This window comes from Zingiber officinale, chromosome 2B, assembly GCF_018446385.1.
Source record: "Zingiber officinale cultivar Zhangliang chromosome 2B, Zo_v1.1, whole genome shotgun sequence".
NCBI classification, from domain to species: Eukaryota; Viridiplantae; Streptophyta; class Magnoliopsida; order Zingiberales; family Zingiberaceae; genus Zingiber; species Zingiber officinale.
This window is the reverse complement of record NC_055989.1, coordinates 95141459-95213304: the sequence shown is the minus strand read 5'-3', so window position 1 is coordinate 95213304 and position 71846 is coordinate 95141459. Positions and strand designations below refer to the sequence as shown.

The 71846-nt window shown below is 42.2% G+C and overlaps 4 protein-coding genes across 4 annotated transcripts; 2 read left to right on the top strand and 2 right to left on the bottom strand.

Moving 5' to 3' along the window:
* Window positions 1-3343: 3343 nt before the first annotated feature.
* LOC122048467 (cation/H(+) antiporter 15-like) lies at window positions 3344-5880 on the top strand. Its single transcript, XM_042610032.1, has 3 exons — window positions 3344-3544; window positions 3610-4683; window positions 4771-5880. The coding sequence occupies exons 1-3, from the start codon at window positions 3344-3346 to the stop codon at window positions 5878-5880; spliced, it is 2385 nt and encodes a 794-aa protein (XP_042465966.1).
* Window positions 5881-18668: 12788 nt separating this feature from the next.
* On the bottom strand, window positions 18669-21289 carry LOC122049305 (protein terminal ear1-like). The gene is made up of 6 exons (XM_042610704.1): window positions 20564-21289; window positions 20299-20470; window positions 19789-20214; window positions 19580-19702; window positions 18919-19060; window positions 18669-18847 (listed from the first exon to the last, which is right to left on the bottom strand). The coding sequence occupies exons 1-6, from the start codon at window positions 21093-21095 to the stop codon at window positions 18680-18682; spliced, it is 1563 nt and encodes a 520-aa protein (XP_042466638.1). The 5' UTR covers window positions 21096-21289; the 3' UTR covers window positions 18669-18679.
* Window positions 21290-35624: 14335 nt separating this feature from the next.
* Window positions 35625-37860, top strand: LOC122046425 (calcium-dependent protein kinase 21-like). The gene is made up of 8 exons (XM_042607113.1): window positions 35625-36173; window positions 36280-36403; window positions 36474-36617; window positions 36704-36856; window positions 36943-37058; window positions 37135-37302; window positions 37383-37610; window positions 37705-37860. Exons 1-8 carry the CDS (start codon window positions 35625-35627, stop codon window positions 37831-37833), a joined length of 1611 nt encoding a protein of 536 aa, XP_042463047.1. The 3' UTR covers window positions 37834-37860.
* Window positions 37861-38291: 431 nt separating this feature from the next.
* On the bottom strand, window positions 38292-47828 carry LOC122046426 (PTI1-like tyrosine-protein kinase 3). The gene is made up of 8 exons (XM_042607114.1): window positions 47624-47828; window positions 46632-46758; window positions 45825-46072; window positions 45558-45684; window positions 45172-45445; window positions 42785-42917; window positions 38956-39042; window positions 38292-38746 (listed from the first exon to the last, which is right to left on the bottom strand). Exons 2-8 carry the CDS (start codon window positions 46723-46725, stop codon window positions 38609-38611), a joined length of 1101 nt encoding a protein of 366 aa, XP_042463048.1. The 5' UTR covers window positions 46726-46758; window positions 47624-47828; the 3' UTR covers window positions 38292-38608.
* Window positions 47829-71846: the final 24018 nt, after the last annotated feature.

Sequence of the window (71846 nt, the reverse complement as noted above, 5' to 3'; positions counted from 1 at the left end):
CAGTCCGTCGACCTAACTGAACTTCGTGTCAAGCGTCCGGTCAGCCCGTCGACCCGCTTGGACTTCATGCCAGCTATCCGTTCGACCCGTTGACCTAGCTGGGCTCCGTGCCAGACATCCGGTCAGCCCGTCGACCTGTCTGGACTTCGCCTGCACACTCGATCAGAGTGTTAGACAATGACAAACCTAACTTAACCTAATTTGTTATTCATCAAAACCTGAGTTAGACCATTAGTGCTAACCGCACCAACAAGCTACCCTTACGGATCCTAACTAGTTAGACCAAAGTTTTGTACTGAGTTCAATGGATAGGATTATTTGAAAAACCTTAAAGGCATGGTCACTCTAATGATGTCCAAGTGACTCACCATAGCCCAGAAGTTTATCCACAGAATGCCTATTTGTTAAGCCCAAAGCTAAACCTGAATCTAACACAAAATTAAACCAAACCCTAAAACTGAACCTAATTGATCTCATAAAATTATAGGATTCCCTGATTGAAAAATTAGATCGGGTGAGATGACTAAGAACTAAATAAAATAAAAATAAAATTTTAATTTAAATTTAATTTTAAATTAAATTAAATTAAATTAAATTTAAATTAAATTAAATTTAAAATCCTTCTATTTTAAAAATTTATTTTAACTTTACAATTTATTGTAACCTCGGCACGCAGGCCGGGATCTAATATCGGCGGGTAGGCCGGGATATAGTAGCAGCTCGCAAGCCAAATAATTTCAACAACAATGCCAAGGCCGAAACGCTGCACATAATAATGGCTCCCGGATCCAATAGTAGTAGCGCGAAGGCCGAAACACCACACTAATGACACCACGTCAGAACAAGGGCTGAGCCAGCAAGTGGATTGTCGACCCGTGGGCTGCCAACAGGAGGAGAGAGGTTGTGCAGGGGCTGCGCTTGGCTGTCGGCAGCCCGAAGGGTTATGGCGGTCGCGGGCAGTAGCTATTGTGATGGTGGCAGCTCCCGTGGCTAGGGTTACATGGAAGAAAAAGGACGTAGCGGTGAGCTATAGCATCAGCGGTGACTCTAACGACTAGAGCTCTTGTGTAGTCGTCCCCTTAGTCGCGCTGGCGTGGAGAAGAGAGGAGAAGGCAGCTGGCGGCATCTGTCGACCGGAGGAGGGGGAGAACAAAGTAGCAGTGGCGGGCCAAAGCAGAGAAGCAAGAGAGAGAGAGGGAGCGGCGTATGAGCCTCCAGCGAGGCAGTGCCGAACGGGGGTGGCGGCGTGTGTTCCTTGCATTATGGCGGCGGCGGAGAAGACTCAAGCCTCAACCCCCTTTTCGTGAAAGGTGGCCTGGTCGTGGAAAGAAGAAAGAGAGATAGAGGGAGAGCAGCGACTGCAAACTGTCCGGTGACCGGCATCGCGAGGAGGAGGAGGAAGAAGGGCTGTGGCCAGTGGTCAGCGCTCGAGGGTGGCGGCGAAGGAGGGAGCAGAGGTGGCAACGTGACAACGAAGCCTAGAAACGAACCCACCAAGCCACGCCTCCTTCCTTCCTGTTGGCAGCGGAGGCAGAGAAACATGAACCAAGGCCCTTGTGCTCGGCGACGGCGAAGAACCCCAAAAACCCGAAGCCCCCCTCGTCGCAGCGGCTGCCCGAAGAACACAAAAAAAAACCCTCTGCTCTCAACAGTGTTCCTCCTTTAAAGCCCTAACCAGCCCTAATGACAAAAATTTCCCCCTCCTTCTATGTAATCTCTCTTATGCCCTATAAGACATCCACATCATAGTATGTTTTTTGGAAGCCGCTCGCCTCTTGGCCTCCTTGAACAATTCGTACTCTCCTGCTGTCATGGTGGCGTTGATTCTTCCTATCTCTTCCATCGTCACGTTCCAGAACAGGTGAAGGAAATTTCCACAGACAGTGCCAAATTAATCCTGCCCGGAATTTGAGTCAGACGAAGGCCGACTGAGAGGTTGTCGATGTTGACGGAAAGGCGACTTGAACACCCCTAGCGTATTTGCCCAGTAAAATGGATCCCCACATGTGACTGACGGACAGTGGTGACTAAACCAGCTGTACTTGGGCTCTGTGCACATTCAGACAAGCACACGGAACACTAGAGACCATAAACCAGGGAAAAAGTCTCCTCACAGACCCTCTAACGCTCAAGTCAAGTACTTTTTCCCCAGAAGAATTGTGTACGAAGGAAAAAAGAACTGTAGAAGACAAGTATGAATGTGCGCATACCTGCTCAAGGGAGAGAACTTCCCTTTTTATATGACCATGCGTACCTCTTGAGCCTAACCGATGCCAAAAAATGTCGGGTGTCAGAACCTGTCGGGTGATGGAGGACATGTGGCGTCCTCTTATGCACTGAAAGAAGGTTCCACTCGTAGATGACATCAGACCATTGAAATATTCCCTGACATATGGCAGTTATTCTCTGACAGACGGTTACGATTCCCTGACATTGTTGTCGCCTAGTGCCTTCTGTTCCACCCGGGTTTAGCTACGGGCAGCTCAGGATGACCATTAGGGTGTGGTGCCTGGCCCAAGTCTTGATGGGGGAGATGAGCTGCGACGAGGGTCCCCTCTTTCACGCTTGGAGTACTGAAGAGCCGGCCGGGAGTTGTCTTACTGAAAGTACTAGACCTGTCTATGCAGATCGAGTTGAGGAAACCAAACCTGTCGAGGAAGGTCAAGCCTTACTCCAGGCTACATCTTATGTCTCTGATATAGGATCCTAATTTGTCAGTATCCGACCGGGAATTATGCAGCTGATAACGTCAGGCGGTCTAACTCCTTCTTTCCCCTAACTGCTGGCTGTCACGTCCCCTTGACTTTTGACAGCCACGTCTCCTTGACTTCTGACCATCATATCCCCTTAACTTTTGACCGTCACGTCCCCTTAACTTCTACATTCCCTTGACTTCTGACTGCTATGTCCCCTTAATTTCTAACTACGATCTTATCGGACTCTACTTTTATGCATCGTATCAATGGTTATAGAAGTATTGCATTGCTCGATCGGTCAATTAACATATTAATAAAAAAATTATTTTGATAAGTAATATGTCTCAATGCTAATCTGATTTTGCACACGACTAATTTTCTCTTTTAAGCAAAAGATGTGTTAGATGGAACCTTTGGATCCAGATCACGATCTATTTTGAGGATGAGGCCAGGCAATTTACTACAATTAAATGATTGATCTACAGGGCCATAGTTCGTCGTCGACCAAGAATCACAGCCTAATTTCATCTCCCTCGCTGGTCATCCTCTGTGTATATTTCCGCAGGAGGAGGAGGAGGAGGAGGAGGAGGAGGAGGAAAACATTATATTGGCCCTGCATGCGCATAGAGTAACTGCCTCGCCTCGCCATGGCTCAGTACATCAATCGAACCAGCCTCCATCAACTCTCCAGCCCCGCCTTCTCCTATGGCCCCTTCTACCACGAAGACCCCATCCGGGACACCACCTCCCTCCTCCTCCTCCAATTCACGATCGCCGTCATCACCTCCCGCTTCCTCTACTTCCTCCTCAGCCCCCTCAACCAACCTCGTATCGTCTGCGACATCATGGTATATATAATTAATTCATTCATTCATTCATTATGATCTAATTAATTCTTTCGATGAATTTGTAGGGCGGTTTGATGGGGGGTGGCCCGCAAGTTCTTCGCCTCCTTTCTTATTTACGCATTCCGGCGATGAGCCAGATGGCGGATTCGTACCGGGAGACTCTGTTCCGGGACGACGTGATATCTTACACGCGCCTCCTGTCGGCCTACGGAATGTCGGTCAAGTTCTTCTTGATCGGGGTCAAGATCGATCCCACCCTCGCTTGGCGGTCGGGGAAGAAGGCCGCCATCCTCGGCTTCTGCAGCATGGTCATACCTTTCCTCTTCCTCCTGGCGCTCCAGTATCCTTTCATGAGGATGGTGCAACCCAAGGACAATCACAAGCAATACATCGATGGCATCGGCGATAAGAGCATCTTCCTCAACGTGGCGGCGACGGTAGCAGCCAGCTCCCCCCCGGTGATCGCCGACGTCCTCACGGACCTGGGCCTGCTCAACACGGAGCTGGGCCGCATCGCCATCTCGGCGTCGATGGTGAACGAGATCACCCGGTGGCTCATCTTCGCCGTTTACAAGGTGATCAGCACGGCGAAGAATCGTCACAGCTACCCGAAGGCGATTAAGGAGGTGGTCGGCATGGGCGCCTGCCTGATCGCTCTGCTCTCGCTGGTACGTCCATGGGCGCAGTGGATCGTGCGGCAGACGCCCAAGGGCGGCCGCGTGGCGGAGTGGCACGTCCTGGTGATTTTGCTGGCGGTGCTGGCCATGGGCTCGCTGGGCGACGCGCTGGGGCTGGGATTCCTGGACGCCCCCATGATCATGGGGCTTCTCGTACCCGACGGCCCGCCGCTGGGGATGGCGCTGGTGGAACAGCTCGAGCTCTTCTCCACCGAGCTTCTGCTCCCACTTTTCTTCCTCGCCGTCGGCTACATCACCACCATAGACCGCATTGTCGACTTCCGCATGCTAGGGTTCATGCTGCTGTACATCTTAGCGGGCCACGTCGTGAAGACCCTCGTCTCCCTCGGAGCTTCCTTCTGCTACAAGACTTCCATTCACAAGGCCGCCATTCTCGGCCTCATGCTCAACTTCAAAGGCTTGGTGGAGCTCATGGTCTACCTCGAAATGAAGGGCAACAAAGTAATTAGCTAATTATATAAATATATATAATTTAATTAATTGAGATGATTAATGTTTTAATTGTTACCTATATATATATATATCTAGAAATTTGCGACGCAAGGGTTTTTAACGATGGTGCTCTCCATCGTCCTGGCCACCGGCGTGACCTCGTGGCTGGTGGCCGCCTTCTACGATCCCTTGAACGCGCGGCACGCGGTGGGGTACAGGGCGCTGCAGCACCTCAACCCGGAGGAGAAGTTCAGCGCCGTGGCGACGATGCTGAACGAGGACGCGGTGCCGGCGATGATCGACCTGTTCGAGGCGTCGTCGTCCGAGACGATTGCGGGGCAGTGCTCGGCTTGCATCCACGTGCTGCACCTGACGGAGATGAGTGGCCGGTCCCACGCCGTCCTCGTCGCGCACAAGAACCGGAAGGGCGAGCTGGTGAGCACCAACCAGATGGACCGCCTCCACAACGCCTTCCTCAACCACGAGAAGAGGAAGGAAGGGACCATCGCCGTGTTCCCTTTCACGGCCATCAGCCCCTACGCCACCATGCACCAGGACATCTGCTCCCTCGCTTTGGAAAAGGGCGTCCCCTTCGTCGTCGTCCAGTTTCCCAGGTGCGATTCCGGAGCCAACACGGAGGTCGAAAAGGCCGCTCGGAGCATCGTCCCCCAGGTCATTTCGCAGGCTCCCTGCTCGGTCGGAATCCTGATCCACCACGGGCTGACCAGCACCAGGCCGCTTCTCTCCGACCTGTTCCTCTACTCCGTCAAGGTCTTCTTCTGGGGCGGCAACGACGACCGGGAGGCCCTCACCTACGCCGCGCGGATGGCGCGGCACCCCGGCGTGAGCATGCTGGTGACGCGGTTCCTGATGCAGGGGGAGGAGGCGGCGGCGGAGGGAAAGGACTTGTCGTGGGACGACGTGATCTTTAAGGAGTTCGTCAGGGAGACGGCGGGGAACGAGAGGGTCACGGTGGAGCAGGTGGCGCCGCAGGACATCAACGATACGGTGGAGGTGATCAAGTCGATCGGGAGCGAGTGCGACCTGGTGATGGTGGGTCGGGTGCAGTGCGCGGAGTCGACGCTGGAGGAGATGCTGGGGAAGTGGGTGGAGACGCCGGAACTCGGGGTGGTCGGCGATATGCTCGCCTCCAGCGATTTTGCCAACTTCTCTTTCTCTGTTCTTGTTGTTCATCAGCATACCTGAGAAAAATATGTATCCATCTACGATCATATCAAACTCGATGGATCGATCGATCGATTTCTCTTCTGCCAACGTAAATTCTTCTTCGCAGATCGCATGCATGCTATTGAGCATAGAAGACAATGCAAAATGCAACAACATTTCGGGAAGGAATTTGTTACCTATGGATCCGGATATAGTTGGGGCAAGAGAGGGATTAATATAGTTGGGGCAAGAGAGGGATTAATGAGTGGGGTCGAAATTCGGCGTGACCGAGCATAACCTCTCTCATGTCTTGGTCATTTGCATTAATGGCTAGTAGTCACCCGTGATTTACCTCCTCCGTGTTGACCTAGGGACGGGTTGGCGGAGGCGCTGAGGGCGAGCGAATCGCCTTTTTGCCACACAAGAGAGAGATTAATGAGAGGGATAAGGGCATTTTTGTCTTTTGGGCGCACTTAGGGTTTTGAGTGCTTTTAAGCACTGTTCACAGGTCGTGAACCGGAGGGAAAAAAAGGAAGTCGCCGCCAACATGAAGGAAGGGAGGTCCTTTTCCTCCCCATCTCGTGCTGTTCAACATGAAGGAAGAGTGTTTGGAGATGGCGAGTGGGTGAAACAGGAGTTGGGGTTATATAAGCGATTTCTTCTTCCTCCATACCTTTGTTTCTTCGTCGATCTATGGTGGCAATTGCTGGATTCATCGTTGCCGGCAATGTACCCCCAACATTCACGTGTTGTTGTTGTTGTTGCAATGCTTTTTGGACGCTGGAGTTGATGAGCAACTCCAGATCTTCCCGAGTCATGGTGATGGTATTGGATTTTCCAGCGTCCTCCATCACGAAGTCTCAGATTCAGGTGAAATTTCTCACAGACGGCGTCAAATTTGATCTCATCTGAGAGCTTACGAGATGAAGCACTGAGTGGTGATGGGCGATGGCAGATTCTGATACCGGTGAACAAGAGAGGATCCGAGAAAACCACAACGGACCTCACTCACGCTTGAAGGCAAGATAACTAATTCGAGAAAACCAAAGCGGATCTTATGAATGATTGATCCTGTCTGAAAGCTTGCGAGATGAAACACTGGGCGGCGATGGGTGATGGCAGATTCTGATATCGGTGAACAAGAGAGGATCCGAGAAAACCACAGCGGACCTCACTCACGCTTGAATGCAAGATAACCAATCCGAGAAAACCAAAGCGGATCTTATGAATGATACCTCACAAAAGGGGACACCGGTGAGATGGCTCCAAGGATCAGCAGAAACTCGACAATCCGATGGATGAAGTGATCTCGTGATCCTGCACACAATGAGACTAACCGACAAATTGTTAGTGACCTAAGACCGAGGTGGGAATCCCTAGCTAGGCCCTCCGATGCTCAAGTTAGTTTCCGGCAAGAGGAAGAGGTAATGTGGAAGAAGATGAAAATTAGGGTTTGAGTTGTGTAAGAATGATTACTTATATGGCCAGTGGAGAGGATTCTCCTTTTTATACCACCTCACTTAACCTCCACAGTCATGAGGTGGACCCGGATTTGTTGAAGTTGGTTATGAGATGACAGAAGCACCACTTGTGAAAATAGTTTAAGGAATCTTTATCGTACCCCAGATGTACCTTCTTTGTCATTTAGCAAACCTGTACAAGCTTCTAGAAGACATTTCCCGCCAAATTAGTTAAGCCCTTGTATAATCACAAAGTATTTCCATATGATTTATATGCCAGAGTTTATGAGAAGTCAAACGATGTAAGACTCGGTCGACCTCTTTTCGCTCGGTCGGTCTTCACCTGTCGAGCGTACTTGTGCCTTGTTTGTTGTGGGGTCAAATGCTTCTTTTGCTTGACCGACTGTTCTCGCTCGGCCTGTCGAACTTAGATACTCGGTCGATCTTTTTCGCTCAGTCAGTCTTCACCCGCCGAGCATACTATTCCTCGTCTGCTATGGGGCCAAATGCTTCTTCTGCTCGACCGGCTGTTCTCGCTTGACCTGTCTCGGCTTGTCGAACTTAGATACTCGGTCGGCCTCTTTCGCTCGATCGATCTTCTCCTATCGAGCATACTGTGCCTTGTCTGCTATGGGGCTAAATGATTCTTCTGCTTGACCGGCTGTTCTCGCTCGGCCTGCCGAACTTAGATACTCGGTCGGCTTCTTTCACTCAGTCGACTTCTTTCGCTCGGTCGGTCTTCACCTACCGAGCTTACACAAGCATTGCTGCTCGCCTAATCTTCTTTCCCCCTTTACTAGAAAATAAATCCATTCTTCATAACCCGTATCACTGGTTATGACAATTAGTTCATTGAAATGACTCGCTGTAATATATATATATATATATATATATATATATATATATGTCTGTGAAGTTCTTACTGCAATATGAGTGCAAGTTTTCTTCAACTTGAGGTATACAAGTCATCTTGATTATGGAGACTTATACTTTGACGTCTTAAACAAGCATCTCATTGAGGTGTGGACTCGAGATAATTGGGTTTAAGTTGAAATGTCCGAAGGTGTTTGGATAAAGACTGGAAAATGAGCATTCATCTGCCCAAACTAGGTCTGGGCGCTCGGGATGGGACCGAGTGGGTGACCTCAGGAGCTGAGGTGGTATACACTAATTTGCTGGCCTATGTCACAATCTAGGTGCCCGGACGGGTCAGAGTGCCCGGAGATAGATAAAATTTACTGGATGAAGTTTCGATAAGAGCACGTCATGTCAGCCCAGTGGGGGCGCCTAGGGAGGAGTCTAGACGCTCAAATGGGGTCATAAAAGGAGGGTTCGACCAACAACTTTAAGACATCAATCCGAACGACTTTCTCTCCTATGCACTACTCTGGAAATGACTCTACGACATCGAAACACTGCTCCGATGATCGAAAGCTCAAGTCCGTAAATCTTTAGCTGTCGGTAACTTTTACATATTCGCACTTACATTGTAATCAAGATATATTGTGTAATACTTCGAATTGATAGTGAATTGTCTAACGAAAATGATCGACACTCGTGAGCCTTAGAGTAGGAGTCGTCACAGACTTCAAACTAAGTAAAATCAACTTGTTAACGATTGTTTGTTTTCTATCTCTTTCTTTTCACTGTGTTTATTCTGATCGATTGTTTTCCAAACAACATGAAAAATCCACGAGTGTTATTCTCCCCCTCCCCCTTTAGTGCTTTCAATCCAACACTGCTCGGGCATTTGAGGCGCCTCAAGACAATTGAGGCACATCGGGTTTTCATGATCAACCCTCAAGTTAACCATTTTCGAGCGCAGCTCGCTTGGGGGATTTCTGATCATCTGGAGTTGAGCTCGTCCGAACCCAACTCTGACTTTCTCCTCAAGTAGGCTTCCTCCCCGACTTCTTATCCTTCAGATGCATCGTGTGCATCCTTTTCACTCCACCTGTGTACTCTTTCATAACTCCTCATCTCTCAGATGCATCGCGCCTGTTAACTCCCTTCTTGTGTCATCCTTTTCGCTCGTTACATCTTCTGCTCGACTTCTTATGATCATAAATATAGGATCGATGTACATGAGAGTGGGGATGAATTATGTGTATTTTTCGAAAACTATCTTTTTCAGTTTTTATAAAACAAGTGCATGGCGGAAAGAATAAAAGAAGAATGAACACAACGAGATAGAGCATGAGTGATTTTTACTTGGTTCAGAGCCTTCAAGGACTCCTACTTAAAGACTCATGTCCATTGGACCTTTGCGATGGATAATTCACTATCAAATTATTTCTTTATAAAAATTAGGTTGGTAACAAAACTACCAACCTTAGAATGTAATATGCAGGAACAAAATGATAGAAAAATTATACAATAACTACACGTTACTAAAGTCTAGACTCGTTTAAGCATGTAGCGACAGCATGTTCTTCTTGCATCGTTGAAGCTTGAATGTAGCAGCAATGTGACGTGGTAGACTAGTCATAAGAGCTTGTGTATTAGTTGAGTTTCTTCTGATGGCCGAACAACTCTTTTATTGAGCATTGAGGGTGCCTCCAACCTTATCTGAGGCCCCTCCAACCTCAAAACTGATTTCGTAAACTTTAGACTTGATCAACTCCCTGAACTCCGGTTTCTATTTGCGAGTGGGCGCCTCTAAGCACTCTAAGGAGCCTCCAATTCTCCTCTGGCGCACTCAAGGCACCTCCCCACAGCAAAATTTTACCCACAAAGTTTATCTCCTCAAGGGTGCCTCCAACCTATCCAGGGCACCTTCATTCGAGCTTTGAGGCTCCTCCAACCACCTCTGAGGCGACTCAAGCATTGTTCATTCAAGAGTTAACTTTTGCACTTTACTCATGCAAAATATGTTAGCAAATATACCCTGCAAAACAAAGTTAGTATAATATAAAATAAATTTATCATGACTTAGATCTTGTCTTACCAAGATCAGGATCTAGTCATGGTCTCAATTTAAACTTCCAAAATAGATCTAAGTTGGACCACCGCCTATAGTCCCACTGGGGCTCATCCTCATTGGATCTCTCTGTTCAATTGTTTACCTGACCTTACCTGTCAAACATTTGGTTCTCTAGACCTATTTAGACTGTCTCTATCCCTCCTTAGTATCTGATCAACTAAGACTTTCTATAATACTAAATTAGCACATTAAATATAAAACAATAAAATAAAACAGTGTTAGCAATATTAAGAATTCGCTAGTCCGGTCAACCGTGCATGGTCGACCAAAAACTAGCCGATCACCTAAGGTTACTTAGCTTCACTCATCAAGACTTCCACTGTCTAGCTCCACTCACCAGGACTTCCACAACCTTGCTTCACTCACTATGGTCTAACTTCATTCACTAGTATTATATCGTTACACGCATGAGAGAAATGGTGAATCATGTGATTTTAAAACTTTTCTTTTTAATCTTTATAAATAAAGTGCGCGTAGTGGAACAAAAACTAGAAAAAAAAGCACAAGAAGTCAAATAATTTTACTTGGTTCGGAGTCTCGGCGACTCCTACTCTAAGATCTAGGTCTCTCAGATCTATTGAAGGGTAATTCATTAATAGCCTCTTCCATATATGTCGGAAGAGATCAAACGGGATATAATAATATAAACGAATAAAGGACATTGTAACAGCCTACACTTTCTTTAATAATATAAATGAACAACTTAATTTAAATGTTACTAACAACCAAAGTAGAAGTGGATCGCTCGTGTGTTGGTGACAGTCTGTCTGCTGCAGTCGGACGTGACACTTTTGTAGCAGAGTAGCAGCATGAAGTCGAAGCAGTCGGAATGTCAAATGAACGCATAGAAGCTTATAGAAGAGTTGTGTCTTGAAGGTTGATCAAAATACTCTTTTATTGAGCATTGGAGGCGTCTTCTATAGCACTGAAGGTGCCTTCAATGTGCAAAGTTTTATCCTGAAAAACTAGTGCCTTATCGTCGCTAAGGTCTTTTTCGTTATCTATTTGAAGGAACCTTCCAAGCTCTTGAAGGTGTCTTTCATCGCCCAGCTAGGTGTCTTCCTTTGCATGGAAGGTGCTTTGGGTATTGTTCACTCGTCATTTTGTGCTTCTTTTACCCTACAAAATGTGTTAGTCCAACATAAAATATCTAACCAGCAAAATAAAATTAGCACAATAAAATAAGCAGTTTAGTAATTAGATCATGTCTCCCTTAGACCAAGATTTAGTCAGGGCCTCAATTTAGATTTTCGAAATAGACCTAAATTAGGCATGCACCTAAAGTCTTAAATTGGGACTCATCCTCACTAGAATACTCTCCTCTAGTGCTTACCTCCACTTACTTGTCAAACCTCTAGTCCTTCAAACCTATTTAGACTTTCTCTGACCTTGCTTAGTATCTGACCAAACTGATCTACTAAGACTTGTCCACAATACTGAGTTAGCACAATAGATATAAAATAGTAAAGAAAAACTATCTTAGCATTATTAATAATTTGCTGGTTCGGTCGACCGCAGTCGGTCACACATGCTTGGAGTTTACTCCTCCAAGACTTCTCATTACCTAGGGTTATCTCTCACTATGGTTGCCCAACTTCACTCACTAGGACTTTCATTGCCTAACTTCACTCGCTAAGACTTCCACCACCTAGTCTCGCTCACTAGGGTCCGACTTCACTCACCAGGACTTCCACTACCTAACTTCACTCACTAGGATTTCTACTATCTATCTTCACTCACTAGGGCCCGACTTCACTCATCAGGACTTCCACTGTCTAACTTCACTCACTAGGGTCCGACTTTACTCACTAGGACTTCCACTATCTAGTTTCACTCACTAGGGCCTGACTTCACTCATCAAGACTTCCCCTTGTCTAACAAAGTTAGGATTTTTCTTTGCTAGTCATCTAGTCCTGACTAAACTTCTCTTTTCCAAACATCAAGTCCTATTTAGATCAACCCTTGGTCAAACTCACCAGACTTAGGTACTTTCTCAAATATCAAAACTCTGGAGGTCAACTGCACCAACAACTAGGACTTCCATTGTTTGGCTTCACTCACCAGGACTTTCATGATCTAATTTCACTCACTAGGGCCTACTTTCACTCACAAGGACTTCCACCACTTAGTTTCACTCACTAGGGTCTGACTTCACTCACCAAGACTTCCCCTTGCCTAACCTCCAGTTATGACTAGTCACTTAGTAGACTTTTTACCCGCTTAACCTTCGGTTAAGACTTACCCTTGCTGGTCATATAGTCCTGACTAGACTTCTTTCTTCCAAATATCAAGTCTTGTTTGGATTAACCCTTGGTCAACCTGACCATACTTGGGTATATTATCAAAGATCGAAATCCTAGAGGTCGATTGCACCAACACTAAGTCCCTACACACTTAGACATAAGGTATCAAACAAAGGATCTAATTTAATTCTGTTGATCACATCAAAATTAACTCAAGGTACTTACATATAAATCCACTATTGTCGTGGGTTTAAACCCACCAAGTTCAGTTTGGAAACCATGGTGCATAGGTCGTTCATGTTGGTCCCTCGTTCAAGTTGACCTCTTGCTTATGATTGACTCGATCACAGTTAAAGCATTTCCTAAAGAACTTCTTCTTGCTTACACCTCCTCTAGGTTTCATGTGCGAATAATAGTGCAAGCTTTCGAAGGCCATAACTTTTGACTCGACTATTAGAATGGGATAATCTACGTGCCAAATCGAGCTTCTTCAGATATCTATATTTGTTTTTGGATGAAACTTATAATGGGCTAGTTTGGGATCCAAAAAAAATATCATTTAGGGCCTTTTTTAAAGCTCTAAATATTTTTTATTATTATTTTTAGTATTTTTTGGTTTTTAGAGTTCAAGGGTATCTTCACCTTTTGCAAGTAGGATTTTGGGTCTATTTAAGCGTCTGTTTAATTATTTTGAGGTAATTTTAATTGATTATTGACATTTTCTCCTTTGGGAACAACGAGTTTGATTTCCTATTTCTTATATTCTTCTACCAAATCAATAATTTTTAGAAGATTGCTTATGTATTTGTGCACAGATCAATGGATTCATTTGCTACATCAGGGTCCCATCTTGGAAGATTTGAGACTCCTTCATTTTTTGTTTTAACTGTGCTCGACCACATTGACTTTCACAGTAGTATGAGAGAACAACTTTCTCTTTGAACACTTGTTGTCTTTTTTAATGCGAAGTCTAACAAGTTTCTCCATATTCATCTCCGTCCACTTGTGCTTCAGGTAATTTTTGAAGTCCTTCCACCTAGGAGGCAACTTCTCAATGAAAGTTGTCACCTAAAAAATTTCACTCAACTTCATACTTTTTGAGTGAATCTTATGCAAGACTACCTGAAGCTCCTAGACTTAGCTGATAATTTTAGGATCAACCATTTTGTAGTCCAAGAATCGGCTTACAATGAATTTCTTGGCCCCCGCATCCTCCCTCTTATACTTCTTGTCTAAGAACTCTCACAATTCTTTAGTCATTCTCATTATGTTATACACAACAAACAAAATGTCTGTAAGACAATTGAGGATATAATTTCAGCATAGAAACTTTGAATGGTTACGTGCTTCTACTACACTAAGGCTACATTTGGTCGGGTGTAATGTAATCTAGCTTGTAATGTAATCAAATTTGTAATGTAATGTAATATAATTTTGATTACATTACTACGTTTGGTAATGTAATGTATGTAATCTTTGATTACAAAGGTGATTACATTCTTTTGTTTGGTATCCATTATTTTTTATAAGGAATGTAATTCATATTATTATAAAATGACAAAAATATCTTGTGACCTCTATCGGCGGTCGCCACACCTCTGTCGGAGTTTGCGACAGCCATCGGCAACCAGCTACCGCCGCCACCGTCGGTCGCCGCAGCAGGCCACCGTCTTCGCCAATCTGCGGCGATGGGCGACGGCAGGCGGGCGACGACGGCCGGCGGCGGCGGCCGGCGACCGGCGACGACCGGCGGCCGGCGACCGCCGGCGGCCGGCGACGAAGGTCGGCGACCGGTGGCGGGCGGCGGGCGGCGGTCGACAACAGACTAGGGGTATATTCGGCATTTAAACTTTGATAAAACAATGACCTCGTAATGTAATCGAATTACATAGCATTTGCTTTGTAATCCAGATTACAAATCTTCACTACCTTTTGTAATCCAGATTACATTACATTACAAGTTTTAAATCAAACCAAACAAAATAATCGACTTTGTAATGTAATCTGGATTACATTACAAGATAGATTACAGGCTACCAAGCGCAGCCTAATGGTTTGGATATCAATAGCATCCTCAACTGGCTTGGGAGATTCCTCTGTCAAGAACTGAGCCACATTTAGCATGCTCACATAGAAAAGTGTTGTCACTGCTTGAAGTTCAACCAAGTAAACTTTTCTAACCTTTCCCCATAGTTGATTGGAACATTTCCAATCGGGATAAAGGGGGCCTTCATGTATTGAGCCAGTTGCATCTCTCAATTGTTTCTATGACCATGTTAATATAATATATTTTAAGATTGTTGGAGAATCTTTTCTAGAGAGATAGGGGATATTCTGAATTAAAAATTATAAGAAATTCAACTTTAGACTTATCTGTTAAATTATCTGAGCTAATAATCTCAAGCTATCGACAAAAAGGATGAGCTGTCAGGTTGTCCAAGATTTCACTGGGTGACAACCAAATGGATGTCGCTAGATTAATGCTCCCAAGGTGTCCCGAGTACCACAAGGGCCGAGCAGCCAAGTGTACACATTGCCCGACTATCGAGTTGGTCGAGTCTGAGTGATTTGTCGCTACTTGTGCATTGAGTCAAGAGAGTGATGCTGAGTCAAGAAGCTACATTCCCAACTGTCGAGTGTTGCCTAAGCTCGAGTGGGTCCCTAAGTGCTCGAGAGCGAAGCCGATTAGGAAAGAGTTAGTCAAATGTCGAGTCCGAGTAGGTTTCCAAGTGCTTGAAAATAGAGAAGCTGAGGCATGTATATAATGCAGTTTTCTTAAAACAGATTTGTCATCTCGAGGAGTGCTTAAAGGTTATGGCAGAAGCGTGTTTTCCATGATACAACGGCAGTCCGCGATCACCGCCAAGCACAGCTCGATTGCGGTGAATTGAGATTGTACCCGAATTTTTATCACGGGTAGACTGACGAGCGAAAATGCATGACGGAGAGGAAAACTAGGGGAACGAAGGTGGAAGAATTTATTTGTCGTAGTGTGTTCTTTTGTCTATGATCGCAGCTTCCTTATATTAGAGCTTAGACCCATAACAGTATTCAATTGATGATTAATGGTCATTTACTGCCTTTACTAGCTGAGCTTGAAACGTTAGTCGCTTGGCCGTGATTCTCCATTAATTCATGATTAATGCATCTGTTACCCACTTAAATAGTTAGCAAAAAAGGATTAAAATGGCTGATTCATTTGGAAAAATTTTACCCCGACCGATCCGACATTCGACGCGTGGAAGTTATCTTCGAACATGAGTCACATTTGATTTAATGCAATCCAAATCCTGAATTTACACCCCCTACACGAGTGCATGTGTGAGAGAGAGTCTCTCCCTATACGTTTATTCACAAGAATGCTTATGATTCCATATAAATCAACCTTCATATTTTAAAACTCTCAATATAAAACTAAAATTTTCATTCATGAGTCTTTTCTATCCACTCCTCGTTTTCATTCACATTTTTTCCAACTCATGGTCATTTAACTATGAAGGTAGTCTTGTATCAGCTTGCCGTGTCCCTCTGTGATAGTCTAGTGGTTAGCGCATGAGGTCTAAGGTTCGAATCTCGACATAGCCGAGGTAAATGTCTCCTTTATGTGTCAGTCACTATTCCAAAAGTTAGTAACTATTCGTAATTTACTTCTTCCGTGTTAATCTTGAGACGGATTGACGAAAACGCTAGGACAAACATAGTCACTTTTTATCACCATGATATTAACTTGCCGTTGTTGGAGCTACTAGCCTTCACTTCAGGATTATGGTCCCAGAAGAGCCGAGCCATAAAGCCACCGTCGGTTGGTGATCGGCCTTCTCATCGTTGATACACCACGAGTGAGATGACCATGACCGGGGCCAAGTTTAGGGGCGTCGAGTGTCAGGTGCGAAAGACGTTTGAGTCGGAGTACTTGACATTTCGGACCGATTCAATTGTTGACAAAGTTTTAGGGTGGAATTAGAAAATGATAGGCAGCGTCAGTAGTAGAGTGCATGTACCTGGATCCAGAGCTGCTGACAAATGCTTGAGCAAATGTGTCTGCCTGCCAGCATCATGCATGGCTTGCCGGAGCCAAACCTGCTACATGCCGCCATTGGCAGGCACGGGCAGAAATGGCAGGCTTGTGCAAGTACAATGCCCATGAGTTATATGACAAAGTAGATAATTTCACTTCTCTCTAGAATTCCATTTCTTATTAATAACAACTATGATCAAGTCCTACCTCTCAAACCCTTTTAGAATAGAAAGATCCAGACGTGTTAATTGAAAGAAGAGAAGAGGAAAATCAAAATGATGACAATGTCTTTTGAGGCACGACACATTAAATGATGGAGCAGAATTCATATTATTCTTCGTAGTCTGTGTGTGTACTGATTTATTGGTCTTCCATTTATCCCTTCTACTGAAATTTCTGGACCGACAAAGAGAAATAACCTAAAAAGGGACAAACGAACTGAATGCCATTGTTTGTTTTGTGTTGTATATCACACAAGGTTGGATATTATTTTGCAAGTATCTCCTCCTCCGTCTTCTTCTTCTCATGAATCTTGGTCGAGAGTTGCGAAGATAATTTAAACTTTTACTCGGACTTCTAGTTTCATATTGGGCTCAAAATTTTGTAACTGATGTTCCGCTATGGAAATTAAAAGGATTATTTCTCTGCTACAGAGGCGACCATAATCCCATATACTTTTGCAGACAACTTTTAGAGGCAGTGTAAAATCAATTTTTTTTGGGCAAATTACTGAACTATGTAACTAAGATTATCGAATATTTAGATCACGTAGGTAATTTTAAAATTATTAAATCATAATTGTATACCCATTTTATTCCTCATATTTATCCTGATGATCTCGGGATAATGTTCATCAACAATCGATTAAAAAATTTAATTTATATTTAAAAAATTTAATATAATAAAAAAAATAGATGAATGCATAGGATAAATTATGTCATTTTGAACTACCTAAATCCATGAGCCAATTTTGACTGTAGCAATCAATTTGGGATATTATTATGCTAATGAATATTGAGGAGGGGCAAAATGGATAAGGATATGTGATTTGATAATTTTAAATTTTTAATTAGGTTGTTCAGTAGTTCTTTTTTTAACAAACCAAATCTTGCCATCAAAATAAAATAAATAAAATTGATTAATTAGATTAATTACCGAATTATAATTAATTGATTATATTATCAATAGACTAATATTGGAGAGTTAAATCAGATTTATCAATAATTTGCATCCGATTCAAACATTATAATTAATCGTGGATAATTTCTAATTATGGTGCCATATTTTTCTCTAATGAGATGATAAATCAAAGATGATGTTAGATCATACACACCAGTTTTCTTATCCAAAATACATAATTTAGGATAAAAAAATTACTTTATTAAATTTAGATATCCACTTTTCAATAAATCATATATCAACTTTCTTATTTCTTTTTCTCCTCTATAATATTTAGGGAATAGAATTCATTCTCTAAATTTAGAGAAGTACTGTTCATCGATGCATAATTTAGGGAATGGATAGGGTGGTTGATGTAAAAAAATTTTTAATTATCCTATCTAAAATTTAAGATAAAATCTTTAAATAAGACTGTTAAATATTTTCCTCTAACGGAATGATAAATATGAGACAATAGACTATTGGCCGCCTGCTATGAGAGTTTTTGAATTTACATTAATGGATGATAAAAATTTTCGTTGAATCGGATCAAACATTCTCAAGATTAGTCCACCCAAAAAACTGAATACCTATTGCTAACTAAAAAACCAAGATAAGTAAGATGCCCATCGCACTAACTATTTCATGTTTTGCTAATTATCCCGCTAGTTTCCATGTTTTTGGGGGCTATGTCAAAGAGTTTTTATGCCAATAAGGAACTCCCTCGCTATGAAATACAGATCATCGGTGATGCTCATTCGTCCGTCATTCTTTTATGACTCGATAAAGTATCAAATGTTCTCACAAATGCAAGTTGATAACGTCTAAAAAGCAACAGGTATATTGAACCATCCAGAACTGAGAAGTAAATCAAAGCTACCTTCGTTCCACATTTGGCCTCAGCAAATGTTACAACGAGTTGGAAGTAAACAACAGAACACATTCATCTATATCGACTGCAACATCCTTCCTTGTCTCATCTAGAATTACCGTCCTCGGAAGCCCTGGCACGCCTGCCGGCGACAGGGACCGGTTCAGTGAGCTTTTCGCCGTCGCGTGGAGGATAGAAGACTGCCGGCATGAACTCATCGCAGTCACAGGTGAACCTGGAGCTCCGGAAGTGCTCCTTCAGCGCTTCCAATCCCTTCATCACGAACAACACATCAAACGCTCATTCCAAACGAACACACGCACAAAAGCTAATTAATTAGTAACCTGCAAACGAGCATAAGTGACTTGGCAGATCTTGCGGGAGTTGAAGGCCTGCCATGGCTGCCGGTGGAAGGCTCTGTAGAGGCGGAGGGCGGCCGCCGGCGACGTCAAGTTCACGAACCCGTACCCCATGTTGCACTTGTTGCTTCGACACAACCGACAAGCATCATTAGTCAATAATCATCCTCCAACTTTAAACAAAACGACAAGTCCCAAGATTAAAAGAAACCACAATTCATGCTTTCGTGTCTTGTCCGAAAGCAGCTTTCTAGTGTTCTGAGTTCATGCACGAGATAAACTATTGTTGTTCGTGTTAAGCGAAGGCTTTGGGTTCTGATGGGTCACTTCCACATATCTCGATCTAAATCAATCTATCGGACGAGCACTAAGACTGGAGTGGATGGGCGACTTTAATATTTGTTTGTGCCAGAAAAAAGTTGTGCTTTTGTTGGATTATTAAGGTTCGATGGATTCAGATTAAAATTTTCAACTTCCATACTCGGTCGAGTACTTTATGCTCTGTTGTTTCCAGGATTGTCGTCCACCAAAATGCAATCTTACTCTACTCATTAGCATGGAGGAGAAGCAGCAGCAGCAATGGAGGAGATTAATGGCAGTTTTAATTAAGAACAGTTTGCAGAATGCCGGAGAATGCAAAACTTACTTGAAATCGATGGGGAGATAGAGAAAGTCGTAGGCGGAGTAAGGCTCGTCCTCTTTGCTGTCTCTGATCTTATCGTTGCATTCGACGCAGTGGTCGTCCAGCAAGCTCAAGAGCAGCTTCTGACTGCACTCGCAGACCATGAATTGATGTTCAGATTAATCATGAAATGAGATCGTTTCGAGCATCAGAACAGGAAAAATGAGACGGACCTATACTTGTTGGGGATGTTCTTGATCATGACGGTGGTTCTCGAGTCCCTGCGAGGAGAAAGCTGGCGAGATGCCTCTGTGTCGATTTCCTTGAAGAGAAACCTGCCGGAATCCTCCTCTTTAGTCTTGCTGAATTTCTTCCAATTACCCCTTCTTTTGCTGGTCGACGGCTCTTGCGTCGACGGCGGCGGTGACGGGGCGTAGCAGTGGTTGTGGCGGAGTGACTTCCTGCTCCATTTCTCCGCGCTGACAATGGCGCTGTGGCTGGTCTTAGCGCTGGGCTTGGCTGCGTTCACAAAACATGGCGCCGGCTTCCGGACTTGCCGGAGTTCACTGCTCTGCAGCCATCTGCCGTCCTTGAGACTCCCTCGCGCGAGCCTCGGAGGCAATGAGACCTCGCGATTCTTCTCGTTTCGGAGAGTGTTGCTGCTCCGGGAATCGAGTGGATATGTAGGGAGTTAAGATTATAATTAAGCAAATGAGAGGGATCGAAGTGTGGAGAGGAGGCACCTTCTGATTGTTTGGGTTTCAGTCGCTCCGAATTGGAGAAACAGCCGTCTTCCGTCGATCTCTTTGCCGTTGAGTTCTAACATAGCGCGGCCGGCGTCCCTTTTGTCGTAGAACTCCACCAGCACGAGGTGCTGCTGCTTCGATGGAACCACCTTCACGTCCTTGAGAACTCCTGATTGATCAAGAAGGGCATGTATGTGTCATCTGCTCCATAGGGATTAACCGTGGAAGATTTAATTGGAGAAGTTGCGGTTGAAGACCTCACCGAATGCTCCGAAGATTTGGGCGAGGGCGGTGCAGGAAAACGCCGAATCCGAATTAAGCACGAAGATGAATCCCTGGTTGGGCTCGTCGATCGCCGCCGCCGCAAACTGAGCCCAAACCGCCGGGAAGTGGTTCGCGCCGAGGCCCCAACCGCCGAACCAGCCCCATCCGCCGGAGAGATAGACCAGCCCGTGAGCCGCCGCCGCCACTACCGCCTGCGCGCTCCTCAGGTCGTAGTAGTGCACGATGACGACGCCCTCCGCCGCGAGAGCCCCCACATCGACCGCCTGCACCCTGCCGAACGCCTCCATCGCGGCTCTCACCTCCGCCTCACCCAAGTGCCGGGGCACCATGCTTATCATCACCGCCCTCGAAGCCAACACCGAGGGAACCTGAGGCGGCGGCGGCGGAGGCGGCAACGGATAGTGCAACTGGTGGCAGGAAGCGAAGACGGCGAACCGGTGAGCGGTCTCCGGCCGAAACTCGGCGGCCGCCGGATCAAGAAGGTTTCCACGGGCTCCTCCTCCAGCCATTAAACCGACGTAAAAACCCTCAAAAATAAATAAATAAATAAAAAAGGCAGGCGGTGGCGGTGCGTGCCGGCGGTGCGCGCCGAAACGAGACGTCTCGCTGCGAAACTACGACTCCGTCGCTTCTTCTTCCACTATCCTATCGGCACGCCGAACGCCGCGACGCTACACGCCCTCCGAAACCTCTCTCGCTCTCGCGCGTGGAGGGTGGCGTAAGGAGGGTAAGTAATATTTATCGAATTCGAGGGAAAGCGAAGCGGCAGCAGCGGGTGTCAAATGACGGGGTTGGCCTCGTCCTCGGGGAACGCACCCGGTGTCGCATCAAAATAGGAAACCCACCGGGCGAGCGAGAGGGTTCGTAGCGGCAGCACAGCGCTGGAAGGAGGAAGGGATCGCAGAGGCAGCAGTAATGAGATCGGCTGCTTTTTGTCCGCGTCAATCGCTAATTTCCAAGAAGAAGAAAGAAACACAAGTATGTAATGTATGAGCGGCAGCCAGAGAGCCGAGGCGGAGGATTGGGGCGACGGAAAAGTGTGCGGTCGTTGCGTCGGTGCGCTTTGGTTTCCCTTTTGCGGGTGATAGGGCAGAGGGAGGATGAAAAGAGGAACAGTGGGCATGCAGGAATTAATCAGGAGTAGTAGGATAGGAGGAGGAGGATCGATGGAAAATAGTAGGATCGCAAGGATACCTTTCCAATGTCGCCTTGCTCATATATGGGCGGGCTGTCGACGACAAACACTCCTACTATTTTTATCAGCAAATCGCCAAAGAAGATCTCCTACTTGTTTTTATCAGGAAATCAGGTTAAGTCTGCTGCTACTCGTAGTCCATGTCTAGTTCATGTTGTGTCATTGTAGGGATTATGAGCCACTATAGCCGGTTTAGTATATATATATATATATATATATACACCATTTAAGTGTCTGTATGCGACGTTGTTTTTTTTTTTTTTTAATTCAACGATTTCTCGCGATCCGCCTCGCTACGGTAGGTCGTCACTGGACGGCGGCGGATAGGCTCAAGCTGGACCCCGGCCAGATCGCTGTTGAATCCCGTCCACGGTAATGATTGCAGCCGCTAGCGTCGCGGCCAAATCACGGCCAATTGCGGCTGGATTCTGGCTACAATTTGGCCGGGTTCAGTAGCAGTCAGATTCCGACCGCAATTGCAACGGTTCGTGGCCGAAATCTAGTTGCGATACCCAATGGGTTCATCTTTCCAGGACTATAGTTTGGATCAGATCAAACGGTCGGAAGTTGCCAATGATGTACGTGCAGCCGGGCGTCGATCAAGTGGGTGGTTGGCGAGTAAGGCAGCACGGTGGGTGCACAGGCAAGAGGATGAAGACGGCAAAAAAATAGCATGACAGTACTATTGTACATGCAGTCAAGATCCTCTGGACCGCAACTCCTGATCTACTCCTGGACCAGGGGTTGCTAATAGGTGAGATCCCATGGATCCTACTTGTATAACAGGTGGGATCCATGAAATTCCACCTATCAATGAAGTGGTTCATCCTCTGAACCACACTTTGCGGTCTAGAGAATCCGATCTCCTATACACGACGCTTATATATATATATATATATATAGTGGTGATACGTTGTGCGTCGCACAGTGCGCTGACTACGCGCGCAACATATCACACTTTTCTAACTATTTTTTTTTTATAATTTGAATTAAAAAATCAAGATTTAATATATAAATATATCTCCTAAACACATTATAATATTCCATAAATATTTAAATTTATTTTATTTTTAAGTTTTCTTTCTACTAAATATTATAACCCAATTGGGATGCCTAAACCCTAGAGGTAAAATCTTTAAAAAAAATAGATTGAAAATTATAACCTAATTGGGATGCATGAATCCTAAAATAAAATATTAAAAAATATTTTAATTAATTTTTTAATTCAAAATTTTTAAAAAATAATAATAACATACTATATCTATTATTTCGATTTTGAATTTTTAAATTAATATTTCCTTATATATAAATCTTTAATATATCCCCTAAACACATTACAATACTCAATAAATACTTAAATTTATTTTATTTTTAATTTTTTTTTCTAAATACTATAATCTAATTGAAAAATCTAAACCCTCAAGATAAAATCTTTAAAAAAATAACTTACAAATTCTAGAAATAAAATTTAAAAAAAAATATTTTAATTATTTTTTTAATTTTAAATTAAAAATAATAATAAAAAAGGAAAAAAATGTTGATATCTTGTGCGACGTGCACAGTGCGCACTGTGATATATATATATATATATATATATATATATATATATATATATAGGGATTCTATGTTGCGGATTGTGTGACGTGGACTGGTGCGCTATAGTGTTTAGGTGCCTAGATTCAATCTAGGTGTCTGGATTCATTTTATTTTTTAAATCAATATTTTTTTAAAGAAACACTATAGCTATGAGTATCTAAAATTTTTAATTTTAAATATTATAATTCAAGAAGAAAATATGAACCTTAAAGGAAAATTTTTATTAACTCAAAACTCATTATAATTCAATTTCTAAATTCTAAAATCTTCAACTTTAAATACATATAATACATTCTGTAAACATCTAGAATTTTTAATTTTGAATATTATAATCCAAGAGTGAAACATGAATCCTAGAGAGACTTATTGATTCAAATTCATTATAACCTAATTTTTAAATTTTTAAATTTTAAATCCTAAATATATAATATACTCAAAATAATAAAAAACTATATATATATATAAAGTTTAGTGAAATATATCGTGGATGAGTTTATCGTTTGGGGAAGAAGAAATCAACGTTTTGTTCGTGTGCGTATATATATATATATATATATATATATATATATATATATATATATATATATATATAAAATTTAGTGAAATATATTGTCGAAGAGTTTATCGTTTGGGGAAGAAGAAATCATCGTTGTTGTCCAGGCACGAACAAAAAACATGACGAGCATTTACTAATAATAAGCAGATGGTTGTAAAATTTGATTAACATGGAGGTTTAGCATTTACTAATTAAAAAAAATACTAAAAAATAAGGGTCCCGTCGGAGGTGGGGCTGTACGACGGCCCCACCTTGACCACGGGTCAATCGAAACTAGACATATATGGCGATATTTGTAGGTTGGTTGGTTAGTTGGTTGGTTGGTGTACAAGTTGCAAAAAAAAGGCGGGTCCCGCCGCCCAGCGGCCCCCTCACCTCTGCCCCACGAGTATGAGAGGGAGTAAATCACGGTGAATACGGGCCCGGCGATGACATGGCGGTCGAAGGTGTTTAGCACGGACAGATATTGATGTTATCGCAATTGCTGCCGCAGACCTTCGACCTCCCGACCCATGTTGCAAGAATACCATGTCATAACCGGTTGATCCCGCCCGTGGAGGCGGTTGGTTGGTGTACAAGGTTATATGCATCCAGTACTCAGCTGTTACAAGTGGCGGATTTAAGATTTTAGCTTTGAAATACAATTCTCTAATTAAAAGAAATTTAAAATTTTTTTAATTCTTCGAGTGCGTTTGGTTCAAATTATTATATATAATTTTGATTATATGATTAATTATTTAATAATTACATAATTAAGATTATATAAAATAAAATATAACTTAATATTGTTTGGTTTAATTTAGATAATATAACGAAAACTTATTTGTTTAAAGATTTTAATATATAATCTAATTTAATATTTTAATATATTACCTTTTATTATTACATAATCAATTATACATATTATTTTTCTTTTTTTTTAAATTCTATTATTATTTTTTTATTTTATGATTTTCTTCTTTTTTTAATGTTTTTTTGTTTTTGTTATTTTTTTATAAGTTCATGTTTTTTATTTACGTTTTTCTTTTTTCCTTTTTTTGTTTGTTTTTGATGTTCGTTTTTTTTAGTTTGCGTTTTTCTTTTTCCTTTTTTTCTTCTTTTTGTTTTTTAAAGTTCGTTTTCTCTTTTTAATTTACGTTTTTATGTTTTTTTTATTCACGTTTTTCTTTGTTTTCCTTTTTTTTTTTTTTGAAATTTACGTTTTTCTCTTTTTATTATTATTATTATTATTATTATTTTAAGTTTATGTTTTTTACTTTAAAATAAAATTTTCAGTATAAAAAATTTTAAGAATATTTTGAATTAAAAATTATTAATCCCGGAATTAAGAAAATTTTATTTTTCCGAAGTTTTTCAATAAAAATTTCTGGATTGTATACTCCTTTTACTGACGTATCGAGTATGAATCATTCTTCAAGAATCATCGATAATCGTAGATAGATAATTAAGACTATTAAAAATAACCCTCAACTAAAAATACCTTAGGCTCAGAAAAAAAATGCTCAAACAAATATGAAAATTGATTTGATACCTCAAATCAATGAAAAGTCCATACCTACCTCCAAATATATAACAAATATCAATTATTGCTATCAAAATTGAACTAAAATTGCATGAATCAATTCAAAAATTTGCTAATCCTTAAACAACCAATCTTCGAATTCTCGATTTAGGAGTCAAATTGAGCTCAAAATTTTCTATAAATCACCATCCCAGATTGCGAGGTGGTTGACGAAGGCAAACAGGTTTGAACACAACTTCATCATGAAATAGGGTCTGACGACTTATCTCAAAATCATGATCTTATTTCAAAATTTTGATATTAAACTATCAATAGAAAATTTAGATCATGAACTTTTCTAATATATAATTAATTCCAAATTTTGGAGATTGACGGCGGCACAATGAAGGTGAAGCAAAGATTTTGGGATGAATTTGAGAAAATTTGGTCAGGAGAGAAGGTAAATGGAGGAGAGATAATTTCTATACACGTTTATCTTTGGACATTATGTTTGGAGGGGCCAAACAATAAATATAGTAAGAAAATAAAAAGTTTCTATATAAGAATATTATTATTATTAAAAAAATTTGGATGGGATGAAGGGCGCGGGCCATGGCCCCCGGTCTAAATATAAATCAGCCCTTTGTTTAATAAGCTCTGCGATATTGATCACACGACTATTAAAGATATTAAATGTTTAGACTTCATCGGTCTAATTTTAATAGTAAATGGTCTTCTAAATTTATTTATTAGATAAATTTACAATATAATTTACACGGAATAGAATAGCGATTATTCTGAAGATTGATAGAATAACCATTATTTTGAAGATGGAAGTTAGAAGGGAATGCAAGACACGAGGAAATATCGTCTGTAGGTTTTATCAAGGAACAAGTTTGATTCATTAATAAAAGATAATACCTAAAAAAATTAAACATATATTTAAATAGACTAACTCTAACTTGCAAGAAACAAAAATACTCAAATTCTAAAATAAAAAATTACTAAAAATAATTTTAAACAATTATTCAGAGCTTTTAGAAAAGCTTTGAACGATGTTTATAATCGTAGATCTCTGAAATTGACCCATAAATTATCTGATTCTGATATCTGATTTAAAATTTAAGACCTATTAAAAATTTTCTCTTGTATCAGTCTTGCATCAACAACTTAGACATAAAGTTGACAGTAGAAATTTGAGCCAACCACACCGGTAGGATTATTATTTTTTTTTATATATTTATTAGCACCTATTAGGGATTGTATTGCTCAATTTTATCTACCATTGTCATCTGTAAAGTCAGTAAAAGATGAAATTCGTCATTTTGATGGTCCCCCATAAGGCCATAACTACTACACATCATTAGAAGGGAATAAATCTGGTATCCAACGAAATCCTGTGTGAGAGGATATTTTCACGACTTTTACTGAGATTCGATCCCTCTTCAATTATGCAAATCTACCATTGTCATTGTTATGACAGTTGCTAATGCTTAATTTATGATCACTATAGAAACAAATAAACTCAAATGATGGTGCATTATATTTACCTTCTTACACACTTATCTATCTCCCTATTAGGACATTCACAGTGGGAGCTCTATAGGATCGAATGAGTGCGATAGGAAGGGGGTGAATATCGCACTTTATAAAACTTTTCTTTTACTTGTTTAAATCAAAGTCGTGCAACGGAAAATAAAGAACATGTTCAATTACTTGGTTTGGAGCCTAGGTCGATCGACTCCTACTCTAAGGCTCGCGATCCTTGATCGCACCGATGGGCAATCCATTAAGATTCTTCTTTCCGAAAACCTTTGAAAGAAGCAGTGCGTACAATATGCAAGAATATAAAATACTAACAACATACTATCTTATGTGAGTTTAAGTACAATACAAGCTTTATAAAATAAAAGTATACCAACACTACTATAGAAGATGATGCTTTGTCGGCGCTTGAACGAGGTAGTTGCTTGCGTGAGTTGTAGAGCAGTATCACAAGCAGCAGCTAGCACAGAGATGAACTTGAAACTAAAATAGATTTCATTTTTTTGTTGCATAGCCTTGGACCTCGAGCTCACTTTTATTAAAGTCATCGATGTTCGGTCGACCGAACCAGCTCCCTTCCATTTTTGCTGAAATCTGATGCTGATTCGATCTTCGACATTTAATGACATTAAAGTATTTGATCGACTGATCCCCTTGTTTGGTCAATCGAACAGAGATCCTTCCCTGTTCACCGAGATCTGGAATTAATGCTCCATTTAAGTGATGATGGTTCAATCGACCTATCCCCTAGTTCGGTCGACCGATCCTCTAGTTCGGTCGATCGATCCCCTGGTTCGGTCGATCGATCAGTCGCTCTTTCTTCTTTGCTTCTGCTTGATTTAAACCGTGTTGAGTTATCAAGGTTCGATCGACCGATCCTCTAATTCGGTCGACCGATCAAGCTTAGATGGAACGTGCTCTGCTTTGGTCTAAACTGATCTCTGATCTGAGTCAAGCTGATTTGGTCGACCGATCCCTACGTTCGATCGACCGATCAGGATGAACTTATAACACAGAGTTAAACATAGTATTCCTGCAACACAAAGGTTAGTACAGTAATATATATAATGCATGAGTAATATTAGATAGTAGAACTGTCTTGATCTCAACTTAGAAACCTTCCCGGTTTCTTCAGTTGGATTAGCAACCTTAGGTTGTTCCTTTCAGGAACACGACCTCACTTTCGCTCCTCCAGTTGCATACCTTAACTTACTTGTCAAACATTGATCCTCCAGACCTGTTTGGACTTTAATTTGCCTGCTCAATGTCTGATCGCCTGATCTACTAAGACTTTTCCTGCAATACTATATTAGTCAACAACAATAATAGTAATACAGAATACTATGGTAAATCTAAACTTAAATTTATCGAGATTCGCTGGTCCGGTCGTTCGATCAACTTTGCTTGGAGTTCACTCCTCCAAGACTTCTCACTACCTAAAGTTATCTCCCCTAGGATTTTCATCATCTGACTTCACTCACCAGAACCTAAGGTTACCACCCCCTAAGGGTTTCTCCACCTGATTTCACTCACCAAGACTCAGTATTCGACTATCCATGGATCAAGTCCTCCAGACCTATCGAATCCACTTGGCTTCCACGATCTACCGAGACTTTCCTTACCTCAATATTCGGCTACCCAAGGATCAGGTCCTTCAAACCTATCGAATCCACCTAGCTTCCACGATATACCGAGATTTTCCTTGCCTAGCCTGCAACTAGGACTTCCATTGTCTAACCACAATTAGGACTAGTCACTTGGTTGACTTTCCACCCTTGCCTAGCCACGACTAGGACTTCTCATGATCAAGCTTCATTAAACTACTCAAACATATTTGTCGAATATTAAAACTTTGGAGGTCAATTACACCAACACTCTTTATTGTGTATGTGACGATATAGAGGAAGATAGTGGGAGAGAGGTCCTTTCCATTTTTATTTTTTTAATTAAAATAAAGTTTTTAATTTAAATATAATACTGAAGGTGTTTTTTTCATTAAGAGAGAAATATATAGTGTGGAATTTAAAAATATGGGGTCTATCAAAAAATTATTGAGAGATTTTTTTAATAATAAAAAGATATGTGAGATTTTTTATTTTTGACATGACATGACATGAATGCCGTAACAAAAAAACTCTTCGAAAGCTCCAATGAAGGTAAATGCTCTTAGTATTACTGAAAAGCTTTACCGTATATTAATCCTCAGTTTAAAATTAGTTACCAGACATATTATTGTTTTAGCTTACTCTAAATATTAGAATTATTTTTTAAAAAATCTATTGTTGTATTTTTTTTGAATAGAATAGCGTGACTATAATTAATATTGAAATACTAATTAGTATATTAATTTGTATGATAAAGGTAAGGCTAGCTGTTTCCGGATCTCCTCCCCTTGCACCCCACCAAACCCTACACCTTATTCCCCACAAACAAACCTCTTCCATTTCTAAAATCTCCCAATATCATATTATAATACAATCGACTACGTCATCTTTTATATGTAATTTCCTTTTTTTTAATTGTGGAATTCTAAAAGACGTACTTATTTTTTATTTAGAATAATAATATTGTGATGTTGCATGTTGGAAATCTAAAAACTTATATGTAAATTTATAGAAATTTTTTTTTTAAATCAGGTGTCTAATCATAGTATTAGGCTACTGAGTTGTTCATCCGGTAGAAAAATTTTATAGGATCAGATCAATCATCTCAAGACTAGTTGAATTTATCATTTTAAAAAAAATAAATTAAATGCGCCTTTAAAAATTTGAGTAATGATATACTTAAGGAAAAAAACTCAAGGAAAAGTTCAAGGATAGACACATAAAATCATGGCCCATCATTTCACTTTTTATGGGCTTCATCACTTTATGTATTTATCCTTGAGCTTTTCCTTAAATTTTTTTTCTTGAACATATCATTACAACTGGGTCCTTCGTCAAATGCTGATATTTTTTTTATAATTATATGCCAATCATTAATTATACACTTTTGAAGCCCCTCCCCCTTATTTTATCTGGTCGCCCAAACACAAAGGACGTAGACAATGCACTATGAACCCCGAAGAGCTAGCCATCGCTTTATGCAGCAAGACTCTCTCCTTTTCATGCTCCACGAACTGGAGCCGACATATTGCGTCCATGAATCATGACATTGTGTGTATACACTAACTACACAGGCTACCCATACATTTGTGCATTCGAGATGCCTCGCAATGTACTGCTCCTCCTGTCTCGTCTATATTCTATCTTCTATCTTCTATCTTCTATCTTCTATCTTCTATCTGTTTAATTATATGTTGCATGCTGAATAAATCCATAGTAAGCCGAATATCATAGAGATGGATAGCTCCTGCATGCATGGCCATTGCAGCTAGCAGCTTAGTTTGGGAGTGAAATGAAGCGGTGGAGGTGTCAGATGGCATCCGCCAGCAAGCAGTACTGCAGTCTCAATATTGTAATTTAATTGAGGGGAAAGGAAAAGTGCAGGAGGATGATGCGATCAGTCGCAGTCGCAGTATACCATTAACTTTGAATGGGCCTGCGTGCATCAGACATTCTATGCATGAATACGTGTTTTTTTTGTGCTAAAATAAATTTAAAATATAATTTATATATATTTAATAGTCTATTTTTAAAATATTCAAACATTTACAAAAGAACAGACGTAGATTTCAAATCACACACCATATTTTAAAATTAATCAAAAACATATTAATTTTAGGTGGTCTTACCGTTAGACCCTTTCTGTTAAATCGTTGCATGCAAATTTACTCTGCACCCTTTCCACCGTTTAAATTTTTCTATTTTTTTCTCACTCTTTTACGTGTATGCATGCAATAATTATTATTACATTAATTTTTAAAACTTAATACCGTAATTTAATTATACAAGTACCAAGATGGTACTATTTTTTAAAATCAACGTCACGATCCTGATCTATTATCAGATTAGGCTAATGTGGGTCTGGTCTATAAAAGATTAGACCCAAGTTGTTATATTTTAGAAGTGTCTTAAAAGTAAATTACTTTTAAAAATTATATTATTTATCTGATAAATAAAATTACTATTTGAGTGTGTATTTTTTATATATATTATTTGATCTTAGATTTAATTAATAAAATTCATAATACAAATTAAATTAGATAAATTATAATTGGATTATAATTAGTAGGTATCTTATATGTGTATAGTACGTATTAAAATCTTTCCTAATCAATGAATTGATAAAATTGGACATCGTCAATCGACTAGCATATGTTATACTCTTTGGTTTATCCAAGCAATCGATCATTGCTGACTGAGAATATTGGGATGTTGAGAGTTAACATGTGGATGCTAGCTAGTTATAGATAACTAGTTCATAATTAATAGTTAATTATAAATAACCAACATAACCGGAAACCTATTGAGTCACACACACTATGAGTATGTCTTAAAAACCTAAGAGTAAGTTAAGAATAAGATTATCAAAGAGAGAAAGAAATTAACTTTGGTCGGACCAAACGAAAGGCAAATATAAAAAGTATTTGTTACAATAAAATGGCTAATGGGTCATGTCTCTTGTAGGCAAATTGGGTCTACTCATGAGACATGATTTTGGTTTTGGATCATACCTCTTGTAGATGAATTAAGCTAACACATATGATGTGGGCTTAAGATTGACCTTGGGCTTGGGTTATGACTTGTTCCCCATGTCTTAATGAAGAGATTTATAAATGTCTCTTCATAGAACAAGAGGGTTAAGATTTTCTTAAGGGTCTTTCTCCTCTTGGTGTTTGGTGTGCCGCCCCTTCAAGAGTTGCTGCCTCTCTCCTTGTCGCCGCCCCTTTGCAAGACTCCGACCAAAAGTTAGAAGGACCTTCTCTTTGCAGCTTTCCCTTTGACAAGCATGTCCTTCCTTCTTCCGGCCAAAAGATGGTCGGAATTCTTGGAGCACAGCTGGATCTACAAGGGAGCACCACTGGACCTCCTTTTGTGCTGCCGAATTGCAATTGCACTGGTCACCAAATTGAGCCATTGGTTTTTCTCCTCTTTCATGTCGTCTCCTCATTTGGCTAGTACCAAATGGAGAGAAACAACTTGTGTCTTGTGAAGTCGTCTTGAAGACAACTCGACATGGATATCGATAGAGACAAATTTTGCAAGGTTTACTAGTTGATGCTATTTCTATTAAACGTCATCCGACGTGTATAATTCCTAAACAAAGTTTTAATCTACGGTTATATCTTGCACATGTGTGTTTCTATGAATGTGTGTGATGCGCGTAGTAATAATTTATAAATTTATTTCATTTCTATTGCATATTTTTCGAAAACATGTTTACACACAGATTCGTATGTAGAAAACTCAACATAAGTGTTCTAGTTGAAAGTTAACATATATTGGAGCATCTCTGGGAGCCCGAAATAAATAATGGAGAACACTTTTGGACTCCTTGTAACCTTAGAAATCCACATAACCTAAAATGGATATAATATGAGTTCTCTAAGTCAATCAGTGGGTTTTAATCAAAATCCACTAATTTATCTAGACTATTTGGATTTCTACAAACTTGACCATTAAAATATTTATCTCATTTGAAATTCAATATCATTTCTTTTTCATTCATGCTGTCTTTTGCTCTCAAGTTAAGCTATTGATCTCATTTTAGTTAGGTGAATAGATATTGAGTGTCTAGAATAATATTGGACATTACAATATAATAGCACTTGATTTAGTGCCGCTTATTTTGATCAGATGATTATGTATGTTGAAATTTAGTAAACCAAATTTTATCATAAAGCTACATAGTGAAATCTTTATTTCCCAAGTTAAAAAATATTCATTAAAAAGAATTACTAGAATAATATAATATAGTGCAATTTTAGTCCACTATACGAAGGGAGTATGGGTCTACTAGTTTTGTGGAGTAAAAGCATAATAAAACATGGTCTAGTAGATAAACAATCTAGTGTCTCTCTTTTGGTTAGATTAATCACGATAAAATATATACTTGCCTACATAAATCATATGTTGAAATCTTATTCACTAAGTTTCATGTTAAGGTCACACATTCCCGGAGTGGTCATCTATCATTTCTCGATTTATCTCCTCACAAATAGTTATAGAATCAACCGTATGAAACTGCGAACATGACGGATTCCACTTTTTGCTACAATATTAAGATCACACATAGTGAAATCTTTATATCTGATAATAATTGGCAAATCACTAAAATAAAAACTAAAGTAATATAATATGGTATAGTTTAAATTTACTTTATGAACCCAGAATAATGATGTAATGGTTAGACCCTTCAATAAATAACTGAGAGATCTAAAGTTCGAGTTTCAACTGTCATGAAAACTTTCATGATATTAGACAAGTCATTCTCGAATTAATCGATTTAAAGAGTTAGATATATGGTGACAACTAAATTTTTTTTAAAAAAAAATACTGAAAGCATTGAGTCTATTTAATTAGTGGAGTAAAAGTACAATAAAACATGAAAGATTTAATATCTAAAGTCTATCAAATAGTTCCCTCTCATGCTCCTCTCTCATAATTGATAAAAGAAATAAACATACCTATTGGTATAGTTGATGTTTTGATTAAATACCGTGGACAGTCAAGCCGTCAGTCAATGAACGTGTTGACACACACACTCTTTAGGGATCGTCGAGGAAGGAGATGAGAGGATCTGAAATACACTCTCATGGAGAGTTAGACTAGTCATGAGACGAATCTTGGAGCTACTATGACGCTCAAGTTAGGATTTACTTGAGATGGCCTGTGGAAAAAATGGAAGGAGGAAGGTAGAAGCTGGTGGAGTTAGTCAAAAATTGGGAAAAAAAAATCCTCCTTTTGTCGTTACCTTGGTAGTTGCTTATATAGTTGTCCAAAAAACATCTTCATGTCAGTTGGAATGCTATCATTGTGGGAGCCAAAAAGGAGACCAGATCCGATAGCCATTAATAGTCTCCCTAATTATTCATCACCATGTGTTAATCGGGGGCATCTAAGAGACTAAATATGACAACCTCGTAAACACTCCTCCATTCTCAGATTGATATTCGCAATCACTGTCAACTAGCCTATGTAGGGGAGGACAGATCCTCTAGTCCGCAATTTGCGGATCAGGGGATGGTTCACTATTGTAGACCCTTGATTTGGATGGACCCTACCAATTTAAAGGTGGACTCCATCCAAATCAATGGTCCTCATATAGTGGACCATCCCCTGGTCCGCAAATTGCGGACCAAAGGATCCCTACTGTATGTAGGGCATCTTGGGGTGAATGAAGATGAAGTGGATGTGGAATGACCCTAGGAATAAATAATGTAAGTTCTAAGATCTATATATAAGAGAGGTTGCTGAGATCCTAAATGGTGAGAGGTCGTTGAGACCCAAAATGCCAAGAGGTTGCTCAGACCCAATATGCCAAGAAGTTGCTAAGACCCAAGATATCGAGAGGTTATTGAGACCCAAATGCTTAAAGGTCGTTGAGACCCAAGATGCCAAGAGAGCGCTAAGACCTAATATATCGAGATGCTGACCTAATATATCGAGATGCTGAGAGGGTGTTGAGACCTAATATGCTAAGAGATCGCTGAGACCCAAGATGCCAAGAGGCCGCTGAGAGGTCGCTAAGACCTAATATGTCGAGAGTTCACTAAGACCCAAAATTCCAAGAGGTTGTCGAGACCCAATATGTTGAGAGGTCGGTAAAACCCAAGATGCCGAGAGTCCAAAAGACCTAATATGTTGAGGTCGTTGAGACTTAAGATGCCGAGAGGTTGTAAGACCCAAGATGCCAAGAGGTCACTGAGACCTAAGATGTCGAGAACGGCTCATTTCCTAGAATAAATGGTGGGAGGCCACCGGAAAGAAAAGGAGTCATTAAGACCTACTTCTACATCAAACATGAGTCTCTGGAGAACCAACGGGTTTGTTGAGACTCAAATCTCATCTAGGCCAAGTTTGACGCCTTGAAAATCAGCTTAACCTTGACTGACAGCTCAGCACGATTCTAGATCCCATCGGATATCTCAGTGTTATATAATTCTATCGTATTGGTTGATTTAGTACTCAAGCATGACTTGCTACCATAGAGACATGTTCAATTTTTGATAGGTGCAAATACTATTTTGGATTATCTCATGTCTCTTAGTTAGAGAGGTCACTCGACTAAGATTTAATAAATCTCTATAATTTATCACCCTTTTCAAAGTGTGTGGAACTATCATGAAGAAATCACTCAGATGACGACTTCATTTTACCACCGGATAAAAGAAATAAACAGTCTTCGAGCATTAGAATTCCTCTTTTAAAAAATTTCTTCTTTCAAAAACTTTAATCTTCGAAATCTCTACTTGAACATCTTGTTCCAATAATATACTTATATTGAAATGTGCCCTTTGATAAAACATAATATAGAATATATATTTTGAATATTTATGAAAAATAAATAAATAATGGGAAGACTTTGACGGTCCTCCCGATCGTTAAAAGATTTACTAAAAAAGGCGCCAACAACCTGATCCCGCCATCCCCGGCAAACCACGCACCGGAAACTTTCCTCCTCTCTTCAACGCCTTCCTCCGACGATTGAGACAGAACAAGAGAGAGAGAGAGACCGAGGAAAGGTAGCGGAAAGAGAGGAGAATGGGAGGCTGCTACTCCATCCCCCCTTACTCCGACTCCTTCCCCGGCCGCAACAAGAAGCACTCGCGCCGGAGCATCCGCTGCCTCCCCTACACTAACGAAGACGATGACGACGGAGACGATGACGATGAAGATTTTGACTCTCGCTCAGCCTCCCCCATCTCCATCCTCGACGCCCCACCGGCCGCCGCTGACTTCCTGAAGCGCTACCGGCTAGGGGCCGAGCTCGGCCGGGGCGAATTCGGCATCACGCGCCGCTGCTCCGAATCCGAGACCGGCGAGGCACTCGCGTGCAAGACCATCTCCAAGCGCAAGATCCGGAGCAGGGCGGACATGGCGGACGTGCGCCGGGAGGTGCAGATCATGCGCGCGCTGCCGCGCCACCCCAACTTCGTCAGCCTCCGGGAGGCCTACGAGGACTCCGAGTCCGTCCACCTCGTCATGGAGGTCTGCGAGGGCGGCGAGCTCTTCGACCGCATCGTCGCCCACGGCCACTACTCCGAGCGCGCCGCCGCCAACATCGTCAAGACCATCGTCCAGGTCGTGCAGGTAATCCATCCCTATAGATGATAGATCCTCATTCATTCAAACTATATCAACAAACTAAATTAATCATCCTTAACCGATGACAATCTTGGTTCTCTGTTTTCTATAGATATGCCATGAAAATGGCGTGATACACCGAGATTTGAAACCTGAAAACTTCTTGTTTTCTGATAAAACAGAAGATTCTCCCCTCAAGGCAATTGACTTCGGCCTCTCTGTATTTTTTAAGCCTGGTAGGTCTTCTTCTCTGCTGCATTCTCCGCTCCATCTCGATCAGACACAGTATTCTTTCTTCTTCTTTAGGTCAGCGCTTCTCTGAAGTCGTAGGAAGTCTGTATTACATAGCACCGGAGGTGCTTAACAAGAACTACGGGCCAGAAGTAGACGTGTGGAGTGCTGGGGTTATTCTTTACATCTTGTTGAGTGGAGTTCCACCTTTTTGGGCAGGCAAGCAGTTGAAATTTCAGATGCTTGCGATACGATCGATCGATCGCACCGATGTCGATTAACCTGTCTGTAGTTGTTCTTTGTAGAAAATGATGAGGGAATCGTGCAGGCTATTCTTAAGTCCTCCGTAGATTTTAAAAGAGAACCTTGGCCGCAGATATCAGTAAACGCCAAGGATCTCGTGCGAAGAATGCTCGATCCCGATCCGTCGACCAGGTTGACAGCTAAACGAGTTCTCGGTATGAATTTCTTTCTCCTCTCCATCTAACTCTTCGCTGACTGAAAACATATTCACATGGAACTGTTCTTGCCTTTGTGAGAACAGAGCATCCTTGGCTTCAGAATGCTAACATGGCTCCCAACATCTCGCTCGGCGAAACTGTCAGAACTAGGCTGCAGCAGTTCTCAGTGATGAACAGATTTAAGAAGAAAGCCTTGAGAGTGAGTGGGGTTTTGTGGTTATAGTTTTTATTTTTCTGAAGAAGCTTTAACATTTCATATGATATATACTTCACAGGTCGTAGCTGAGCAATTGCCAGTGGAGGAAGCAGCTGATATTAAGCAGATGTTTCATATGATGGACAAGGACAACAATGGCAGCCTGACCCTCGAAGAGCTAAAAGAGGGTCTTCACATAATTGGGGATCCTGTTCCAGAACCAGACATCAAGATGCTGCTCGAAGTAGTGAGTGTTCTATTTCCTGGCGGCTTAACCTCTTCGATCGATCGCGCCTTCATGTCCATGCTTCTTGAGTGCCATTGCAGGCTGATGTCGATGGAAATGGAACTTTGGACTGTGAGGAGTTCATGACCGTCTCGGTCCACCTCAAGAAGATCAGCAGCGAGGAGCAATTAACCAAGGCATTCAATTACTTCGACAAGGATGGCAGTGGCTACATTGAGATGGATGAGCTAAGAGAAGCTCTGCATGAGGGTGATGCACCTTCTGAGCAAGTGATATGGGAGATCATCTCAGACGTCGATACCGACAAGGTTAGAGAATTATAAGGAGATCAGTTGTTATAATCCTTTGCTTGATTCATGTGAAACATGAAAAAAAAAAAAAACATATCTGAAAATGCTTCAGGATGGACGCATCAGCTACAAGGAATTTGAGCTGATGATGAAGTCTGGCTGTGACTGGAGAAATGGATCCAGACAATACTCTAGGCAATTGTTCAGTAACCTTAGCAAGAAGTTGCTGAAAGACAATTGATTGCACAAGGAAAGTTAGGATTGCTGTTTGGAGCACACATTGTGTTTAAATATCGAATTTGTAGCCTGCTCGTCCCTGCTTTGAGTTTCTCCTTGTTGGGGAAGCAGTGGAGTCGTCTGTATCCCTAAATGCAGCAGTTTTTGCACTAGAAATATTTGTTCTAAGTGAGTCACCACCAGTTTGCTAATAAAAAAGAAATGGTAGTGTGACTTAGTGAGGAAATCTGCAATTTGCTAGTGTTGTTAATACTCCAAAAACACTCTTCCCCATCCCCATCCCAAACAAATTGATCTCCCTCCTGGACTCCTGTTATGAGTTGATAAGGTTATTCTCATGTACCATTCACCAACAATGATAATCTTGGCTAAAAGGGGGATGTTGTCTCGATCATTAAAGGAACAAAATTCACTAGAACTAGAAATCATGAAAGCTCCACCCGCACCAACAAACAGAATCAATGAATAGCAAAAGCTTCTATAGTTCTTCGTATATTATACGGTACACTCTCACACAGCCAAAGAACTGAAGTTTCTCAAACAAATATACAACAGAAATGTCCCATTTGCATGAACTGAATGAAATGACTAAAAAACGCCACAAACTAGACAGTACCCTCAAAACATACAAGAGAGCAGAGGCTTGTCACCTAGGTGATTATTAGGATTTTGGTCAGATTTTTTAACTTGTAGAAGGGGTAGTGATAACAAGAATGCTTGTAAGAGTTGACATTCAAACACAGACAGTTTAGAGTTACGCATACTGATCACTGCATCCCTCAAGCATCTGTCAAAGGGTCAGCCGCAGGCAGTGGAGCTTGCTTATTTAGAAGAGGGGAGAGTGCTTTCACCACAATGCCCATATTGGGTCTAAACTCAGCTTCATACTGAACGCACAGAGCTGCAACAGCTGCCAACTGCAAGAGGACAAAAGAAAACAAAAACAAAAAAACAATATCAGGCATTCGACACCACACGCATTGTTAGTGAATAAGTGTTGATTTACTTAAACCAGTTATACATGGATCAGGCTATTGATTATCATGCAAGGGATTTCCAAACAGTTGGAAACTTTTCAACCTTTAGTGGGAAAAAAAATTCAAGGTATATAAAGAAAGGAAAAGACCTTGGCAACCCCTTTCGGTGGGTAATCTCCCTTCAATCTTGGATCTACACATTGCTTGACTTTGTCCTCGCTCAGTCTTGGGGTTGCCTGTGGAATGGAAAAAAAACCGTTGTCAGAAAGGTTAGCAAGTACCAGTTTAATGCATGCAGTAGCGTAGCATTAGATGCAACACAACCATAGCTTCATGTTAAATAAAGAGAGCCTGAGACATTCACAACTGTAAACAAGGAAAGGTGACTGCTATGTACCTGACCTGCTTGCATAAGAGCAGGTAATAGCAGTGTAACACAAGACAAATGAGTCGCTAATATTTGTGAGGATGCTGCAAAATTATTAACTAATCAAGTTGCTAGAATGACTTCCTACCATAATGTAATACAAGGAAATCCACACCTTTCCAGCTCACTGAGGTTTTTCGTCCATGCTAATAGGGATTTCCATACAAGGTTGGAGTTACTTATGTCAACTAAGCAGCTAGCTATTCATTGTCAATTGACATGTAACCCAGCTGCTGTAATTCCACCAATCACAAGAAATCATACAGATGGTTTCATTTATCTCTCATCTATTAGACCTCTATTCAATGATTAAAAAGATGATATACTATAGTTCACCAAAAATAGATTGAGAACAGTGAACAACTGGTTCAAGCTTTGCTACTTGGGCATGCTACATCTAGGATTGAATGAACTACCTTGTATGAAGACTTAATTAAATGAATATCAATATATCCCTCTAAATTTATGTTCCAACTATATGTAGCAGATTGTATCTTCTATAAGAGATGAAACTTAGACCTTGAAAGTATTCAAGTTACATAGTTCATAGAACTTGTGTCTTAAATCATAATGTAGATTCAAAATATAATTTGGTTCCAAAAAAAGGTTTCTCTGGGATATACGATAATAAGATTGTGAAAATTACAGTCAATCAGTAGTTGACATGAAATATTTGGTATACACGGTTTTATGGCTTGTTAATATTATATTATACAATCAATCATCTTGTGGAAGATAGATGTCTGGAGTTTCTAGAAAAGATAAAATAAAAAATACAAATCATCGAGAGCCATTAGGTTTGCTTCCCATGCAAGATAAAATGAGCATAAGTTGAGATAGTATCATATATTTAGAGGTGATTAATAGATTCTATAATTAGAAGAGTTGAACCGATTAGAGTAGCATCATAAATGATATAGAAACTAACAAGAATATTAGTTAACAAAAACATAGTTTACTCATATAGCTTTCTATAGAGCATAATGGGGAGGGATCAGATTTGTTTAGCTGATTCCAAATAATCTGAACACGCTAACTCCAATGAATTGGAACAAGCCGACTTCAAATAATTGGAAACAAATGTCTTTTGACAATAATCATGAATCAATCATGAAAGCTAGATTAGCTTTATATAATATTTTTTCATGATTCACTATTGTTAATAATATGGTTTAAGGGAGTTGCACAAAGAGCAATTATTGGAGGATCTTTCTATAAGGCACTAAGTAGATCACTGCTCTATCTTTATAATCATGCAGATTGGTTCATATACACCCTAAAGGTTATTGTAGCTCCAAAATATTTGAAATTAACTGCACACAGCATTTCCCATTGAACTATGTAAAGGGCAATATCACTGTATACAGCCAAAGTTGTCAAATCAAGATTCCTATCATGAATCATGTTGGTGGACTTTTCAAATCATGACTCATTAAAATTTGAATTAAGCAAATTATAAAATAGGTAAAAGATTTTTAACTTATCTGGAATAGTTTTTCATCAAACAAAAATGGAGTATGTTAAATATATATATATAGGTTCAAATTTCATCTTGAATAAAAAAGCCAAATACTGATCATTGTAAAGGACATTTCACCAAAGGTTGCTTTTGATAATATGACAAAATTGTTGCCACCATCCTCAACATGGATTTGATGGCTTTGACCTTCAAGATTGCTGTGGTTGAAAAAGTAAGAGGACAATGATGCCAAATAAAGAAGATGACTTCAATGTGAAAAAAGTTGTTCTTTGAAGTCATTGTTAGGCATCAACCCCACCTTTGCAGTAGTCTTCACACTGCAAGATTTTCTTCCATGTCAGTTCACCTTCCCTAACCTCCATTTTTTCTTTGAAAAAATATTCTTTCCTTTCATTATAATGGGTTGAGTTTAACTTCATGCGTTGAATTTAATTTTAACTAGTCAAGTTTAATCTTTGGTGAGCTTGCTTTCTTCTTTTGTAAGCATAAAACATAATTCGAAGGTTTGAAATACATTTTCACCATAAATATTTATATTACATATACATATGTATGTATGTATAATAGCGTACATGTGGCAGGGCATTGGCCTCCCCATCTTCAAAAACATATAACATACTATCATGTTCCCAATTTTATATATATATATATATATATATATATATATATATATATAGGGTTTGGACTATACTATTAAAACTAAAAAAAAAAAGACAGGCCGGTGCACGAAGCTCCTGCTATACGGGGTCCCGGGGAAAGATCCATTGTACGCAGCCTTACCCTGTTTTTTGCAAGAGGCTGTTTCCAAGATTCGAACCCGTGACCTTTTGGTCACAAAGCAACAGTTTTACCATTGTGCCAAGGTTCCCTTCTACTATGGACTATAGTATTAAAACTAAAGAAATTTAAAAAAAAATTACATATGGTGCTCATAAGATGTGCACCATTGAGTGGGTAGGCTAACATTCCTCTCTCTCTCTCTCTCTCTCTCTCCAGACAAAAGAGGAGACTAAATAAAAAATGATTAATTTATTTGAAATTATGATGGTAAGAATCATGTAGCTAATCCTTATAGCTGGGACAAGAACTGCTCAATGATGTCACATTAAGGATTCTTTTCTAATTCCAATTCATATTATTTAATATGTATCACTTTAGAGATGAATGTTACGCCACACACCTTATGGCACACCTCAAAAAAAATTTTGTTTTGAATTTTTTTTGTGCTACATCACTTTACATATGATGATGATGGTATGTTGAGAAATCTTTTATAATTCCAATTCATATTATTCTTTACATATGATAATGATGATGTGTTGAGAAATCTTTTATCATTCTAATTCATATTATTTATGTATCACTTTATAGCGAAATTGTACCATACAATACAAATCGTGAATTGAACAATTTTAACAACAATGTTTATAGCAAGGGCCTCTTAGAAATAGAGTGAATGAGGGGAAAATGTTAGTCGGGAAGAAGGCTTTATGACCAAAATAAAAAAAATAAAAAAAGCTTTGTCAACTTGTTTTTTTTTTTTAAAAAAAAGAATCTAGATTAATCAAAAGAGCTAACCAGTTAACACTTGTGCCCTTGAAAATTGAGATCATAGGAAAGAATTCAACAATTATGTAATCATTTGAAGTTAGTAACCCAGGATCCAATTATTTCAATATATAAAGTTGACAGTCAAAGGCAGCCAATATGTTTCAGATGCTAGTTAGGCCATATAAAAGTTATAATCCCTAATCAGCCACAAAATGCAAGGTTACTTTAACTCTCCTAGTTATATAGTCATGGCACCATTAGTAATTTAATATAATCGTTTAAAAGGAAATTAATACCAATTTCATTAGTCCAAAAGACAAACTAGGCTAATAATCATCCTGTCTTTATCTAGCTTATTTTATTTTTTAATTGGTTCCTTTATGCTACTGATCTTGCAAATTATGGATCTGATTGTGGCCCCATCTAATCAGCCACTTTATTTTCTCGAGATTGTATAAGGAATTTGCAAGTGAAATTAACACTATTCTCAACCAACACCAACTTCAGAAGTAAGACCTACCCAAGTAACAAGACTTTGCTGCCCTCTAGGCATTGTATGATCCACAGGTTTCCTGCCTGTCAGAAGTTCCAAAAGAACCACACCGAAACTATATACATCACTCTTCTGTGTTAGCTGACCAGTCATAGCATACCTGCATAATATTGAAAAGATCAAAATATTTATATAGTAGAACAAAAAAGGTGAAGTGGCATCAAAGACAAACAATTTCCTTATAAATTGCATTCATGATTAAGTACCTCACTATGAGAAAAATCATTTTTTAGCAAGCAGTAATCTTGGCAATCAAAATTAAGAATTTCATAATGGTCATCAGAATACGAACGATTTCAGATACAAGCTTCAGCTTATTCAAGTTTCAATTTAACAATTTTACGAGTATTCTTTGTCAACACAAAGAATGTAACCGAATAACCCAACTTGTAACCTTTTATGTAATGAGCACAAGAAAATATAACGAAGATAAGCTAATCAAAGTGCATAAAAGATTGCAATTTATCATGTATCCTGTTGCAGCTAGAGATTCCTATGGACTATTTGCAATGATGAAATCACAACCACAGAATCCAAATGCATGTGAAAATGGAAGAAATAAAGGAAAATCGCCTCAATCATTTTGTGTTCAAGCCCATGGAAGAGTTCAAATTGTTTCGAATCGAAAATAATGAAACCAACCAATGAAGACATGGGCTTATGTTATTGGAGCTTGGTTCAATAATACTGACACAAGAAAGTTGCATAAAATCATACAACCCAGACAGTGAAATCTAGGATTCAAAGATTTAAGTATACTTTTTACACCTAGTGATCTTAATTCTCAAGTTTAATTTCATGTTTAATGATGAGAAGTTTTCACATAAAAGTTCCATTGTTTGGGGATTCAAAGCATGTTCAAGGAGTCTTATGAACAATCCAAAGTTTGCATACCTGCAGTGTACTGATTAGGAATAGGAATATGGATACTATTTTAGGTAACCACTTTGTCTGAAAAGACAAAGATGTTGATAAAGAGCTCAATTTGTAGGTTTAGGGTTCAAAATTTCCTAATCACAATCAAGCAGAACAAAGCTTAAACTATGGAAAGTTTGGCTTATGCTGCTAGGAAAGAGCTCAATCTACACATTTATGGTTAAGAGATTCTATTAACACTACAATAATAAATGATGATCACACACACTAGTTTTCTTTTAAGGTATATCAACTGGATATTTTTTTAGTCATGAAGTTTGAAAAAAAAGAATTAAACTTCATCATTTTTAGCCATATCATAGTTAACTTGTCCTATGAAGTTGAGAAAGAGATCAATGGTTCTGTATTTTTTTTTCCATATGGTAGAGCCACACCTAATTGCTATTGGATAATAATACTTAGTACTTTTTAATTTTTTCCCCTAGGAACACCATAAAACACATTAGCATTTTTCTCATCTTTGCTACACTTTGTTTTTGTTGTTGTTGTTGTTTCCCAAGTAGCCAAAGTTCTCATCCATAAAGTAATGTGAGTTGCAAACCTAAGGGTAACAAACCAATCACACTCCAAAAGCTATTTTCCGTTTCAACAATCCACTTTTTATCCTATCTTTGTCAATATCGCTCTCTTGTTGATAATAGATACAAGATATCTAAAATTTTCTTGTTCACACAAACTTCATGTGCTTCCATCATAATTACTCTAATTTCTTATTATTGAACTAGATTTTACATATTCAACTTTGATCTTCATAAATTAGTAGCATTCTCTCAAAGAACAAAATACTGTTGCAAATAACATACATTATTGAGTCTTACCTTGAAAATCATATGCATATCTTTCCTTTTTATCACTATATCTATCTTTATTGTAATTCCATTAGAGGATTGATGTTTGCTTAATTAAAGCTTTTTGCAGGCCAGTTCCGTCATCTCAAATTTGCACCAAAATTGGTTGGCTTCCATAGGGTGGAATCTTAAAGCCATTACCTAGCAGGGTTACTGGGAGTTTAGCCTTATGGCATCTATACTTGAATTTTTTAGCAAAATCAATTTATTTTTCATAATATTTGCTTTATATATTATTTTGCTGGTGATAATTGTTTCCTAATGATTGATGTATGATTCATCAACTATAATAAGAGTAACATTTTGTGCCAACTTTATTTTTATGACTTGCTATTGGAAAGCTTTTCCTCCATTTCTCAAGCATTTCTTCATTATTAAATTTTTGCTAAATAGCTTAATTAGACAAATTATACCTTGAACTACTCAGGCTCAGCTTCAATTGACACTAGTTAAATTTCTTAAGAAAAATTACAAATAAATGATTTTATGTATATTATAAGCACAATGATTGACAAACAAGTAAAATATATCTCCAACTAGTTCAGCCCTAAAAAGTATTCAAGTAATTACTCTGGAGCATGATAACCGAAGGTACCCAAGACTCGAGTAGAATGAAGACGAGCTGCCATATCAGGAGCCTGATTTGAAAGGTTAAAGTCTGCAATTTTGGCTCTAAAATCCTCAAAAAGGAGAACATTACTTGATCTGATATCACGATGTATTATGGAAGGCTGAACTTTCTCATGGAGATATTCTAGCCCCTTGGCTGCATCAACAGCTATTCTCACTCGTTGGGTCCAGTCCAGTACTGGACCAGGTTGTGCCCCTTGGACTCCTTTTCTGCCTGCAGTTTAAAAAAAGTAATAAAAAACAATTTACTGCCTTACAGGTGCTGAAATAAGTAAACAAGCAACTGAAAAGAAAAAAATGGAGAAATAAATACAACTATTATGTACCATGCAAAACATCGTGCAAAGAACCCATGGTTGCAAACTCATAGACCATCAAACGCATATTCCCATCAACACAGTATCCCAGCATTTCCACAAAATTTTCATGCTTCATCCTTGAGACCATAGAGACCTGATGTCAAGAGAAAGTGCTTTAGTTATTGAGTCTTTACATGTTAGATTAAATGTTATGCTTCAATGGTTAGTCCAGATTTTACTAAAGGGTGAGACAAAAAAAAAAGAAATGTCTATTGCAGATGAGTAAAGAAAAACCTGAGTCAAAAATTCAGAGGTGTTGTCTTCAGATGAAGAATCAAGCTTTTTTACAGCAACCTGCTTCCCATCCTCTAAAACAGCAAAGTACACTCTTCCATATGATCCTTCACCTACTAAAGATTTTGACCCAAAATTATCAGTCTTCTCATTCAGTTCTTCTAAAGACAACAGAGGCACCTCAATAGGTGGAGGTGCTTTTGGTGCTTCACTTTTGGGAGCGTTGTACTTTGAACCTCTGTTCACACCTGGAATGATTATAAGAGTAAATCAGCAAAGCCGCAGAAGTAGCATGCTAATATATCAAGTCAAAAGCAAAAGATACAAGGTTATCCTAGACTAAATTAAAGGGGGTGAACATGTTCCAATAGTTGTTTAACAGTACATGAATGGTGCACTGGATAGCTTAGCATATGTACGACTTTGACATTGCAAATGGACAATTTTATGGAAAGAAGAGACAACCAAACCTTTCTATTATTAAAAGTTTGCTTAAACTAGCATTTTCTGTGATTGATAAAATACTCACTGTGTTTTGATAGAAATTAAGATTCAGCTCAAACAAAATCCACTAACTGTCTGTGCCTATTGTTTAAATATGTTTTAAGCTCACCACTATATTCTCCTTAGAATAGCCTCGCATACTAAAAAGAATGCTAAAAAGAAATGTAACAGCAGCAAAACCTTTCAATCTGCCTATTCAATAACTCCAGCTAACCAATACATTCTTCACAAAGAAATATGGAATAGTGGTAAAATTTTGCAACGAGGAAGTAATCTGTTTATGAATTGTGGAGTAAAGCATACCGTCTGTATTATTGGTGGGGTCTTTCAGGTATTCATTTTCTTGGCCATGATAAGACTCGTCGACCTTACATGAACAACAAAGCCAGCGTCGCATTGTATATCCCTCTTTTATCCTGTTTTAATGTTCCTAAACATAAAGTACAAACAGTCAAAATAAAGACAACTTGAAAATAGTAAAGAAAACAAATATCTAACAATATCTTGTGAATTTATTGCCTGGAGATGTCTCTTAAAAAAGTACCTGCTCATGTTCATGTGCATATATTCTACCTAAACAAACTTAAACCCACTATCATACTACCTAATATGCCAACTCATCACAATACAAACCAACTAACACAGTCATTAATTAGCACAACCAATTACGTGTAGGCCCCAATCACTTGCTTGATTATAATAAAGATGCAATCAGTTACGGGCCAGAATTGCGTACACTCAAGTGTGAAGCAGCTGAAGGATTATTCCTCCAAGCCATCGTTGTTCTATTATGCATAGCAAGTATGCTGAATGACATTTTTACAATGATCACAATTTTCTCTCATTCTTGATATATTAATGGAATCAATCTTACGCAAGAACTGGGGATCGAAACGGAGACAAAGAACTCACTTTCTTTTCCTAACAAGACAAATAATAAAGAGCGATAAAACGCTTTAAATTAAGCATTCTGGTACAAATCCCCAGAAACGCCAAATTTCAGCTAATTATATTTCAGAAGAAAAAAATCTTATGCGAATATCTTCCGATCCGAGACGAAAACCAATCATAAGAGAAGGGAGTCGTTCAAAATTGCAACGGAGAATAAATCCTACGATTTTTTTTCAAAAAACAAAAAACAAAAGCTCATCCCGTGAAAGGGAAAATAAATTTTGCTTTCAGTGAGAATTACACGGAAGAGAGTCCTCTTAGAAGCATTCAAACCCAACGATACCAATGGCATCCCCAAAATAATTCGCCCGACTCAATGAATTGATCGAGAGCAGCGATCTGACCTGGAGAAGGGACCCGTGAGCTGCAGGATGGTCAGCTCTTCACACCCCCAGGCACAGGATTAGGGTTTCCTTGGAGTGGGCAGATGCAAAGGGAAAGTACGGGAACTGAGAGAGAGGACATAGCGGAGCTCGCCCCTATAACGAAGAAGTTGAATTCTTTTTTCTTCTTTCTCTGCTTTAGAACGTTTCCGAGCGTTACAACTTAAGTACATTGTTAGAACACGATCATTTTCCCGAGGGCTGTTCTTGTCCATTCGTAACATCTGTCGTTGCTAAAGTCATTACTCGTTTCCTTTTGTTTATTCACCTGCCATCTTTATGGCCGGCTCAGGATCTCGTCCGTCATTCGCATGATCTGACGGCTATCAGCTGTCGGTGGAGGTCAGTGCCTCCGTCAACCTAGTGTAGCTTGATAGCTTGAGTGGAGGCACTAACCTCAACTAGAGGACCACAGGACAGGACAAGTAATGTATAAGTGGCAACTAAATCAGAGGAGGCAAATTATGTAAGTGAAAGAGCGAAGATATACGGTTAAAATATGGAATATTATCATATGAAATTTTAGCATCAAAATTTTATATATTTAAGTATATCTTTTTTCGTACTTTAGTTGTCTATATTAATGATTAATAGTCACTGGCGCTCGATCTTTTAACATAGGGATGGGTTTGTCATCCCCATCTTCATCCCCGAATTTCATCTTCATCCCCATTTTCACCCCGCTCTTATTCCTGAAATTAATTTTATATTATTATTATTATTTTACTATTAGTATTAATGATAATATTAATATTGATATTAATATCAATATTATTAATAATTTTATTATTATCATTTTATTTTTTAAAATATTAATATTATTAATAATATTATTTAATGATACTAGTATTAATATTTTAAAATTATTATTAGTATTATTATTATTTTCCAGGATGGGTTAGAGAATGGGATAGTATTCTCATACTCATCCGAAACTCGCCCCATCTCCGAATAAATCAAGGATCCTCGTCCTCATTTTAAATTTTTCCCATGAATTTGAACATGTGGAAAAAATTATCATCCCTATTCCATAGTTATTATGATACCCTCAATGACATTAGCATTCATATATAGTCTAAAAATCCCTCAAACGGGCATGGGACTATCTTTCTTGATGACAATTTTAATACCAATATTTATACAAATCAATCAAAAGGATTTGTCTATTTAGGTAAACAAAAGAAGGTTAAACACTTATTAACTTGTTAAATGGAGTATAATAATCCTAAAATAATCGCATGAGAAATTTGATGAAGTAATTCTCTTATTCGACTTTGAAATTAATGACTCAAATATAGACACATATATTTATAAATAAGTTAAAGATGGATGCTCACTGCATAATTTATATTTGTATATAAATGATAGTTTATTGTTTTGAACCAATATATCATGAATGAGACTATAATTGTCCTCTGAGCTAGGTAAAACGGGAGGACGTTAAATTTTTATCTAAATATTTATAGTTTAATCCTCAATTAAGATATATTTATAATGATTTTTCTTCTAAATGAGATGTACAATCATGAAATATTGGAATTCTAGGTTGTCAACCGTGAGTACTTTTCGATTTACCCTATCACTTAGTAGAAAACTTTCTAGGACTGAACCGGTGGCCTCAAATTTAGTATTACCTTATTAAATATTTTTTTAATGAGAATATGATCTTCTAAATTAGAAGTTTGATATGAAGCATCCAATGTTAATGATATAATTTCAAGGTTAAAGTTCATTTGTTCAATTGATGGAAGAGCAACCTCTCAATGTCATTATGTTGAAGAAATTTTTATGAAATTTGATTATAGTTATAAAATCAACCTAAGGCCTTCATAAGAACGGGGTTAAAACACTTTTATCTCAATTAAGGTATATTCTTAGATAATTGGTAGCTCGATATACTTAACAAATTGTTCTTAACACCGTCACATCTTATATAGTTACTAAATTGAGTAGGTGTATTAGTTGCCCCACTTACAAAAATTGAGATAATATTGGTTTAATTATATACAGATAATATAATTTTGATGTTTGGTAGTATTTAAGTTAAGATGAATAAAATGAGATCTCACCTTCGTATGAAGCATGCATGTAAAATCCTTGTTTGTTAAGTGACTGAATCCAAGATGGTAAAGTCCTTACATGTTAGGTGACCGAATGCAAGGTGATGAAGTCCAAAAAAACTAGAAGCCAAATTTTTGTCAAGTAGAAAAATCTGGGCATATTAGGAGATCGAATGCAGGGCAAATGAAGATCCAGAGACATGGAGTACCCAAGCACGAAAATACGAGAGAATATGGTTCTCTGATAAAAGTAAGAGGTACAAGGGTAAGAGGTAAGTGTGATTATAGGTACCATCCGATAAAAGTACTTCCATTAGCATAATTAAAACTTATAAGAAGACATAGGGTCTGGACCTAGACCTAATAATCCCTTCTGAATAGAGTTCGCTTAGTCAAGGCACAGAGGCTAGACCTAATAAGACCTTGGTGAGACTGATCTAGTAAGGTTTCTGAAACTAGCTTTCGGGAGGAAGTATTTCTTTTGTTTTTTTTTTGAGAAAGAATCTTGTATCAAAAGACGTAAGGTGGTAACCGGGGTGAGGAACCAGTAATGCCACTAAGAAGGTGAGATAGAGGAATCTTTGTCAAAAAAAAAAAGGAGAGGCGGAAAACCAATGAGTACTATTCGGATGTCTGAGCGATGGGAGGAATCTATCCAACTATGGTATACTAATTCACGCACCTCAAACCTAGAATACCTTGATCTTGCAGCAACTCAAAAGTCATCAAACAAAGAACTAGCTCATAATATTAGTGTTATACATAATAGGGTGTGGCTGTCAAGTAAAGTTCACTTAAAAAATTTCAAGCTGATATTAGAGCAAGAACAAAAATTAAAAGAAGAAGAAGTGAAAAACTAAGAACTGCTATAAAAACCTTGACAGCTCTATTCCTTGAAAATAAACCACTAACAAAACAGGAATCTCGGGGGCTTGTAGCAGAAACTTCAAAACAAGCAAGACTAGCGGAAGAAGAAACTTTGAGGCTAAAAGACAATCTTGACCAAAAGCTTCAAAAGGTGGAGTAATTGCTGGCAAAAATTGAAAAACAAACTTTTGGATGAACTATATATTCTCCAAAAATTCAAGTTCCTATAAACAAGCAGTTGAAGCTACTGAGGATCTTGAACCCCTGCACTTGGTTTTATCAAGCCAAGTGACTACGCAGCACTGTTGCCCATAACACAGTAGTAATACGACAACATAATTTACAGATTCAACTTCTGGTCCAGATTGCTGAGGACTTGAGAGATATCAAGGCAGATATCAAAACGGTGTTGGAATCTCACAAGAAAGGAAGAGCTTCAATGCCAACCATACCAGACAACCTGATCACTAAACTATCCAACCTGACAATAGGTCCGACGGAAAGACCTAAGGAACCAAAGGGAAAAATTCTGGTATTCAAGGACCCTTCGAAGATTCTGAAGGAAGAAAAGGAGAAAGCCAAAAGATGACAACTAGGGCAAAAGGGTCAATAGCAGTCACAACAACGCCTCTAGTTGAAGATCAAATAAGAGATTACATAAAAAATCAAAGAAAGTTATTTAACATGTAGCAAGCTACCCGAAGACTAGGAAGAAGGCTTAGAGGCAGAGCAAGCGCCCAAAGCACACTGGAATAGAAAATAAACCCCCAGGTACAATTAAGACTTTCCATGCAGGAACGAGCAGCAATAGCACTTACGGAAGTTCTTTATCGTTCCAGACAGGATGATCACCATCATCGTGTCTATATACATAGATCGGAGGAATCAATCCTATGCACAGATGCGGACCAAGTGGATAGACCATTCATTCATAAAAATAGCTATAATCAGCTGCAATAAAGCCGCATGCGATATATCCATATTGGAGTAATGCAAGTGAGAATTCAAATCCTTCATGATAGGAAGAAGGCACTATGGCTCTGGTAATCTTTCGAGATAACAGATGGCAAGATGATCAATCCATTATTGCAACAATGGAAGTTGACTTGACAAAGGGAAGTCAATTAATTTACGTAATTCCTGATATAATGATGATCATTGGTGACTTTTTCAGGAATATACAATTATCAATTCTCTCCAAGAGATATGAGTCATGGAGAAATGGGGAAGTCAATCTATTAATTACCAGGGGGATGAATGGCAGGCTTTCCAACACACCTGATGTCGCCTTTGCTTACGAGGTCAGTGATGTGGTTGATTATTTGACAAGCCATGGCGTGAATGCCCTTCCAGGGCGAAGATATTCCACATCACAACTACAAGGAATGAATTGGGTCATAAAGTCGGCTCAGATAAACTTTACTATGCAACCAGCTGAGGTAAATAGTCGAAACCTAATTGATGGCAGGATATCCATAAGCTTCCAAAATTATGTAATAGCACCCTCAGCAAATCAAGATGAAGTTGTATCTTCAGATGAAGAAGAAATACAGAATCATATACTGGCAGTACTAATTGAACAAGACATTAAGATTCAGGTAAAGAAATTAATACTCACAGCAATAATACCCAGAAGATATTCAGATGAAGTTGTTGGCTCTGATCTCTCTTCTGATGAAACCATCACTATTGAACTGCGCGACCGAAGCTTAATTTCTACAGGAATTGTTATTATGATTCCTAAAGGATTCTATGACCAGATTGCCACCAGATCCAGTATAGCAAGAAGATTGGGTGTACATGTCAGCGCTGGAGTTATTGACAGCGACTATCAAGGTGATATCAAAAATTTTGTTGTTTAATCATACAATGCGACCTGTCTTTATCAATGCAGGGGACCGAATAACACAACTTATTATCAGTCCAATACTGCAAGTGGGTTTGACCGAAGTTATGGAGTTTACAACAACCACAACAAGAGCCGACAAGGGCTTTGGATCCACTAACTACCCTCTCATTGGAGAATTAATGCAAAAATTATTACCCCACCCAATTCCACAACCAGATACCTCGTTACCATATGAGGAGCCAGAATATTGTCAAACTTCAAGGGATACCCATGCATGAGCTACAAGCCCAGGGGCCACTGTACTCTGGTCCATTAACTATCATTTGAATCAGGACAATACGTCTGCCAACCTCACAAACTATATCAGAGATTATTGCGCAGTAGAAGATGATGGGAATTGGGACGATGAGTTATTTGTCGTGGTCGCAGACACAACTTTAGAAGGAGAGGAACCTTGAGATATGGAGTATCCGCAGCTGGCTAGGCTAGCGGAACATGTCTATTCCTCTTTAGCCATAACCATATATTTGTAACGACTGCCTTTCTCATACCCTAACTTAGGGCACGAACGTTACCTTTATCTTTTATTTTTTTTATTTTTATTTTTTTTTAGACCTTGTTATTTGCACTTCGCTCGAGTCAGAAATCTAGTCTGAACTTGTGTGGCACACGGCCGTGTAACCTTTCTAGAAGCTAAACCTTACATGGCCGTGTGTGGCACATGACCATGTGACTTTTGTAGAGACTAAACCTTACATGGCCGTGTGTGGCACATGACCATGGGACTTTTGCATAGACTAAACCTTACATGGCCGTGTGTGGCACATGGCCATGTGACTTTTGCAGAGACTAAACCTTATGGCCGTGTGTGGCACATGGCCATGGGACTTTTGCATAGACTAAACCTTACATGGTCGTGTGTGGCACATGACCATGTGACTTTTACAAAGGCTAAGCCTCGAATGGTCGTGTGTGGCACACGACCGTGTAACTTTTCCAGAGGCTAAGCCTCGCATGGCCGTGTATGGCACACGACCATGTAACTTTTCCCGAAGCTAAGCCTCGCATGGCCGTGTGTGGCACATGGCCGTGTAACTTTTCTAGAGGCTAAGACTCGCATGGCCGTGTGTGGCACACGACCGTGTAATTTTTCTAGAGGCTAAGCCTCGCATGACCGTGTGTAGCACACGACCGTGTAACTTTGGCCGAGAGGGAGAGAGTTGGGGTCGTGTGACTCCACACGGCCATGTCACGGGCCGTGTGGGGGTCACCCCCTGCACCCCAAAAGGGAGTGATTCTCCCCTTATACTCCTTTCTTGGCTTATCAATCTATCTCATTACTTTATGAGGAGACTTTGACAACTAATTACTAACAACTGAACATTCTTCATACACAATACTCTAATAGTATGTTTATGCTAAGCGGAAATGAGAAACTAGATCCATCAGTACCAAAATCTAGCATTTTCAAGTACTAGCAAGTTCCAAGATCACTTTCCACTGTTCCGTCACACACACCAGCAAACATTGCTCCTGCTACCCCCTCCTTACTCGAGCTTCCCTTTACCTTTATCTGCAGTATAAGGAAATGCAAATCTATAAGCAAACGCTTAGTAAGTACCATCTACTCACAAAACCATGCATTTAAGAGAACATACTTTTAAAACTGCTTGGGAAGAAAACAACCAAACATGCACTTGAGTATAGTTTAAGCTAAAACTCATGTTTTGTAAATATGCACATGATATATATTTTTAAAACAGGTTTATAGTACAAATCATCAACTTCAACCATGCTAGTAAGGTAATGAAAACAGAAATCTTGGCATATCATAGAGTTCATCAGCGCTACACTTTATAACTCAAGTTATCCACTTAATGATGGTTTTACTTTAACAAACCAATGAACTTGGAAACTTTATAATACATACTAGTGAAAATAATAATCAACTTCTTTGGGCTCGACAATGTACCACTTTGCGTGCATCCTTAATAAGATCCGAGGTAGCTAATCCCAAACTCATTAAGGTACTACTATGCGAACTTATGCCTAGGGCAATCTAGGAGCCCATCCCATGGACCTTGGTCCAGTACATGTCACTTCAAAGTAAAATACTTTCTTTTAATACTTCTTTCTTATTCTTGTACTAATTTGTTATTTAGACAAACACATGGTGTGCACTTTAACCTCGTACTTGTAGGGAAGCACTTTAGAGCCCTTGAATTTATGCTTCTTAGTCCCAAACTAGATGGGAAGTCATTCAAGACCCTCTATATATGCTCTTAGTCCCAAAACTTAGAGGGGCATCTTACATATCATAGCATGTGCATAACATATCATAGCATATAATTCCTTTAACATGCATAATCTACATTAACTACCACAAAAGGGAGAACAACCTCTCTTGGGCGCCTCACCCTCCAACTGGACCTTCACACGCATACCACTTCCTTGGGAAAACCCTTCTCTTAGATTTTTCCCCCTTGAAAATCTTTAAAACGTGGAACCCTAGGGTTCTTAGCCAAACTTGCAAAGAAGAAGGGAAGAATTCGGCTAGGTATGGGGAGAAGAGAAAATGAAAATATTTAGGTTTTAATCTCATCCCTCACCTTTTATACTTAGTGGAAGTTGAAGCATCTCTTCCCTCAAGAATCTGCTTATAAGGAATTGTTTCCTATTACCAATGTGATGTTTTACCACCACCCTATTGGCAACTTAAACTAATCTCATGTAAGAGGTCTTGGGTTCAATCCTAGCTTGGGCTATTTATACATATATTTTTAATTCTTTTCTCTTCTTCTATTTATTTTTTACTCTTTTGAATTATAGAAAATTTATGGGTGTTACAATATTGACCCCCTACGGATGTCACTATGGGACCGACTAATTATCCCCCAGCGGTAAATATAAATGAGGAAGGAAGCTTCAGCCATAAACCCACGTTTGAGGGATATACCGGAAAAAGAAAAATTCAAAAACAAAGACCTTTCTGAATGGTGGAATTTACCATCGGCCTTCCAACAATCTGGAGCTATGCTCGTTATCCCAACACAACTGGGAAAGTTTGACGAGGTTTTCATGTGATGGGAGTCAATAATCAAGAATCTAGTAGCCCACAAGGATTTACAGACCCTCAGAGCAAAGTAAAATTTATTGGGGGAAGCTGAAAAGCTAGCATGGGTGCAATGGAGAATGTCATTCCCTGATGAGTACCATCTACTTATTAGCAATGCAGAGGGCTCAGGAGGAACGCAAAATATCTTGTCCCATATCAGAATAATTTTTATGCTCGAAGACCCCTACAAAGGATCTACTCACATCTAGGAAGAAGCTTACCGAGATCTTGAAAGATTAACATGTGATAATTTGAAAAACATAGTTCAGTTTCTAAATGATTACCTAAGGATAGCATCCCAAATCGGCAGACTTTTCACAAGCCTGGAGTTATCAAAAAAATTATGGTCTAAAATGCCTGGTGATCTAGGAAGAAGAATAAAGAAGGCTTTTGAAGAAAAATACCAAGGGAATACTATTGGTGTGCTCCCAAGAGTATTATTTGCCTACAAATACCTGAAAAATGAATGCAAAGATGCGGCATTCAAAAGAGCACTAAAGGATCTGTCATTCTGCAGTAGCATTCCTATTCCAGGATACTACCAAAAATCGAAGAAGAGATTTGGAATCTGAAAGTCAAGAACATTTAAAGGAAAACTCCATCCTTCCCATGTCCGAATAGAAAGGAAGAAGCACTTGTTAAGAAACAAGAAATGTAAGTTGATCCGGTGGTAAGGACGGGGGACCCTTGTTGGCTGAAGGTCAACGACACGTGGAGGTCAAAGATCAAGATATTCAACCCTCAGACCCGACCGACCGGACTGAGAAGGTCGACCGACCACCCGACCGACCAAAATGAGATGGCCGATCGGCCGGGAATCCCCCGAGACGAATAAAAGACAACCCGACTAGGGGTCGGGTTTCCGATACTCAATGTAAAAAGGTTTTAGGGTCGAGCGGGCTGTCCGTTTGGCCGGGGCACAAGGCAACAAAGGCAGGAGCAATCTCATCCGAGCATAAGACCGGGAGTCCTCCCAGTCGGACCGATACCTACAACCAGGGCAGAAGTGATATGCCTGCCGAGCGGCCGAACCGCTCGGCCCTGGAACAGACAGGAGGCGCAAGAGGACAAAGGAGACAAAGGATAACATCATCCTCGAGACATCTGCCGCCGACAAGCAGCAGAGTTGGCGGTCAAGCCGTACACAGGATCATACGGTGGAAGCTTCCACCGTCACATCCGGGATATGCTCGGACGATTGCGGAATGACGTCAGGGGTACTTTTCTGACATGGGCTCGTTAAGGTATGTTTGGGGAAGTGTGCACGCATCAAGAAGCGTGTCCGCGCCTCCCCGGGATCCTATATAAGGACCCCAGACATTGACGAAGGTATGCGCAATCCTCACTGTAGCCACAGTTACGCTGCCTCTCTCATTTCTCGTTGCCTGACTTGAGCGTCGGAGGGTCGTCACCGGGAAACCCCTCCCGGCTCGGCTTCTTTGCAGGTTCGTCGGAGATCTACACCACCCGTCGGAGACAGCGGAGAGCGCCACGTCCCCAGCGTCCGTCGACTCAGCGCTCGGACAGGATCAAATTGACGCCGTCTGTGGGAACGCACCTAAATCCGAGTCTAGAAGATGGAAGAAGCTGGACGTCAACTTCTGGTAACGCTCTCTCCTGAGGAGCTCGAAGCACTCATCCAAGCGTGAGCAGCAAAAATCGTGGAGCAGCAGCAGAAAGCTCAGGCCGAGCGGGCAGCGCAGCAGGTAACATCAGCATCAGGGGGCCGAGCGGCACCCGAAGAGCGACCGGAGCAGCTCTCAATATGGGGGCAAAATAAGGGACCGACCGGCACCCAGATGGGGGCGCCGCCCGCCCCGATACCTTTTCATAGGGCTCTGTTCCAGACCTCCTCGGAGGTCGCACAAGCTAATCAAGACAAAGCATCTTCATCGGACGAAGCACCCGTCCGGGACGTCAGAAAAGGAAAAGCGCCCCGAACGGACGCGTCACCCGAGCGGATCAATCGACAATTCTCAGATGCCATCCTGCGTGATCCACTGCCAAAGCATTATGTTCCCCCTGCGATCGAGGAATATAAAGGGACAACCGACCCAGACGACCATCTGGGTAAGTTCGACAGCACTGCCACTCTGCATCAATACACAGGTGGTGTGAAGTGCCGAGTGTTCCTCACCACCCTCTTGGGATCGGCGCATCGGTGGTTCGGGAGGTTGTCGGACGGATCTATCACTAGTTTCAAAGAATTCCGAACGGCATTCCTCCATCATTTTGCGAGCAGCAGGCGCTACCAGAAAACCAGCGTCAATCTGTTCGCCATCAAGCAAGGCGCGAGGGAGTCGCTCCGAGCTTACATCCAGCGCTTTAACCAGGTGGCCATGGACATTCCAACGGTCACCTCAGAAACAATGATGAACGCGTTCATGCAAGGGCTCGTGGATGGTGATTTCTTCCGCTCGCTCATCCGGAAGCCGCCTCGGGACTACGACCACATGCTGCATAAGGCCAACGAGTACATCAATGTGGAGGAGGCCTAGGTGGCGAGAAGAAAGGAAGCCCCGAATGACCAACCAGCTTCCGCCGAGCAGAAGCAACCCGTCAGTCACCAGCCCCCCCAGAGGACCGCGAGCCGAAGCCGCCCGTCCTCATCAGCACACTCGGTCGCATGCCGTCCAGCAAGTAGCGGCTGATCGGCCCAAGCCCAAGGGGAAGGTATGGACCCCGATGTTTTGTTCACTCCATCAGTCAGCTACTCACAACACTCGTGACTGTCGGAGCCTCCTCCCCATCACTCATCCTGCTCCAAGGAGCTACCGCTGCCGATCACCTTCACCAGACCGGCGACATCGACAACGGAGCCCCGTTCAGAGAATAGAAAGGAGATCCTCCGAGCGACAGCATCGTCAGCAGCCCGGAGCCCACCATCGGGCGTCGCATGAGCGACCTCGACCATCCGCTCGAGAGGAGGAGAATAGGGGCAACGCATCTCGAGGCGAGATCAACATCATCGCCGGAGGCCCAACCGGAGGAGACTCCAATAGAGTCAGAAAGGCACACGCAAGGCAGCTGAGGATACACGCGGTCGGCTGCAGCCAGGAGAGGGCGAGCGGACCCGAGATCAGCTTCGGGCCTAGGGACCTCGAAGGAGTCGAAGTCCCGCACGATGACGCCCTGATCATTCGAGCGGTAATAGCTAACTATACTATTTACCGCATTTTCATTGACACAGGCAGCTCGGTCAACATAATATTCAAGAAGACTTTCGACCAACTGCAAATCGACCAAGTTGAACTACTGCCAATGACAACCCCCCTCTGCGGGTTCACTGGCAACGAAGTCTTGCAGGTTGGCCAGGCCCGACTGGCTATCTCATTGGGAGAGGAGCCGCTCAGAAGGACAAGGACCACCAACTTCATCGTGGTTGATGATCCTTCGGCGTACAACGTTATCTTGGGGCGACCGGCTCTCAACGAGTTATGGGCGATCGTCTCTACCTTCTGCTAGAAAATCAAGTTCCCGGTGGAAGATCAAGTAGGGGAGGTGCGGGAAGACCAGCTAGCAGCTCGAATATGCTATGTGGAGATGGTCCGAGCCGAAGCCAAGTCCGCTCGAAAAGTGCCGCGAGTTGAGGTAAATGCTATAACCGAAAAACCACCCTCTTTGGTTTACGAAGAAAAGGAGGAGGTGCAGATTGACTCTTCCCGACCGGAGGCCACCACCTTCATAGCATCCGACCTGGAGAAGAACCAGAAGGAAAAGTTGGTCAAATGCCTCTAGCGAAATCGCGACGTCTTCGCTTGGTCGACCCATGAGCTGCCAGGGGTCTCGCCAAGCATAGCGCAGCACGAGCTTCACGTCCGACCAGACGCTCGGCCGGTGAAGCAAAGGAAGAGGGACTTTAGGGCCGAGCAGAATGTAATTATCCGAGCGGAGGCAGAGAAGCTTCTGGAGGCCGACCACATAAGGGAAGTGCAATTCCCGAGTTGGCTCGCCAATGTGGTGTTGGTCTCCAAGCCGGGCAATAAGTGGAGAGTCTGCATCGATTTCTGGGACCTGAACAAGGCATGCCCGAAGGACTTCTACCCCCTGCCCCGGATCGATCAACTGGTAGACTCCACTGCCAGGTGCGAGCTGATATGCATGCTGGATGCATACCAAGGCTACCATCAAGTGCCGCTCGCTCGAGAAGACCAAGAGAAGGTCAGCTTCGTCACGGCGGACGACACCTACTGCTACAATGTAATGTCGTTTGGGCTGAAGAATGCAGGAGATACCTACCAGCGTCTGATGAACAAGGTATTCAGGGAGCAGATCGGATGCAACTTGGAAGTGTACGTGGATGACATACTTATCAAGTCCTTCCAGGCGGCAGATCTCTATGCGGATATGGAGGAGACTTTCCAGACATTAAGAAAATATGGAGTCAAGCTTAACCCTCAGAAGTGCCTGTTCAGAGCAAAAGGCGGGCGCTTCCTGGGTTACATCGTGACCGAGCGGGGCATAGAGGCGAACCCCGGCAAGATAAAGGCATTGCAAGACATGCCGCCTCCCAGAAATCTTCGAGAGGTACAGCGTCTCACCGGTCGGATAACGACGCTATCAAGGTTCATCTCTAAGACCACCGACCGGAGCCTGGCGTTTTTCAAGATTCTGCGTAAAGCTACCAAGTTTCAATGGGACGAGGAGTGCGATCGGGCATTCGAGGAACTGAAGACTTACCTGAATTCCTTACCCGTGTTGGCAAAACCGGTCGTAGGCGAGCCACTCCGCATTTATTTATCCTCGACTGAGCATGCTGTGGGCTCGGCATTAGTAAGGCCGAACGGCGAGGAACAACCTGTGTACTTCTTAAGCCATATTTTAAAGGATGCTGAGTCTCGCTACACCGGTCTCGAGAAGTTGGCCTTCGCCTTGGTCCTTGCCGCTTGGAGGTTGCGCCCTTACTTTTTGGCGCACGCCATTATTGTGATGACGAGCAGCCCGTTGGGAAGGGTACTCCTAAACCCTGAAGCATCCAGACGGCTCATCAAGTGGACGACAGAGCTAAGCGAATTCGACATCCAATACCAACCCCGCCCGGATATCAAGGCACAGTCCTTAGCAGATTTCGTGACGGAGGTACAAAAGCCCGAGCCCGAAGCTACATGGAAAGTATATGTGGACGGATCGTCCACTCGGCTCGGAAGCAGAATTGGGATCCTGATACTTTCGCCGCACGAAGAGCGGATGCATTTGTCCGTCCAGCTGGACTATCGGGCAACAAATAATGAGGCAGAGTACGAAGCACTCATAGATGGACTGCAGGCCGCACGGCATGTTGGAGCTAGACGGGTGGTGATCCACTCGGATTCCCAGCTAGCCGCTCAATAACTCATGGACGCCTTTGAGATAAACAATGCAAGACTCAGGTTGTACGCGGAGGCCTTTGAAAAACTCAAGACCAGCTTCACCGAGGTTGTGGTCCAGAAGATACCCCGAACCGAGAACCAGGCGGCAGATGAATTAGCCAAGCTCGCGAGTTCGATATCGCAGGTCGTCATCCAGCAACCAATCGAGCAAGTATCCTTGGTAGCGCATGTAGACCGGGTGGAAGGACTCACATTCCCGAGCGATTGGAGAACAGCCATCATGGAATTTTTGCGCTCAGGTGCCACGTCGTCCGATCGAGATGAAGCCCAGCTACTGAGGAGGAGAGCCGGCCGGTTCACGCTCATCGGAGATTAGCTTTACAAAAAGGCGTTCTCCCGACCTCTGTTGAAGTGTGTCAGTTCGGAAGACGCCGAGTACATTCTCGAGGAGGTACACCAAGGGTCTTGCGGAGGTCATCCGGGCGGCCGATCTTTGGCTAGGAAGATCCTGCTGGTCGGATACTTTTGGCCAACTCTACACAAGGACACCGCTCGGACCGTCGCAATATGCCTTTCTTGTCAGAAGTACCACAATTTCTCTCATAAGCCGACGGAGGAAATGAAAGCGTCCACAGTGTCCTACCCGTTCGACCAGTGGGGCATGGACATCGTAGGACCTTTCCCTATGGCGACCGGACAACGGAGGTTCCTGTTGGTGGCAGTCGATTACTTCTCCAAGTGGGTGGAGGCTGAGCCATTGGCCAAGATAACCGAACATATGGTCAAGAAATTCATCTGGCAATACATCATCTGTCGGTTCAGCATTCCGCGTCGGCTCGTGTCGGACAACGGGCGACAGTTCATCGGAAAGCAGCTTGAGGAATGGTGCGAGGGATATGACATTGAGCAGCACTTCACGTCTATGGCGTATCCCCAAAGTAACGGTCAAGCCAAAGTGGCTAATAGGGAGATCCTCCAAATTCTTCCGGCTCGACTCGACCACATGGGAGGAAGCTGGGTGGACGAGCTGCCGGGAGTCCTATGGGCCATCCGCACGACCCCTAAGGAGGGAACGAGAGTGACACCGTTCCACCTGGTGTATGGAAGCGAGGCGGTCGTCCCAGTCGAAGTCGGCGTAGAGTCCGTCCGGATCCAGAACTACGACGAGGGTAATTCCGAGCGGAGGCAGCTAGAATTGGACTTGATCGACGAGGCGAGCCAAAGTGTTCGTCCGGCTGATGGACTACAGACAGAGAATGAAGCAGAACTACAACCGTCGCGTGATTCCCCGAGCATTCCAGGTGGGTGACTTGGTCTGGAAGAAAGTGAAGCCGGTCGGGGACGTAGGCAAGCTGGAGGCCCCCTGGGCAGGACCCTTCAAAGTCGTCGAGAAGCTCTGATCGGGAGCCTACTACTTAGAGGATGAGGATGGGCGGCGGCTGGAGAGACCATGGAGTGCAAACCACCTCCAGCCCTATCGGGCCGGATGAAAGGTGCGCCGATGTAATATATTTCATGAATATTACGTTCAGCTGTAGCCTTTGGTTGCAGGAATGAAAATTATAAGAACGAAGCAAAGGCATGTGCATTGTGCGCCAAGCGGGTAACTACATGAAGGCGTGGTGGAGACCTCGTGCCGTTCGGCCGGGTGTATATTATCCGAGCCACGGGCTCGATGTCGAAGAACCCGTGCCGTTCGGTCGGGCGTATATTATCCGAGCCACAGGCTCGATGTCGAAGACCCCGCGCCGTTCGACCGGGTGTATATTATCCGAGCCATAGGCTCGATATCGAAGACCGTCGAGCAGCGACGTTAAATCTTAGAGTGGAATCGGCGACTATAAACCCTCCGGCCTGAAGACCGACGAGCAGCGACGTTAAATCTTTGAGTCGAACCGGCGACTATAAATCCTCCGGCCTGAAGACCGTCGAGCAACGACGTTAAATCTTAAAGTCGAACCGGCGACTATAAACCCTCCGGCCTGAAGACCGTCGAGCAGCGACGTTAAACCTTAGAGTCGAACCGGCGACTATAAACCCTCCGGCCTGAAGACCGTTGAGCAGCGACGTTAAACCTTAGAGTCGAACCGGAGTCGAACCGGCGACTATAAACCCTCCGGTCGGAAGACCGTCGAGCAGCGACGTTAAATCTTAGAGTCAAACCGGCGACTATAAACCCTCCGGCCTGAAGACCGTCGAGCAGCGACGTTAAATCTTAGAGTCGAACCGGCGACTATAAACCCTCCGGCCGGAAGACCGTCGAGCAGCGACGTTAAATCTTAGAGTCGCTTGAAGACCGTCGAGCAGCGACGTTAAATCTTAGAGTCGAACCGGGGACTATAAACCCTCTGGCCGGAAGACCGTCGAGCAGCGACGTTAAATCTTAGAGTCGAACCGGCAACTATAAACCCCCCCGGCTTGAACACCGTCGAGCAGCGACGTTAAATATTAGAGTCGAACCGGCGATTATAAACCCTCCGGCCGGAAGACCGTCGAGCAGCGACGTTAAATCTTAGAGTTGAACCGACGACTATAAATCATCCGGCCTGAAGACCGTCGAGCAGCGACATTAAATTTTAGAGTCGAACCGGCGACTATAAACCCCCCGGCTTGAAGACCGTCAAGCAGCGACGTTAAATCTTAGAGTCGAACCGGCGACTATAAACCCTCCGGCCGTAAGACCGTCGAGCAGCGACGTTAAATCTTAGAGTCGAACCGGCGACTATAAACCCTCCGGCTGGAATACCGTCGAGCAGCGACGTTAAATCTTAGAGTCGAACCAGCGACTATAAACCCCCCGGCTTGAAGACCGTCGAGCAGTGACGTTAAATCTTAGAGTCGAACCGGCGACTATAAACCCTCCGACTGGAAGACCGTCGAGCAGCGACGTTAAATCTTAGAGTCGAACCGGTGACTATAAACCCCCAGCTTGAAAACCGTCGAGCAGCGACGTTAAATCTTAGAGTCGAACCGGCGACTATAAACCCTCCGGCCTGAAGACCGTCGAGCAGCGACGTTAAATCTTAGAGTCGAACCAGCGACTATAAACCCTCCTGCCGAAAGACCGTCGAGCAACGACGTTAAATCTTAGAGTTAGGCCGGCGAGTATAAATGGCCAGGACGGGACAAGTCATGCAGGCTTCGGCTAGATGATAAACACCAGCAATCGACAAGCCTTGTTCTTAGGGGCAAGAAGAAAATAATAACGTACTCCCGTCCGGGTCGATCGGCAAGAAGATACTAAACAGGTTGGCCTGTGAGCCGAGCGACCGATTGGCCAAGTTACAAAAGGTCAAGTTACAAAAGGTACTTCGCGAACATCTAACGGGAACTCCATTTAAAGAGGTGGGTGTGTTCAGACGAGCGGCCCAGTTACCAAAAATACTTCGTGAAAAATTCCTTTGGAGAGCGAGGAAGGCAGGACGAGAGACGATTGACGAGAAGGAAAGGTGGGGGACGCGAACGACGGCAGTTCGCTCCTCGATCGAAAGACACAGGTATTGGCGATTTAACGAAAAAAGAGTAAGCTAACAAAAGGACGACATATCTTCATTAAAATTCAGGCCATTAGAGCCGGTCGGAATGATTACAAAAAACACTATTCAAGGAAATCATAAACGGTCTTCGGGATAGAAGAAAGGAGCGCCGCGTAGTCTTCGGCCGGGATGGTAGCGGAGTCGGGGAGCTGACCCTTGGACTTCAGATAGTCCGTCGTGGAGGCAATGGCCAACTAAAAGGCAGTATACATCCGCTCGCAGACTTTCTTAGAAAATTTGTTCGAGCGGATGTGCTAAGGTCTCAGGGCTGCGACCCGGCCTGGCTCGGCCTCTTGATATTCCTTGAAGGCAGCTTGGGAAGCTTCAAGAGCCTCCTGCAGGGTCTTCAGTTCGTCCTTGTGTTTGGTCGCCTCCCCCCAGCGGCCCTTCTTCTAGCCGTCCAACTGCTCCATCAACTCCTTAACTCGTTGCTCCAGGCCTCGCACCTCGATGTTTTTCTTATCCAGATCGGCGATAGCCTGCTTCTTCCGATCGGTGGCAAGGCTTATTTTCCGGTCAAGAGTTTTGACCTGTTTTTCGAGTTCTGCCAGCGTATAGGCCTGGTCGGCTGTCTTCTTTCGCTCGGCCTCCAACAAACCTTTGGTCCTCTGGAGCTCTTTCTGCAGCTCGGCATATGAGGGGCCCTGGGAGGACGAGCCGCCCGAACTCTTCAACCTCTTCAGCTCTTCATCCGCCATGGCCAGTCGGTTGGCGACAGCGATCTCCTCCACCCATCTCTGACATAAATAGGAGTATTAATAGCCGATCGGAAAGACGACGTAAAGGACTTCGGAAGAAAACGCACTTACCCCAGTGGCCTGCTGCATTTGGCTGTTAACTAGGTTGCCGAGGGAATCATCGCAACACGGGCCCGAGCGTCGGCCCACATCTCGGCAAGGGGCCCCTTCATGGTGATCGTATGCTCGGGCACGGTCGGCCGATCAAACTCGGGCAAAAGCTCCTCTGTGGGAAGGTGCAAGGTGGCCCTAATGGTGCGGCTCTGGCCGGGAGTCGTATGAGCAGACGCAGAGGGAGCAGAGGCCGGGGCGGAGAACTTGGACAAAATGGCCGAGCGCTGGACTCGACGGGAGGCAGGTGGAAGAGTGCTGACCGGCACAGCCTTAATAGGGTTGGCAGGCTGGTTCAGTTGAGACGGAGTCCGATCGGAGGATCTTGACTCCACCGTTGGGGTTTTTCCACGAGAATCGAATCCCGTCCGCTCAGACACATGAATCACGGAAGTAGCCGATCGCAGCGGCGTCTCCGTCCGGCGCCTTTTTTGTCTGAGAGGGCGCTCGCATTCCCGATCGGAGCCTTCCTCCTGGACGGTCGGTTCCTTGTTTGACGTGGTGCCCCCCAACACCTCCACGGGGGAGGCCTGAGCGGTCGTCTCCTCTGTGTTTGTCCCACTTTCACCCTCGTGAGAGCCAACCGGGGTGATGCCCAGTTGCTCCATCTCCTTGGCGGCTGCCGCCTCAAGTGCCTCCGCTTTTCTCTTCAAAATCCCAAGCATCACGGACTCCATGACGATATTCGCTGCAAAGGAAAAAGAAGAAAATCAGTTAGCACTCAAAGTACATACGCAAGTGAAATTCTTACCGAAGCTGCTCGGGAGTGGAGTTCGGCTCGGACTCAGGCCGAATATATACAGCACGCCTTCAGGCAGAAGCTTGTTGATATCGAGCTTCAAACCGGCAAGCATGTTCGCGGCCTGGAGATAGTCCAGTCGGGTCTTAAATCTTTTTAGCTCTGGAGAAGTTGGCGGTCCGACCTGCCATTTGGTTTGGAAGGGAGCCCGTTCGGGAAGACGAAGATAAAAGTAATACTCCTTCCAGTGTTTATTGGAGGAGGGAAGTTTATCAAAGAAGACTAGGCCGGGCCGAACCTGGAATAGATAGGTACCCAGCTCGGACTGCTTGGGATAATAAAAATAATAAAAAATTTCCGGGCGGAGAGGAATGCGGTGTATCTTGAACAATACCACCACTCCACACAAAAGACGAAAAGTGTTGGGAACTAATTGGGCGAGCGGAAGACCAAAGAAATTGCAAACGTCGATGAAGAAGGGGTGGAGAGGAAACCGCAGACCGGCTGTGAATTGGTCGCGGAAAAAATAGATAGCTCCGCTCGATGGTTTGTGAGGCCGAGCGGATGGTGAGGGTAGAACGAGTTCAAAGTCGGACAGAATATCATAACCATCAAGCAAGGCCTCGGCATCGCGCCGATCGAAGCGAGACTCCATAGTAGTATACCAAGGGCCTAAAGTGAGGTCTGCGGGTCGAGAAGAACTGACCATTGCCCGACCGGGCAAGAAAGCAAAAGGCAAGAAAAAGACACACGGCAGAAGGAAGAAGATGATGAAGGGGACAGCGACTAGAAGACAAGAACTTGACAAAAAACACAAGGGAAACAGAAAGGAAAGGCGGAGGAACCTTACAAAGAAGCTGGGGATTGAAGGAAGGCGGCGAGGAATCGTCGGAAAATGGAAAATCGGGGTCGCCGGAAAGCTGAAGCACCGAAGAAGGCTGCGGGACACGCGAAGGCAAAGGTGCGGCGGGGGAAGAAGGTGACAGCTTTATAAGGTCGGGCCCGAATGGCCTCGACCGTCGAATGCAGGTCACAGGAACCGAGGCCCACATCGGGCCGTTCATTTCAAACCGCTGATGTCCCATCAGACACATCGGCGAGCCATACGATGACACCAGCGGAGGCGCCACGTGGCACCATGCCATAGGGGCGCATTTAATGAGCGCCATTACGGCGCGCAGCGCGCGTGCTCGGTCTTAATGGAGAGGATTTGTACGAATCCCGAAGAGATCCGAAGGGCATTAGCGTTGACCGTCGACACGGTAGCAAAGCTAACGACAGTAAAAGGCCGAGCGGCCATGAGGAGGAACATTCCAAAAAGTGGCAGAGCGGTGTCACTCCGGCCGACCGGCAGTCCAGTCAGTCGGACTTAGCACCTCTTTCGACTAGACTTGAGGGGGAGACATGTGATCCGGTAGTAAGGACGGGGGACCCTCATTGGCGGAAGGTCAACGACACGTGGAGGTCAAAGATCAAGAGATTCAACCCTGAGACCCGACTGACCGGACTGAGAGGGCCGACCAGCCACCCGACCGACCGAAATGAGATGGCCGACCGGCCGGGAATCCCCTGAGCCGAATAAAAGACAACCCGACTAGGGGTCAGGTTTCCGATGCTCAATGTAAAAGGTTTCAGGGTCGAGCGGACTGTCCGTTCGGCCGGGGCACAAGGCAACAAAGGCAGGAGCAATCTCATCCGAGCATAAGACCGGGAGTCCTCCCAGTCGGACCGATACCTACAACCAGGGCAGAAGTGATATGCCTGCCGAGCGGCCGAACCGCTCGGCCCTGGAACAGACAGGAGGCGCAAGAGGACAAAGGAGACAGAGGATGTAACGACCCGCCTTCTAGGTACTAAGCTGTAAGGCCGATCGCTACAGTTATGCTGTGCTAACTGTGCGGAAAACTGATCTAATTTAAATTTTAGTTGCTAACTGATAACTGTTCCTGGTTCTACAGGTACTGAAGGATGTAATCTAAAGTATACCTAACATATACTACATCCCCTATGGTCAAGGAGCTGAAACAAACGTTCTCCGGCTGTTATCAGACCTCCCAATCGATCCGTTGATCGATTGGAGCGTCGGATCGATCCAGGGATCGATTCAGCCGGCTACTGTACGCGGGGCATAAGTTGGATCGATCCAGTGATCGATCCAGCACGCTACTGTGCTCGGGACGATATTCTGGATCGATCGGTTGATCGATCCAGACTGACCAATCGATCCAGGGATCGATCCCCGAACCTTCTGTTCGCGACAGAAATTGCTGGATCGATCGGATGATCGATCCAGAAATCTACTGTTCGCGGAGCAAGTTGTCCGATCGATCAGCTGATCGATTGGGACCCCCCAATCGATCCACCGATCGATTGGGGTGTCTGATTGCGCACTGAAACTCTGATTTCAGCACTGGTTCGTGCCAAAACCTCACACTACAACTATCTAATGCATAATAAACACTCTAATAACATATGACTAGCAATCTAACTTGTTATAATGCATGGTTCTTTAATTTCTAGCATTGAACAACTTAAAATGCATAAAAAGCGAAATACTAAAAGTTCATAATTCTAAGCTAGAATGTTTAAGTCCCCGAAAGATCTTTGATTTCCAGTTCCTGCCACACACACCATCCTTGCATTGCCCTCCAGCTTCCTCTGTTAGTCCATCTTTCCTTTACCTTTATCTGCAGTATAAGGAAAAGTAGAATCTGTAAGCTTAAAACTTAGTAAGAAACCATCTACCTCACAAAAACATGCATTCGGTGCAATATGGTTTTTAAAGCATGCTATTTGAAATTATGCACTGAACTTGCTAAGTCATGGTATATTGAAATCATAAAGCATAACACATAAGCATGGCATAAGCACTGAATCATATCGTAGCAAGCAATAAAAGCACTGAACTGAACATAAGCTAAACTAACTGAAACTAAATCTGTCACTAGAAACAAACTCAACTAGCATAATTGATTTTGAGTTTTGAAATCTAATACATAATAGGTGAAAATACTAAACATGTTGTTGGGCCCGGCAACTGTACTTGCTGTGCGCACATCCCGAATTTAGCGGGGTTGTCTAGGCTATCTGAACCTAGGGACGACTGTGGGAGTCCAACCCAATGGATATCTAATCCAGTACAGTGCCGCTGAAAATAAAATACTGATATCTATAGCTAACTGATATAACATGTGTTTCTAGGTTATCTGAACCTAGAGCTAGGTTATCTGAATCTAGAGGCGACCGTGGGAGCCCACCCATTGGACCGTAGTCCCATAAAACTGAACTAAACTAATGTGCTGGTTTAAATGCCTCTGATGCATTTAACTGAGCTATTAAACATAACTGAGGTGGTATTTAGCTACACTAACATTTTACCGAGCACTTGGTGTGCTCCAACTCTCTCCTCTAATAGGGAGATCACCTCTAGGCACCCGACAACGTCTAGAATCTCCAACTAAAGGAGAACGACGTGTCCGGCCCGTCTAGAGGTGTTCAACTAGATCCCTAAATCCTCGGGGAGGGTTTAAACATACCCTATGTGCCGGAAAACCTGCATATAGCTAAAACTAATGCGTATGAAACCAAACGGAGCTATTATACCGCAGGTGAGGGGTTTCTTACCTCTTGATCATAATTTCTTACGATTCTATTCGCTAGAGTCCTGGTGGAGATGATCCTCTCGACGATCCGATCACGTCTTCACGTTCCTCTCGCGGAGAAGAACCTCTTTCGTGTTGGAGTCGTCGCCGGAAGGTGAACCGATGGACCTTGGGCTTGGTGTGCCGTGCGTGAGGAAGAGGAGAAGAAGAGGGGCGCCGGCGTGAGGGTTTGAGAGGAGAAGGTGCCGAACCAAAATAAAAATAACCCAACTCCAACTTAAGTTTATTATTTATATTAAGTGGTTTAATGAACCCAACTCTAATATAAATATATTTGGTTCTCCTTTCTTTCAGCACGGCCCTGCTGGGTTCACCGGTTACTAATCTTATCCGTAAACCATAGGTCTCGGGTTCGATTCCCGCCTAAGCTATTTTACGGTTCTAATTATTTTTGCTACTTCCGATACTCGGATTTTTCCGGAAAAATATCTAAAAATTCCAGAAAAATCATAGAAAAATTCTAAAATAGTTTTGAGAATTTTCGGGCGTTACAGAGGATAACATCATCCTCGAGACATCTGCCGCCGACAAGCAGCAGAGTTGGCGGCCGAGCCGTACACAGGATCATTCAGTGGAAGCTTCCACCGTCACATCCGGGATATGCTCGGACGATTGCGGAATGGCGTCAGGGGTACTTTTCTGACATGGGCTCGTCAAGGTATGTTTGGGGAAGCGTGCACGCATCAAGAAGCGTGCCCGCGCCTCCCCGGGGTCCTATATAAGGACCCCAGACGTCGACGAAGGTATGCACAATCCTCACTATAGCCACAGTTATGCTGCCTCTCTTATTTCTCGTTGCCTGACTTGAGCGTCGGAGGGTCGTCGCCGGGAAACCCCTCCCGGCTCGGCTTCTTTGCAGGTTCTCGGAGATCTACACCACCCGTCGGAGACAGCGGAGAGCGCCACATCCCCAACGTCCGTCGACTCAACGCTCGGACAGGATCATAAGTGTTTCCTTTGCGGAGAGGAAGGGCATTTTGCCAAAGAATGCCTAAGCGATAGGAGAAACGTAAAAAGGATGGCTATTTTCGAGCAACTAGAACTACCAGAAGATTATGAAATTATCTCAGTACAAGAGGGAGAAAATCCAAGTGATGCTATCTATAGTATATCCAAAGGGGAAGATATGGACGCTTTGCATCATGGCCTAAATTCACTAATTCTACAGGACAAATCTTCATGATACGAGAAGAAGGAAGATCCTGGTGGATAGGCCCAGAAACCGGCTATCGAGCTATGGTCCAGGTATCACAAAAGCAATATGAATGCAAGCATATCTAGGAAATTAATGAAGAAGTCCTAGGGATTGTTGAGACCTGTAAATGTTGTAAGAATCCTACACAAAAAAGACACCGAAGGCACTACACTCTATGCGACATAACAGTTTGCGGGATGTGCAACATCTACTACTACAATAAAAGGACACTTATAACAATATCTTCACCGATAAGGATAGACAGAGGAGTAGCTGGATCTTCTCGACCTCTTGGCAAGGGCGACTCAGGAAGTTCAGGCCCAACTCAGCAGCAAAGTAGTGAGAGAGTACCAACAAATGATTCATCATGCCCTAATTTCGCTGAGCAATACTAGGCATACCTTATCCAGTACTACGTCAAGCTCCATGATAATCATGATTTTACTGTATTATTTTGATTCATATATGCATGGTTTGATGTTGATTTCATAGGTTTAAATCATGGTTACATCATATTTTTGTACATTGTCTTATTCTTGGACTTAATTACAAATTATTATATTTTTGTGTTATTTGATGCTAATATTTGATTCTTATTTTGTAGGCATCAAAGGATCTTGGATTTAAATCTATTTTGACCAAATTTGTGCTCGAATCGGAGTTGAAACGAGAAGATCAAACCTTGGAGTTATTTGGACTATTCATCTACAATCAAGAAGATCTGAGTCATCCATTGAAGATCTGACCCATCCAACCTAATGAGAAGGAGATCTCAGCCATATATGAAGATCCAGAGGTTTTGATTCAGATCTGAGTTTATACAGCCATTGATCAAGCCCGAATTAATTTGGATCGTTCATCGAAGATTGGGCAGATCTGAACCATCCAATGAAGATCTGGTCGATCTACTCCGCGCAACATCGTCCCAGCGCGCGACTTCTTCGGGATTTCTGACCCTTTCCTTTCTCCGATCATTCTCTCAAGCTTCAACCTCGGTGGAGAGC

Excerpts from the sequence above, each read along its gene's own strand:
- LOC122046425 (XM_042607113.1), top strand. The coding sequence starts at position 35,625 with ATGGGAGGCTGCTACTCCATCCCCCCTTACTCCGACTCCTTCCCCGGC. Across the intron at positions 36,174-36,279 it reads CCATCGTCCAGGTCGTGCAG|ATATGCCATGAAAATGGCGT; the intron begins GTAATCCATCCC and ends TGTTTTCTATAG. Across the intron at positions 36,618-36,703 it reads AGTTCCACCTTTTTGGGCAG|AAAATGATGAGGGAATCGTG; the intron begins GCAAGCAGTTGA and ends TGTTCTTTGTAG.
- LOC122049305 (XM_042610704.1), bottom strand. The coding sequence starts at position 21,095 with ATGGCTGGAGGAGGAGCCCGTGGAAACCTTCTTGATCCGGCGGCCGCC. Across the intron at positions 19,703-19,788 it reads AACATCCCCAACAAGTATAG|TCAGAAGCTGCTCTTGAGCT; the intron begins GTCCGTCTCATT and ends CTGCGAGTGCAG. Across the intron at positions 19,061-19,579 it reads TATCTCCCCATCGATTTCAA|CAACAAGTGCAACATGGGGT; the intron begins GTAAGTTTTGCA and ends GTTGTGTCGAAG.
- LOC122046426 (XM_042607114.1), bottom strand. The coding sequence starts at position 46,725 with ATGCGACGCTGGCTTTGTTGTTCATGTAAGGTCGACGAGTCTTATCAT. Across the intron at positions 46,073-46,631 it reads CCCCACCAATAATACAGACG|GTGTGAACAGAGGTTCAAAG; the intron begins GTATGCTTTACT and ends TAATCATTCCAG. Across the intron at positions 45,446-45,557 it reads TTTGCACGATGTTTTGCATG|GCAGAAAAGGAGTCCAAGGG; the intron begins GTACATAATAGT and ends TTTAAACTGCAG.
- LOC122048467 (XM_042610032.1), top strand. The coding sequence starts at position 3,344 with ATGGCTCAGTACATCAATCGAACCAGCCTCCATCAACTCTCCAGCCCC. Across the intron at positions 3,545-3,609 it reads GTATCGTCTGCGACATCATG|GGCGGTTTGATGGGGGGTGG; the intron begins GTATATATAATT and ends ATGAATTTGTAG. Across the intron at positions 4,684-4,770 it reads TCGAAATGAAGGGCAACAAA|AAATTTGCGACGCAAGGGTT; the intron begins GTAATTAGCTAA and ends ATATATATCTAG.